The 69,962-nt window shown below is 51.0% G+C and overlaps 2 protein-coding genes across 2 annotated transcripts; both read left to right on the top strand.

The window, feature by feature from the left end:
• Positions 1-742: 742 nt before the first annotated feature.
• On the top strand, positions 743-16,521 carry RNF114 (ring finger protein 114). The gene is made up of 6 exons (XM_025932825.2): positions 743-919; positions 6,692-6,842; positions 9,213-9,319; positions 9,691-9,805; positions 13,305-13,412; positions 14,665-16,521. Exons 1-6 carry the CDS (start codon positions 780-782, stop codon positions 14,728-14,730), a joined length of 687 nt encoding a protein of 228 aa, XP_025788610.1. The 5' UTR covers positions 743-779; the 3' UTR covers positions 14,731-16,521.
• Positions 16,522-31,786: 15,265 nt separating this feature from the next.
• On the top strand, positions 31,787-39,741 carry SNAI1 (snail family transcriptional repressor 1). The gene is made up of 3 exons (XM_086702467.1): positions 31,787-33,650; positions 34,233-34,760; positions 38,756-39,741. The coding sequence occupies exons 1-3, from the start codon at positions 33,569-33,571 to the stop codon at positions 38,938-38,940; spliced, it is 795 nt and encodes a 264-aa protein (XP_086558593.1). The 5' UTR covers positions 31,787-33,568; the 3' UTR covers positions 38,941-39,741.
• The last annotated feature ends 30,221 nt before the right edge of the window (positions 39,742-69,962 follow it).

The following is a 69,962-nucleotide window of genomic DNA, read 5'->3' on the forward strand; positions in this document are numbered from 1 at the left end:
AAATAAATAAACGTTGAAAAAAAAAATTAAAAAAAAATAAAAATAAACTGTCAACACTCGTAAAAAATTAAAAAAAAAAGAAATCAGGCAGATTTTGGGGCACCTGGGTGGCTCAGTGGGATTTCGGCTCAGGTCATCATCTCACGGTTCGAGAGAACGAACCCTGTGTTGGGCTCTGTGCAGGCAGTGTGGAGCCTGCTTAGGGTTCTTCTCTCTCCCTCTCTCTCTGCCCCTCCCTCACATGCATTCTCTCTCTCCCCTTTTCTCTCAAAATAAATACATAAACTTAAAAAAATTGTTTTCTGTTTGTAGCTCAGGAGTGGTCTCCCTTTAAAATTTGTTTGCCTAAAAAATAAAAGTAAGTAAAATTTGCCTAAGTTTAAAGAAAAGGCAACTCGATTTGGGGTAAAATATTAAGTAATAGTGATGACAGTCACGATTTAAATCGAGGAAACACCTGCAGTGACACAAGGCCTGTTCCAATTCTTCCGGGCTCTGGATGGGACTTCCACATTTTCCAGATTTCCCTCCTCTCACCCTCCCTCCCAGCCTCCGGTCCGAGGGCCAGGAGGAGTGGCCCATCCTCTGGCCCCTCCCCAGCCTCGCGCCCTTCCCATAAGCCACGCCCCAAGTGCCCCGGACCGCACAGCGTTTCACCCCGTCCCTCCCACCGTGGGCCGCGAGCCCCGCCTCCAGCGCGCGCCAGCCTACTACCTCCGCCCCGCCCCCTCGGGCTCCTCCTTGTCGGCCGCCGTTGCGCCGCTCTGCGCGGCAGCAAGATGGCGGCGCAACAGCAGGACCGTGAGGGTGGTGCGCAGCTGGCTGGGCCCGCTGCGGAGGCCGACCCCCTGGGCCGCTTCACGTGTCCTGTGTGCTTAGAAGTATACGAGAAGCCGGTGCAGGTGCCCTGTGGTCACGTGTAAGCGGCAAGGCTGGGCCTGGTCGGGGGGAGTCTGGTAGGGAGGGGCGAGACCGGGCTGGGAGGGTTCCGGGGCGGAAGCCCAAGGACCGGTTTACAGGCGGCTCTTCGCGGGGCCCTCCGGGGTTCCTGAAGGTCTGTGGAAGTTGGCGGGGCGTGCTTCTCCGCCCTGCTCGCTTCCAAGTATCCCGCCGTCTGTTGAGCGCCTACTCTGTTCCAGGCGGCCTGTCAGGCTCCTTCTCACCCCGGATAGTGGAGTGGCACCCTGCTGGGGATTAGGGAGGGTCTCAAATCGGCCTCGGCCGTAGGTGGGGCGCCTGGCTGGCTCCATCGGTAGAGAGTGCGACTCTGGATCTCGACGTGGTCAGAGTTTACTTAAAAAAAAAAAAAAAGTCGGCCCTTAGCCGCAGTTTCTATTGACTAGCCTGTGCATCGCTCCTAAAGTAAGGCACGTATGGCGTCATGTCTCCAGTTCTGCCAAGTAATTCGAATGTGCACCGAAACTGGAAAAACGCTGAACTAGACTAAAAGAACAAAAGGGAAGTCTTGATAATAGATCTCACCAGTCTGCCTTTAACTGTGAAAGGGGTTGGGAGTTGCGGGTAGCGATTGTTGGCATTCCTACTTGTGTGCGAGGTTTGCTGCGTTTTGTTTGAGATTAAGCTTCCGTGGCCTGCATGTTGCTCATACGCTGGTTAGGACGACTGAAGGAAATGTGTCTGAAAATGATAGTACAGACCCTGGGCTGGGGTAGGTGCCTTGAAGTTGGTGGGATTTGAACCCAAGCCTTGCTCCACCAGACACACAAACACACCTAAATTGAAACAACTGTAGAAAATGTGGCCACTTCTCGCCGCTGGGAGTTGGCATCTCCTCAGTGGTCTCCCGCAGTGCTTATCATGGGTATCACCTTGGTATTGTTTTTAGGACACCTTTGCTGGAGAGTAGGCACGATAGGCGCCTGCTGGGCCTCACAGGTATTCTTATTTGTGCTGCAGTCCTGCAGAGGAAGAGGGTTGGCAGCCATTTTGCAGGTGAGGGCATCGAGGCTCGCAGGGGGCAGGCTCACCATTGTCTGACCCTTCCCAGATGAACTGCAGGTGTCTCCTTGCCAGCCCAGAGAATGATTGGCACCTGGCAAGGGCTCTCCAGCCACAGTGACTGCTTTTTGCTTCTTCAAGTCCTCTAAGCTCTTTCTGGCTTTGGGCTGTTCCCACTTGCAGTTGAGTTAGCCTGGAACTCTTCATACCCCATCTGCATCTCCCCTGCCAACTACTGCACATCCTTTGCAGACTTCAAGTCCCCGTTTAAGCCACCTCCCTTATCACCATCCCTACTTAAACTACTCTGCTTCACTCCTGGGGCTTCCTTCGTCCTTACATAGAGCAAAACTTCGAGATCATGAGGGCAGTGACCATATCTGTATTGCCCCTCTCTGTGTCCCCAGTGCCTAACGTGTGTCTGAGCATCCATCTTCCAATCTTCCATTCAGCCAGCTAAAGTGTTTGTGTGCTCACTATGTGCCAGATTCTTGGGGCGTAGTAAGAAACAAGGTGATAGTGCCCTCAGTTTACAGTCTAGTGAATTGATGGTAGGTGAGACTAACAAGTGTTCAAAGTATTGTGAAAATTCATTGTGCGGTGGGAGGATATTACAGGGATCAAAGTGGTGTGGATGAGTAGGGGAGCGATTGGGTAATGGGTGGATGAACCGAGAAATTGGCGGTGGAAGCAAACTCATGTGAGTTACGGTGGAGGCTAGATAGCGTGCTCATTGAATCCTCTTTTCCTTGGATCAGCCCTCCTTTCTACATTTACTAATTTTGGACCAATTCATTGGATTTCTTTACTTTTTTTTTTTTTTTTTTTTTTTTGATAGAGACAGACTGAGCAGGGGAGGGGCAGAGAGAGGGAGAGACAGAATCGCAGGCAGGCTCCGTGCTGTCAGTAAACAGCCAGTCTCAGGGCTCGATCTTAAGAGATCATGACCTGAGGCAAGATTGACCTTGCCCGCTCTTAACTCTCAGTTAATCGACTAGGCCACTCAGGCGCGCCTCATTGGATATCATTTACCATTAATGTTTATAAAGAGGCTTGATCTAGTGCAATTTAGCAACTGAAGAGCAGCAAAATTCGAGGTTTTATTGAGCCACATGAACCTTCCCCAGGTCAGAGGTCAAGGGGGAAGTACTGGGTTTTAAACCTTGGCTCTTTTCTATACTCACCAGGCTAGTTCGAGGTGTTCATCAACTCTGCTGATTGAAGACAGATAGATGCACCCCTGTGAGGGGAGCTAAGTCTCCCTTAGCTCTAGCCAAGTGCTTTTTGCTCAGCAAAAAGTGGCAGATATTTGCTAACGTCTATGCTTGGAAACCAGCATCTTTGTAGCTCTGGCTGGATGGGGCATTGAGTTTTTATAAAACTTTATTTCAAGCCCTAAATGACTGTGTCTCTGCAATTCAGTGGCATATAGCTGGAGAAGGGACTTTGTACATACCGCTGTAACAGAAAGGGTGGAGCACCTAGAAGACTGGACTAGATCAAGGCCCATAAATAAAAAAGGGAAACGGAAAGCCAGCCCAAGATACAGGAACCATTTAAAACCAGGCTTGCAAAGGAAATGGTCAACAAAACTAAAAGGCAAACAACAGTGGGAGATGATATTTGCAAATGACATTGGATAAAGAGTATAAAAACCTATAAAGAATTTACCAAACTTAACACCCAAAAAAACAAATAATCCAGTGAAGAAATGGGCAGAAGACATGAATAGACACTTTTCCAAAGAAGACATCCAGATGGCCAACAGACACATGAAAAGATGCTCAACGTCACTCCTCATCAGGGAAATACAAATCAAAACCACACTGAGATACCACCTCACACCTGTCAGAGTGGCTAAAATTAACAACTCAGGAAACAACAGATGCTGGGGAAGATGTGGAGAAAAAGGAACCCTCTTGCACTGTTGGTGGGAATGCAAACTGGTGCAGCTGCTCTGGAAAACAGTGTGGAGATTCTTCAAAAAATTGAACTACCCTACGACCCAGCAATAGTACTACTAGGAATTTGTCCAAAGGATACAGGAATGCTGATTCATAGGGGCACATGTACCCCAATGTTTACAGCAGTGCTTTCAACAATAGCCAGATTATGGAAAGAGCTTAAATGTCCGTTAACTGGTGAGTGGATAAAGAAGATGTGGTTTATATATACAATGGAATACTAATTGGCAATGAGAAAGCATGGAATCATGCCATTTGCAACAACATGGATGGAACTGGAAGGTGTTACACTAAGTGAAATAAGTCAGAGAAAAGCATATGTTTTCACTCCTGTGGAACTTGAGAAACTTAACAGAAGACCATAGGGGAAGGGAAGGGGAAAAAAAAACAGGGAAGCAAACCATAAGAGACTCTTAAATACAGAGAACAAACTGAGGGGTGATGGGCATTGAGGAGGGGACTTGATGGGGTGAGTACTGGGTGTTGTATGTAAGCGACGAACCACGAGAATCTACCCCCAAAACCAAGAGCACACTTTACACACTGTATGTTAGCCAGTTTGACAATACATTACGTTAAAAAAAAAAAAAAAAAAGGCTTGCATGTTGGGCATGTCTCCAGCACAAAGTGGCTTGTGCATATTTGGTTAATGAGCTGTGTATCCTGGTGTGTGCTTGAAGGAAGGCTTGAAGCTGCTTTTACCTACCATCTAGGCTTCGTTTCTCTGGGACCCTCAGTTCTCTTGGGTTACTCTGGTGATCTGCCTTTGAGAAAAGGTACAATAAGTGATGGCCACAAGACCCTGTCTACCCCTCCAACCTAATCACTTACCCTCTCTCAGTGGTCTACCCATCATGGTCCCAAAGCCTCCCTTCCTGCTTTTTGGAAACCCCTTTGCACTTGGTATATCATCTCTGTGTGTACCTCTTTGTGTCCAGGTCTGTGTGGCTGTGTCCTCATAGTTTTGGGTCTCAGCTCAGAGGCAGAGGGCCAGAGAAAGAGAATCCAAAGCAGGCCTCACATTCAGCACGGAGCCTGACTCAGGGCTTGTTCCCACAACCCAGGGATCGTGATCTGAGCCAAATCAAGAGTCAGTCAGTCAACTGACTGAGCCGCCCAGGTGCCACTCAAATATTACTACCTCTTTAAAGAAGCTCTGTATGATCTATGTCGGCTGATCTCTTTGCCTTTATTTCCTTCGTATACTTCATCCGTATTGGAAATTAACATTTGTGTTTTTCTCCACTTTGGAATATAAACATCAGGGTGCCTGGGTGGCTCAGTCACTTAAGCATTGGACTCCAGCTCAGGTCATGATATCACCGTCTGTGAGTGTGAGCCCCGCGTCGGACTCTGTGCTGACAGCTCGGAGCCTGGAGCCTGCTTCATATTCTGTATCTCCCTCTTTCTCTGCCCCTTCCCTGCTCGCTCCCTCTTGCTCTCTCAAAAATAAATAAACATTAAAAAAAAAATCAAGACTGGGATTTTGTTTCCTTCTCTGCTTTACTCTCAGTGATGAATCACTAGGCCCCCTCACCTTCTTCCAGCCTGGTCTGTTTCATGTGGCAGTATTAACACCTAGCTTAATGACAAAGAGGAAGAAAATCCTTAGAGACAGTAAAAATTTGTGAGATGCACAGGTTACCTTTGATGATACGTGTTGAATTCTTCCTAACAGATTTTATTATCCTGCCTTAAGTGTCTCAGGTTGGGTATGTAGCTGGGCTATTTTCATGTCTTAGTGTCCATTCTTTCTGTGTGTCCGTTCGTTCTTATCTCAGCATTATTACCTGCCTAGTTTCAGGATAGAAACTTGGCCATCTTTGACTTTCCTTCTCCAAACTCAGTAAGCTACCAAGTACTGCTGACTCCCCCTCTGAATCATTTCTTCAGTTAATTCACTGTTGCCTCAGGCCCTCAGAATTCCTTGCCTTAGCTATCTGTTTGGTTTCTACTTCAAGGCTCCTGTCTTTCCTCACCTTAAAAAAAAAAAAAAAAAAATTAAAAACCAAGAACTCTATTGTCCATGTTAACCTCAGCTATTTTTCTAAAACTTGGATTTGGCCTTGTTGATTGATATCTTTAAACATCTGGGTTCCTACTGTTTCTGAGGAAAAGCGTTAGACTTTTATTTCCTTAGGTGCATCATGAATTTTTTAAGTCGAAGGGTCTAGAGTATTCTTCCCTTCTGCAGTTGAGCTCTTTCTTCTAAGGCTGTTTCATGAATGCTGCCTTTGAAGTCTTACCAGCCCTGACCTCCTTGGGTCACAACTAGTTGGTCTTCTCTCTGTGTCCTCGTGGTGCTTTATATTCACCTCTAATGGTAGCACCTCGTGTTTGTGGTGCATTTCACAGGTGCTTGACACTGTACTAAGAAGGGTCTGCTATCCATATCCCATTCCGGTAATCCCAGAGGTAGCTACTGCCGTCTCCATTTCACAGAGGAAAAACCGAGGTTCAGGAAAACTCCCCCAGATCCCTCAGTGGCAGGTGCTGAGGTTTGAAGACTGTGCCATGACCCCTCTCACCATGTACCATGATAGTTGGCGTTTTGTTTTGCATTTGTTTCTGTTGGTGGACCTGTGTGTGCTTTGCAGGACCTCCACCCCCTGCTTTTCTGGCCTGGGAGGACTCCGCATTTGAATCAGGAGTTAGGGAGCAACGTGTTTTTAACCCATTACTCATTGACGTCTTTTTAAAAGTTTATCCATTTTTGTTGTCTTGTCTCCACGATGCATGACGCAGGTTCTCTGTGTGTCTTGTTCTAGCTTTTGCTCTGCATGCCTGCAGGAATGTCTGAAGCCGAAGAAGCCTGTCTGTGGGGTGTGTCGCAGCGCTCTGGCACCTGGCGTCCGAGCCGCGGAGCTCGAGCGGCAGATCGAGAGCACAGAGACTTCTTGCCATGGCTGCCGTAAAAATGTATGTGGAAGTAAAACGGAAGTCGGTGTCCTTCTGCGATGAGGGGGTAAAAACACAGAGCTGTTGCCACGTGTTTCTCAAGTTAGAGCATGACTAGGTGACTAACAGCACGTGTGCATGCTAGTTATCTGCAGCCGTGGCTGTGCTGTTTGATTTTAGTACCTTTATTGGTTTTGATTTGCTTTTTTAAGAGTTGGTTTAGTATATTATATATCGTAGCTTTGGAAACTAAAACGTTAATCCCATTTTGTTCCTTTAAAAGACGCGCTTTTCCAAAATTATGCGTAACTTTAGATCATAATGACAATGCTGTTTATTTATTTCTTTTTAAATATGTATTTATTTTGAAGGAAGGAGCACACACACACGTTTGCAAGCTGGGAAGGGTCAGAGGAAACCCCAACAGGCTCCACACTGTCAGCGCATAACCTGACGCAGGGCTCTGTCTCCTGAACCATGAGATCAGGATTTGGATGCTTAACTAACTGAGCCATCCAGGAGCCTTTGTTTCTTAATTGTTTTAACATAAGATGAGGTCATCTCAAAAAAGTTATCTGCTGTAATGAGTTTGAGGGAAAATTTTGTCATCTGTGTCAATATAGATATAAAACTTAATATTTGAACTTTTTAGCACTTGATAGGAATCATGGCATAAAGGTCAGTATGAAATTATTTGATTATAATAGCAATACCAAGCATTTGAAGTGCATCCATTCTGTTGTATAATCCTGTTAGAATCCAGTGTATTTAACATCTATAATAAAGGAGAAATATTATTCTTATTTTCCAAGAGATACACACAGCCTTACAGGTTTTAAAATCAATATGATTTTCTTAATTTCAGATCATACAAAAGTATAAAATAATGTAGGCTTGTTTCCTACTCTAGAGATTACCTTTTTATTTTTTTAATGTATTTATTTTGAGAGGGGGTGTGAGTGAATGGGGGTGGGGGCGGGGGCAGGGGCAGGAGCTGGGGCAGAGAGACAGAATCCCAAGCAGGCTCCATGCTGTCAGCACAGAGCCCAGCACAGGGCTCAGCACAGGGCTCAATCCCACAAACTGTGAGATCGTGACCTGAACCAAAATCAAGAGTCATATGCTTAACCAACTGAGCCACCCAGGTGCCCCCAGAGATGACCTCTTTACAAGTGATTCAGTTTAGAAGGCTGCAAAACATTTTCTGCCCTTTGACAAACGCAGATCTAAGGTTTTTACCAAATACAGTTGTCAGAATTTTACAAAATAGGATCATAGTATATAATTCTAGAGCTTTTTCTCATTTTTGAAAAAAAAGTTTCACTTAATGACTTACTAGTCTAACGTGTCAGTTTCGTTACTTTAACACATTAGTGTGGATGGCCGTAGGATGGATATACGTTCCCATCTCCTTCCTTTCAGATGATTTAGCACTAAGGGTACACAGTGGCTACTGTTCTGAACGGGGATATTTACCATCCCTTTTAATTGGGAGCTCTTTGGTTGGCAGCTCGAAGTCAAGTTCTTTAGCTGGAGGTAAGACAGAAAGAAGCATTATGGTAAACCAGAGCTCAAATATTGAAACTTCCTTTTTTTCTTGTGCCTTCCTTTAATTTTGGAACTCAGGATATTGAAATGAAGTTACCCGTTACTTTATGTATGCGTGATGGATTTTTCTTTTTCTGTATACTTTTGATAGTCTCCATTTTAAAGATTAATGTTTGTATCGTATCATATCTCTACGTGTATTCTGCCTCAGAAAATGTTTATCTTCCCTTTACCTCCCCTTTTTCTTCATTCCTTATACTTTTTCTTTCTTTTTAGAACACCTGCGATGAAGCACTCTCCTCTAGGTTTTCTCTTTTCAACTTGTAAAGGCTAGATTCTGTAGGAGAAATAGAATTCAGATTTCTGGATTTCTGTTTTTTGTTTTTTAAAGATTATTTACCACAGTCTGGAATTCTGTACCTTAACTAGAATTACTGGTCTTTATCTCTTATACTTAAATGATTACTTTTTGCTGCTGCACATAATAGAATGTGGTTCTTGGCTTGCTGTGAAGAGGCTAGTTTAAATGCTATGTATAAAACTTTTAAACCTTCCCTGGGTTTGGAGTGTGTCTGAGCAGAGAGCATACCTTGAATACAAAAACCTCTAGGAGAGTTATTTTCGAGTGGAAGCAGACATCCTGGATTGGTCAAGTAAGACATCAGCTTTGGTATTAACAGAGCCCCTGCAGCAAACGTGGTTTTAGCCCTGTCAGCATAGCTGGGAGTCTGGTGATTGTTTGCCAGGGTGGTACACGTCTGGTTTTCACCTTGCCCTTGCTTTGGGACTATGTGGGACCTGGTCCAAGGTCTGACTAACTTGTGGGCTGTCATTCTTCCTAAGTTCTTCCTATCCAAGATCCGGGCCCACGTGGCTACCTGTTCCAAATACCAGAATTACATCATGGAAGGTGTGAAGGCCACCACCAAGGATGCCTCCCTTCAACCAAGGTGAATGACTCCCTCAGGTGGAGGTCCTCTTCTGCTATGAAGACGGTGGACACTTTGCATGTTTCAGGGTTTAGTTGTAGGAGTTTGGGGAAGTGGATGTATAGTTATTATTCAGATGTATGCTGGCTACGGATGTATAACTATTATCTGTCCGTTTTCATTTTGGGGTGGGGTGTGGAGAACTCTGATGTTCACTTCAAATGTTAGCTCTGCTATGAAGTTATGTTCAAAACACTTGATGTGCTTCTCAGGTAATTGTCAGAATCCCTGTCATAACACATTGAACTCTGCTCCTTTTTGGAGGTATGGAGATTGAAGTGTGGAAGGGTACTCACAAAGAGATTTCTTCTGTTCTGCCTTTCATCTTCCAGGAACATCCCAAACCGTTACACCTTCCCTTGCCCGTACTGTCCCGAGAAGAACTTTGATCAGGAAGGGCTAGTGGAACACTGCAAGCTGTCCCATAGCACGGACACCAAATCTGTGGTAAGAGGAGCTTTTTATGGAAAAAAATTAAACAAAAATGAACAGGAGTAGTGCAGCGAACTGCTGTGTACCCGTCACCTAGATTCACAGATTGGTAACATTTTACAGTATATGCTTAATGATACTCTGCGTGATACTCTACATTTTGCTAGCCATTCAATAATGAGTTACAGATACCATGACCTTTTGTCCTACACACTGCAGCATATACCTCCTAAGAACAAGAGCATTTTCTTCGAAAATCACGTTTTTTGTGTTTGTCACACTCAGGAGATATAACTTTGACATAATCTGATATCTAATATAAAATTCATGTTTAAATTTTAACAATTGTAGGGGTGCCTGGCCAGCTCACTTGGTGGAGTATGCGACTCTTGATGTCGGGGTCGTGAGTTGGAGCCCCACGTTGGGCCTAGAGATTACTTTATTTTATTTTATTTTTTTTTTTTTAATTTTTTTTTAAACGTTTATTTATTTTTGAGATAGAGAGAGACAGAGCATGAACGGGGGAGGGTCAGAGAGAGAGGGAGACACAGAATCTGAAACAGGCTCCAGGCTCTGAGCCGTCAGCACAGAGCCTGACGCGGGGCTCGAACTCATGGACCGCGAGATCATGACCTGAGCCGAAGACAGACGCTTAACCGACTGAGCCACCCAGGCGCCCCAAGATTACTTTAAAAAAAAAAGTGGACTGCCCTTGAATTTTAACCATTGTTATGTCCTTCATAGCAATATCCTCCTGCCCCCAAGTCCTTGATCTGTGTGTTACACATAATTGTCATGTCTCTGGTGCTAGGTCTTTCTTTGCCTTCCATGACCTTAACATTTTTAAAGAGGACAGGCCAGTTGTTTTGTAAGAGGTCCTTGGATTTCGGTTTGTGTGTTTTTTCATCATTAGAAGCAGGGACGTTCCATAAGCGATGTGTCCTCCAGATGCCGCTTCAGGGGTCATGTGATATCTGTTGGCCCCTTTGTTGGTAATGTTCACTTGGATCGCTTGGTGTCCACCAGGTATCTTCTGTGTAAAGCTGTCATTTTCCTTTTGAGAGTAGTATCTTTATAGTTGTGGGGAAAGGGAATGTATATGAAATTACGTGCACCTGAGCGGCTTAGTTAAGCATCCGACTTCAGCTCAGGTCATGATCTCACAGTCTGTGGGTTCGAGCCCCGTGTCGGGCTCTGTGCTGACAGCTCAGAGCCTGGAGCCTGCTTCGGATTCTGTATCTTCTCTCTCTCTGCCCCTCTCCCACTCATGATCTGTCTCTCAAAAATAAATAAACATTAAAAAAAAATTACTAGGAAAGTGTTTATCACTCCTTTAAGTATCACAGACTGGTACATAGGTTTTTTTTGTTTTTTTTTTGTTTTTTTTTAATGTTTGAATGTGGTCCTTTTCAGTAGTATTACCCTTTCCTCTTTTTCCTTTCAAGTAAGTTCTATACCCAACATTGCGGTTTCTGGTACTACAACCTAATTTTCTCTTTTTTCCCTTCCTTTGGCTTTCTGACATTCCTGTGGTTATTTTGTCTCTGTTGAAGCCTCTCTTCCTTCATCCATTGGCCCTCTGTTCTATCCCTTCTCCCTTTACAGAACTCCTTCTTAACTGTTGATGTTTCAGCCCTTCCCTTTGGAAGTGACCTCCTTCTCAGTCTCCTGACCTGACCCATGATCTAGCCCCATATCCACAGCTGCCTGCCCAGCTGCTTCCACCAGGAATCTTCCACCATTTCAGATTCGTCTTTTGCTAATCCCTTTTGTTACGATACCTTCCTTATTACTGGTGGAGTTCCATCTCTAAGCTGACCACTGAGGCCTGCTTCTCCCTGTCCCAGCTCCTCTCTGTCCATCTCTGAATTTTCCATTCTAGCCAGCTGATCGCCTGTAATGCCTGTACTGCTGACTCCTGGCCTTTCCTCTGTGCCATTGCCAGCCTTGTGGAGCACCCTTTCATGTTGTGTCTTTCCAAATACCTCCCAGTCTTCAACGCCCAAACTGACTTCTTTATTATTTTATTTCATTTTCATTTTATTTCATTTTTGTTTTTATTTTATTTTTTAATTTACTTAATTTATATCCAAGTTAGTTAGCATATAGTGCAACAGTGATTTCAGAAGTAGATTCCTTAATGCCCCTTACCCATGTAGCCCATCTCCCCCAACCCCTCCAGCAACCCTCTGTTCTCTATATTTAAGAGTCTCTTATGTTTTGTCCCCCTCCCTGTTATATTATTTTTGCTTCCCTTCCTTTGTGTTCATCTGTTTAGTATCTTAAATTCCTCATATGAGTGAGGTCATATATTTGTCTTTCTCTAATTTCACATAGCATAATACCCTCCATTTCCATCCATGTAGCTGCAGATAGCAAGATTTCATTCTTTTTGATTGTCGAGTAATACTCCATTGTGTGTGTGTGTGTGTGTGTGTGTGTATACCACATCTTTATCCATTCATCCATCAATGGACATTTGGGCTCTTTCCATACTTTGGCTATTGTTGATAGTGTTGCCATAAACATGGGGGTGCATGTGTCCCTTTGAAACAGCACACCTGTATCCCGTGGATAAATGCCTAGTAGTACAATTGCTGGGTCATAGGGTAGTTCTATTTTTAATTTTTTGAGGAACCTCCGTACTGTTTTCCAGAGTGGCTGCACCAGTTTGCATTCCCACCAGCAGTGCAAAAGAGATCCTCTTTCTGCGCATCCTCACCAACATCTGTTGTTGCCTGAGTTGTTAATGTTAGCCATTCTGACAAGTGTGAGGTGGTATCTCCCTGATGAGTGATGTTGGGCATTTTTTCATGTGTCTGTTGGCCATCTGGATGTCTTTGGAGAAATATCTATTCATGTCTTTTGCCCATTTCTTTACTGGATTATTTGGTTTTTGGGTGTTGAATTTGATAAGTTCTTTATAGATTTTGGGTACGAACCCTTTATCTGATATGTTTGCAAATATCTTCTCCCATTCTGTTGGTTGCCTTTTAGTTTTGCTGATTGTTTCCTTCCCTGTGCAGAAGCTTTTTATTTTGATGTGGTCCCCGTAATTCCCAAATCGACTTCTTACATGAGGGCTTTTCAACGTCAGCCCTCTCGTCTCAGCATTTACTTTGTAAAAATAGCACAGAAGGTTGTGTTTTACTTCCTCAGGTTATTGTTCATCTGTCATTTCCTTGTTTTTCTTTGTGCTATTGGATCATTTTGTGTGCTGGGTCAGAAGGCCATAGTCTAGGCCCCTGCTGGGCTGACACATTGTCCTGACCACAGTAGGGGATCAGGAAAGGGTAGTATCATGGCCAACGCCGTTAGGCACTCTCACGTGTCTTTGACCTGAGTGGGAGACTGACAGTGTTTTCTGGGATACGAATGTACCTATGAAGGAGTGGCCAGGCCCTAAACTGATGTGTCAGGAAAGCTGCCCTGGAAGAAAGGCCAGATACAGGCCACAGAGGGCTAATGTTAGCTCAAAGGTCAGGTGCCTAAGACCGTGCTTTTTTGTTGAAAGGTTTGTCCGATATGTGCCTCGATGCCTTGGGGAGACCCCAACTACCGCAGCGCCAACTTCATAGAGCACATCCAGCGCCGGCACCAGTTTTCTTACGACACTTTTGTGGTGAGTCTGGAGCCCGGGGCCTGATCTCTCCCCTGGGGTAACAGCACAACAACATCCCTTCTCTTACCTGGAAAGCTGTGGGTCCCATTGTTGAGTTTTGTCATTGATGTGATGGGCTCCCTGGAACAGCAGCTGTGTGGTCTATGTTCGTGAGCCCACTGAGTGGTCAGAGCCTTTGTTGTGTCTACAGTGAGACATGATGTAAGATTGCTCCTGGGTTTTCTTCCAGAAGTTTTTCCCACTTTCTTTTGGTATGTGTAGTTTCTACCCATTCCAGCACCTGGCTTGGGATCCTGAAGCTCAGATGCCCATGGGGACCAGGCAGGTAATGGAAATGGTGTCCCTGAGGATTTGCAAGCCAGACGGCACCTGACACATGTCATGCTGCCATCAGCTCCCGCTGACAGCAGTGTGTAGAGACACAGGCACGGCATTGCCAGTTTTCTCCGCCTGTCCCAACCCCAAGAAGCTGGAAAGGCGGAATTCCATATGCAGTGTCACATGTTTTTTAGAGCATCTTAGGTCAAAACACATCCACTTGCCAAAAGTAGTCATCCGGTTTGTGTCCTTTCCCTAGTGCTGAGTGGTTTGAAGGGACCCACTGTTGTGTTAGCATTCTAGTAATAGATAAATTTGGCCAAACCCTTGAAGTAGAACGTTTGTTTGTTTGTTTGTTTGTTTGTTTGTATATATATATATATATGTATGCTGTGAGGATTTTAGAACAGCATTCAGTCTTAATGGCTGTGTTTCAGGACCCAAGAAGGAAAGCATGACTCTTTCCTAAGTTGTCCTAAGAATGTGTATTCTCAGTCTAAGAGAGTGTCTGAGATTCAGACTTCCCAATAACTGTCCTTTTTGTTACTGCCCTGAAGACAGATGAAATTCCCAAGTTGTAATCAAGTAGGTAATTTGGCCTCATTGAATTAAAAGTCCAGTTTCACTGCAGTGAAAGTCCTCCCATGTGAGCACTCGGTCTGTGCCAGGCCCCGCGCACAGGTGCCCTGTGGTCCTCACAGTCCCCGTCTAAGGGAGCCATCAGTGTTCTCATCCTCAGGAGGAGGCGGCAGAGGCCCAGAGAGGTCGAGCAGTTTGCTCAGAGCTCCGTGGCTGGCACCAGAAACAAGCTGGGATCCATGCTGGGCCAGGCGTCTCCGGAGCCTGTCACTGGGCCGCCCCGCTTCCCCCATTGAACGAGAGTCTTTGCGGCTGTGACAGGTGCCGGGGCCAAGGGTCTGTGTTTCGCCCTCAGGATTACGATGTTGATGAAGAGGACATGATGAATCAGGTGTTGCAGCGCTCCATCATCGATCAGTGAGCGGTCTCTACTGTCCAGCTCGTGCTCCAGAGCGTCCGTTGTGTGTTGGGCGTGAAACCTGTGACTCCTACACCTTCAATGTACAACAGACCTGGAAGTGAGCTGTGGTCACTTCTGACAGGGAAAAAGGTCCCCAGGTCAGAGCCGTCCCTTCCTTTGGGGTCTCCCCTACTGTTAACTCTGTCATGTGTCTGGTCTCTGATTCCCCTAGCTGCTCCCTGGAGTTTCTGCTTCCTCTTCTGGAAGAGAATCCAGGTTCTCCACCTACCCTTGTTTCACTCTCGTTCCTCCCCTTTAGTATGCATCTCTCAGGTCCTCTGAGCCAGCCAGGACCTGTTCTGGGTCACGAATAGCACAAACGAGACCAGCACCTCCCTCCTCTCCTTGTCCCTGAGGTGAGGTGTGTGAGCTCTGGCAAACGTGTGTCCCATCGGTGGTGGAGCTCCTTCTGTGCTGCGGAGGTTCTGTTAGTTGGTCCTTAGCAGCAGCTGCCGGAAGCTGGAGTGTCCCTCCTGGGAAACATTGCAAAAGGCCTGTTGGGGTGAATGTTCTGGGTTTAGCATGATCTGATGCTGGAAGTTTTGATTAGTTCTATTTTCCTACCGCTCCTGCACACCCTTAGAGTTAACTGGTTCAGTCTTAAATGCCTGCATGGTGCCTTTTTAGGATAAGGTGTAACCACATCTTTTTAGTGACAATAAGTGTTTCTAGGTTAGGAAAGTTAAACTCCATTTATCCGTAAGTGGGGAGGAGGGTCAGCTAAGAGCAGTGCGAGGGCCGTAGCTTTTTGGTTCTGATTTTCGAACTAACATGGTATTTTCAAAGGACTGCGTCATGTTTGCCTCTCTGTTTGGGAACCTGCTTACATTCTTGTCCTTGAGGCACGAGAAGGAGTCCTCACATGAATAAGAAGGAAGAGGTTTGGGGCTCCAGTAGATACTCTAGTTATTTTATCTTTTCTTTGGTAACTTAGATTGAACTGAGTATCTGAGTATTGCTTTTCTATCATAAATGGTTTCCTTATGAAACTGATTTCCATCTGTAAATCAGTGTGTGAAACCTGCCTTGTAAAGCAGAGGTCATGGGAAATCTAGTCTCACAGCCTGTTGTCTCCTTTTGACAAGACACACTGTTAAAAAGGCAAACACAGCTCTTGTGAGCACTTGTTAATGGAAACTGCTGGAAACTAGCTCAAGAAACTTGAAGTTCACCATGTTTTGCGAATATTAATAAATACAAGGCTGAGAGCGGTGTCAGTCTAATCTGTAGGAACATAACCAAAAGACGTGGATTTAGGTTCATTTTTTCGTGTCAGACCTCTCTACTCTGAACATGGGAAGTTTTTCTGGTCAGTGGCTGAGGTTGTAAGTGACAGGGAGCTTTGGGGCCTGTGAGCACCGCTGTTGTGGGCCTCTCCCTGCCTGCCAGTGGGGGCTGCAGATGCCTAGTGACCAGCAAAGACAGGGCCCTTTGCTAGGCAAAATAGTCTTTTCTAATGTGATGTTGCTTTGGAGGGCCCAAATGTTAAGGTCAGCGCCTTCACTGTGATTTCTGGAAAAAATTCACTTAGCCCTCCCTGACTTGAGAGGTCTGAATCTGGAGGGAAATTTGACAAAGCCTTCATTTGAGGAAACGAATGACTGTCCATCTCACTAATGGTACCAAGAAACTGATTTCCTTGTATTAAGTGCACTTCATGTATTTCTAATAAGATGACTTTCCAGAAAGTGAAATTTGTTATGTTCTGGCTTTTAAAAGGTGAAATATAAATAAATTTCATAATTTATCCGATTGGCAAGCTGTAATGCCTGTTTTCATTAACCACTTTTTTTTTTTTTTTTTTTTTTAATTTCAAACGTTTATTTTGAGAGAGGGAGAGAGAAATCCCAAGCAGGCCCTGCTGTCAGCACAGAGTCTGACACAGGGCTTGACCCCATGAACCGCGAGATCGTGACCTGAGCCGAAATCAAGAGTCGGACACCAAGGACTGAGCTACCCAGGTGTCCCTCATTAACCACCTTTTGCTGAGGTTTGGGCCTGAGGAGACTCCAGAAGATTGTTGCTCTTTCTAAGGAGACATTCTTGTTTGTCGCAAGTCCCATCTGGCTCTGATCTTTGTTCTGACGCTTTAATAGTGGGGCCTCACTGAGCTTGTCCTCTCTTGGAAATGAACACAACCCCTACTTGTCACAGCTGGGAGTTCTGGTGAGGCAAGAAGTGATCGGGCTCCATGAAGTAAGGCTTTATTTAGACACGTGGCTTCAGCTCCATTCCAATGACTTAGCATCCCCGAGATGTTGTAGTAAAGGGTTTTGTGCATTAAGATCTGAGGTCATGGCATGTTTGTTCTGCATGCTGCCACTGGCTGTGGGACATCTGGCAAATATTTTCCCTTTTTTAAATGTTTCCCTACAATAAAATAGGAGTGATGTTTCTGGCTTCTAGTTTCTTTATAAAGTAGGAGATATTTGCGATTTATTAACTAGCTGCCAATTACTAATCCCTTATCAATTTATAATTCTACAGTTAATATGTGCCTAGCACAGTGCTGACACATAAAAGATGCCTAGTAAATAACATATATGCCTGAATATAAGGAAGTCATTCATTTTTCCGGTAAGGAAATTTTTAAAGTTTTTTGGCCAAATTGACTATAAGAGCGTTTATCACTGCAAATGAACTATTCAAATGTCTGCTTATTTTTAATTACACATATTTAAAACAAATGTAGAAGTGTTGCTTTTTTTTATTTAAAAAAAAATTTTTTTTTTTAATGTTTTATTTTTTGAGACAGAGCATGAGCAGGGGAGGGGCAGAGAGAGAGGGAGGCACAGAATCGGAAGCAGGCTCCAGGCTCTGAGCTGTCAGCACAGAGCCCGACATGGGGCTCGAACTCACGAACTGTGAGATCATGACCTGAGCCGAAGTCGGACGCTCCACCGACTGAGCCACCCAGGCGCCCCTAGAAGTGTTGCTTTTATCTAGTCGTACGTTTCCAGGAATAGCTGCATCTTAAAGTTCTTGGGATTCAAGGAGCAATGTACACAAAACCCTGGCAGGACGCCTGCTGCATTGTGGGCACTGAGCTCCTGGACTTCTCTCCCTGGGCTTGTCCGTTCCGATCCCAATCCCATGGGAACCTTAAATTTAATACGGCCCAAACTGAGTTCAGCATCTCCAGCTTCCTCCCTCCATGCCCCTCCCTCTTTATCATTTCCTCTTGCTATGGACAGTACCAGCAATCCATGAGTCTTCTTACCCCTGCCTTTATACCCCCACCTTTGGCTAAAGCAGTTAAGTCCTGGACTCCGGTTACACATCAGGAAATCACAAGGTCTAATGCTACACACGGCGGCAGTCCTTGAAGTCCTTTGTCATCCCAGACAGATCAAGAAAATGGCATTTGAACCGAGGCCTGAATGAAACAAGGGACAAGCCTGCTGACCAGGTAGGGAAGAGCGTTCCTGGAGGGAATGTTCAGAGGCCCTAACGGGAGCCTGTGTGTTACACTGGGGCAGGGCAGTGAGGGGGCAGTCATGGGAGCCTGTCAACAGGCGGCTGCCGGAGGGGGGGCAGATCTGGGGCTTTTCTCTGGGTGAGATGGGAGCATTGGAGGTTCGAGTGACAAGACCTGGTCTAGGTTTAAAGAAGATCCTCCTTCTGACTTCTTCGACTAGACAAAATATTTTTACTTTTGATTTAGGTATGTAAGTAAGTGAGAATCGGCAGGCATTTGAGTATTTCATCTGCAATGGTGAAAGCTCTCATGTTCAGTTTGGCCAAAAAACTTTTTAAAATTTCCTTATTGGGGAAATGGATGATGTCTTCCTATTCAGGCATACACAGTATTGACTGAACACCTACCATGTGCCAGCACTGTGCCAGGCACTGGGGATTCACATATAATCAAATGTATAATTACAGACTGGTGAGTGTTCATGGTAAGGGATTAATAAATGGGAGCCATTTAATAAATAGTAAACATTCCTATTTTGTGAAGAAACCAGAAGCCAGAAGTCCACAGGCTCACAGTATCATCTAGACCTTTTCTCCTTTCTCCACCTGGGCCTTCTCCCTCCCACTTGAGTGCGTCGAGTGTCGCCTGCTGTTGGCTCTCTTCCTAAATAGCATCTGAACGTGATTGGGTTTCTCCCACCATCTACCTACTGGCCCCTACTCTCCTCCAAGTTCATACCCAGACACCTTGAGCTGGTTGTCCTCCCCCAGTGCTTCAGTTTCTCCTTTCCCAATTTTACTCAGCTCCTCCAACCTGTGCTTTGAACCCTGCCCTCCCCCAGAGACCAGACAGGACAAGGCACGTCACTGACTCCAGCAGATAGGTCAGTCTCTCTTAGTCCCCTCCACTTCGTCTTTAGCCTGTTTCGTGCTCTTGACCCGGCCCTCCTCTTAGAAACCGTTGCTGCTGCAACACCGTCCTGGTTTCTTTTCCTATTTCTTTACCATATTCCTTTTCTATTTCCTAGGCAGCTGCCATCTCCGGTTCCCTTCCCTTAGCTGTTGGAATTCTTCAGCCTCTGCCCTAGACTCCCCCCATGTCCTCTCCCCAGGCAGACTCCCCCCACTGACCACTCTTCTCTTGGCTTTCGTTACCGTCCATGTGCTGATGAGCCCAGACCTGTGGTTCTCGACCAGACAGCTCTCTGGAGCTCCAGGCCCACAGAGCCAGCTTCTTCTAAGAGCTGTCCACAGAATGACTCGAAAGCTTCTTTGGTTCTGCATGGCCCAAGCTGAGTGAGCTCTTCCTCTGCCCTCTCACTACCACACCTCGTGCTGGGTCCTTCACCCCCCAGCACCTTAGGGAAGGTGCTACACGTCCCTCCAGGTTGCTCAAGAGTTAGCCTAAACATCATCTTTAACTCCTTTGTCTACCTCAACACCCCATGTTACAAAATTATGATGTTAGCTCCCACATCACTATCCCACTGCCACCAGCATCTCAAAACCCGCCATGACCTCACCTGAATTACCGACGCAGCTTTCCTTCTGGCCTCTCCAGTGTTCTCTAGCCAACATCTACTGCATCTTCCACCAAGCTGCCAGAAGGAGCCTTGAAAACCCTTCAAAGGCTCCAGTTACCCTCGGATAAAGTCCCACCACCTTGCTGTGGCCCTCCAGGGCCCCTCCAGGGCCCCCCTCCAGGCCCCCTGTGCTCTGCCCTCTGCCTGCCTCTCCAGCCTCAACTCCCGACACTCCTACTCCTTGTGCTCTGACCATACGGGCCTTTCCACGTCGTAAGCGTGTCAGGTCTCCCACTATTCCTCTGAAATAGTTGGTCCTGCTGGCCCCCTCCTCCACTTCCCCCACTGTTTTTGCTTCCCAGTTGCAGTTTGGATTCCTAGATCAGACTTTCATGTCTGATGTTCCTCTAGAAACTTCCGATATTAATCAGAGTGTGTATTTAAAAAATTATTTATTTGTTTTGAGAGAGAGTGAGCGTGTGAGCGAGGGGAGGCAAGGGAGTGACAAAGAATCCCAGGCAGGCCCCTTGCTGTTGGTGCAGAGCCTGACGCGGAGCTTGAACTCACGAACCGCGAGATCATGACCTGAGCTGAAACCAAGAGTTAGACACTTAACTGACTGAGCCACCAAGGCGCCCCCAGAGTATTTACTAAACTTTTGTATAAATACTCGGACTATACTATTAAGTTTCCTGAGGTCAGGATTCCTATTTACTTCTGTGGCCCCATTGCTCAATATTCAGGTAAAATACAGGACTCCCAGTTACATGTTAATTTCAAGCAAACAACAAGTAACTTTAGTATAAATACGTATGAAATATTTCACAGAAGTATAATTTGCTCAAGTCAAGAAGTGAATGTGAGGAATATCATGCTACAAATACTATTTGTTGTTTGTTAGGAATCACATTTAATTGGGTGTTGTGTGTTTTTTACTGGTCAAGTCTGTAAACCCTACTCAATGTGTATTAGCACGGCAAATGTTCTGAACATCTGCTATGTGCTAGGCAACTCACACCTCATTAAATTATTTTTTGTGAGGGCGCCTCAGTGGCTCAGTCAGTTAAGCGTCTGACTTCGGCTCAGGTCACGATCTCACAGCTTGTGAGTTCAAGTCCCACGTCCGGCTCTGTGCCGACAGCTCGGAGCCTGGAGTCTACTTCAGATTCTGTCTCCGTCTCTCTTTGCCCCTTCCTGTCTTGGGTACTGTCTCTGTCTCTCTCTCAAATATAAATAAACATTTAAAAAGTAACTAAATAATTGTACAATTCCTTGTTTTAATGGCTGTCTCCCATACTCAGAAGTTAAGCTCTTGAGGGCAAGGACTCTGCCTGTCTTGTGCCCTACTCTCTTTCATACTTGGTCCCAAATACCTTCAATACATATTCCTAGCATTGAAATGGAACTAAGAGGGGGCTCTTTTACAATGGTACTTCCTTTCAGTGGCCCCCAGAATTAGGGGCCTGTGCGGTGGTAAGCAGAGCCTGAAGGGGGCCGTGTCTCCTAGCGTCTGGAGCTGGCCCCACCGTCTGTGGGGAGCAGGGCCTTGCTGGGCACAGGAGGCGAGACTCAGGCCGGCAGGCAAGGGAAGATGGCCGCTGCCTGGTGGAAACCGGATCTGCCCAGGCCCTCGACGACGTGGTCCCTGGATGCTTTCTTGCCTGTATTCATCTCCTTATTCCCCAACCTTAGTGTCTGCTGAGCGTCCCACATAGGGCTCAGCGGGGCACTAAGAGTACAGGAATAACGATAATCTTTCTCATCCTTGATTCCCGACATAGTACCTCCCCACCCGCAAATAATTTTGATTTAATCATCTAGTTCCTGAAAGATGATCAAAGCCAGGCATTCAGGTTACTCTGGAAAAGTCCTATCTTGAATCCTCTTAACCAGCCCTTCAGGAGAGACGCTAATAGCATTCCCGTTACACAGATGAGGGAGTGGAGGCCACATAGGATGAGTAATTTGCACAAGCAGGGACCCAGCACTTGGTGTTTCAGCACAGAAGTGTGATTAGATGCACGGTCTCAGGCACACTGCACAGCCTCCTATTCCCAGCACCCACTAGCTCTGTGACCAGTGGACAGATTATTCTAATCTCTGCCTTGGTTTCCTTATCCATAAGATGGGATTAATGAGTGTCTTCCTTAATAGAGTTATGGGAATCTAGTTAAATAGTCCACAGAAAGCATTAGGACAGGGCCTGGAGCAAAATAAGTGCTTAATAAATGAGCTACCAATGTCACCACTATTCCCCCCACCCATCCCTGAGACCACTCAGTGCCCGGCCCCACCTAAGCAGCTAGCAGCTGTAAATGTTTGGTGACTAAGCTGCTATTATTAAGTGAGGTGTTTCCCAAACTTGGCCTGAAGACATGAATTACCTGGGAGTCACTTACTATAAAATAGATTCTCAGGCCCTTCCCTTGGAGATTCTGATTGGTAGGTGTGGGTGGGGCCTGGGAGTCTATCTTTTAGAAAGGACCTCAGGTAAAATGCATCCTTAGGCTAGTTTAGCAAATCCTATTATAGAATGTGAGGTAGGCTAGTGTTACCGCAAACCTGTTGTAGCTTGGGTGGGGCAGCGGCTTAGGTGATGGTTAGAATCAGGTGGACAAGCTCAGTCCTTACAGGTTGTAAGACTTTAGTGATACCTTTTCTGATTCTAAAAATGATCTGGACTATTTGGTCTCAAATGATCTCCCCAGAAATTATTTACAAAGGGAAAATTAGCAGCTTTGTAATGGAAAAACCTAGCAGACCCCTTCTTCACCAAGTGATTAAAGGTAACATCCTCAGGGAGCCTGGGTGGCTCAGGTCATGATCTCGCAGTTCGTGAGTTCAAGATCGGCATCGGGCTCGCTGCTGTCAACGCAGAGCACGCTTCGGATCCTGTCTCCAGCTCTCGCTGCCCCTCCCCCATTCGCGGTCTCTCAAAAAAAGTATCCTCGATAATGGGGCAAACCATGGGTGACTCGATGGGATACACCTGAAGATACGGCAGAAACATTTAACCTGATGTAACCATAAGGAATTGTCAGGCAAATCATCCCAATTGAGGGACATTCTACAAAACAGCCAGAGCTTCCTAACTGTCAAGGTCAAAGGAGCCTACAGAGGTGTGGTAGCTGACTTCAGTGCTGTGTTTGGATCCTTGATAGGTGAGGGTTACCGTAAAGGATATCATTGGTCCAATTGCTGACACTGGAATATGGACTGTGGTATGTAAGGAACAGTATTGTATCAATGTTAGGTTTCCCAATTTTGATGGTTATATTACAGTTGCATAGGGGGATATCCTTGTTCCTAAATTTGCATAGAGAAGTTTAAATTTTTAAAAATGTTTTATTATTTATTTTTGAGAGAGACAGAGACAGAATGCGAGTGAGTTGGGGCAGAGAGAGAGGGAGGCACGGAATCTGAAGCAGGCTCCAGGCTCCGAGCTGTCAGCACAGAGCCTGACTTGGGGCTTGAACTCATGAGCTGTGAGGTCATGACCTGAGCTGAAGTCAGACGCTCAACCGAGTGAGCCACCCAGGCACTCTGCATAGAGAAGTTTAAAAGTAAAGGACATGATGTCTCTAATTTACTCTTAAATGGTTCAGAAAAGAAAATAGTGATACCTGTTTATAAATTTGTATAGATAGGAAATATACACAGTGCTGAAAATTATGAAGCAAATATGTACAGTGTTAAGAATCATAATGCTTATTATTTGTTTTTAACATTATTCATTTTTGAGATACAGAGACATAGTGCAAGTGGGGGAAGGGAAGAGAGAGAGAGGGAGACACAGAATCCGAAGCAGGCTCCAGGCTCCGAGCTGTCAGCACAGAGCCCGACGCGGGGCTCGAACCCACGAACCGTGAGATCATGACCTGAGCCGAAGTCAGACACTTAACCAACTGAGCCACACAGGTGTCCCGTAAAATCATAATGCTTATTGTTAAGAAAATAACAAGACAGGAGGATAGAAAAATACAAAGAAGAAAGCTGAAACCACTTCACCCCCACTGACAACTAATCCCATCAATAGTAGAATATTTACGTGTCCTTGAGTCACCATATATTTTTTTTAAATGTTACTTATTTTTGAGAGAGCATGAGTGGGGAAGGGGCAGAGAGAGAGAGAGAGAGGGAGTCACAGAACCCGAAGCAGGCTCCAGCTGTCAACACAGAGCCCGACTCTGGGCTGGAAATCAGGAACCGCGAGATCAGGACCTGAGCCTAAGTCGGAGGCTTAACCGACTCAGCCACCCAGGCGCTCTGAGCCATCATTATTTTTGACTGAAATGTCAAATGGGCAAATGCTTCACGTCTCGTTAACTTGCATTTTCACTCCCATGATGTAGCCACAACATCTTTCCGTGTCGGTCTGGTGTTATTTTTAATGGCTGCATGGTGCTGCTGGTGAGGCGGGGCTGTACTTTAGCGAGTATTTAGATTGTTTCCAGCTTGACTGTTCTAGACCGAGACAGAGTGGGTGTCCTTACAAATACATTTTTGCCTGCTCTCTGAGTGTTTTATTATTCAGAGCTGCTGGATCTAAGGGAAAGAGGATGAGAGAGAGGCAGAAATAGGGAAAAAAGCAGAGACAGGCAGAAATGGCAGAGACGAGAGAAAGAGAAACGTGCCCCAGAGACTGAGAGGGCGCTTGTCCAAAGCACTGGAGGCCTCAGCAGCCCGGCCACAGGAATCCAGGCAGAGAAGTGACTAAGCCACTTTTTGGAACACACCCTGCAGATACAATTGTAGGTAAGGTCAGAGTCCTTTGTGTGGGGATTTTCAGGGGACTATTGTTCTTGAGAAGCAACCCGGTTACCCATCAACAGAAGACCGGTTATAGATTATGCTGGAAGTGCTCATTGGAGCCAGTCTCCAAGTCGGGCTGCCAGATTTAGCAAATAAAAATACAAGAAGCCCAGTTAAGTCTGAATTTCAGATAAAGAATAAGTCTGTCCCAGTCTTACACTAAAAGCCTGTTTGTCGTTCATCTGAAATTCTAATTTAATGGGGCATCTGGGCTTTATCTGGCAAAACTACCTCGAAGACCCGTGAGAACATACAGGTGAAGGTTAGAGGGCTTGTGTGTGTGTGTGTGTTTGTACACATGTGGGTTTCTGAAGTGACCCTGGAGACTTTAGCTCCTGACCTGGGTGGTGGGTGTAGTTGAGGGAATGGGACTTGTCTATTGTCTGGGCCTCAGCTTTGTGCTGTGTAGTGATTTGTGCATATGTCTTAAAAGTGTTGATATATTGGGGCGCCTGGGTGGCTCAGTCGGTTAAGCGTCTGACTTCGGCTCAGGTCATGGTCTCACGGCTTGTGAGTTCGAGCCCTGCATCGGGCTCTGTGCTGACAGCTCGGAGCCTGGAGCCTGCTTCTTCGTATTCTGTCTCTGTCTCTCTCTGCCCCTCCCCTGCTCACAGTCTCTCTCTCTCTCAAAAATAAATATTAAAAATTTTAAAAAAAAAATTTTTTTTTTCAACGTTTATTTATTTTTGGGACAGAGAGAGACAGAGCATGAACGGGGGAGGGGCAGAGAGAGAGGGAGACACAGAATCGGAAACAGGCTCCAGGCTCTGAGCCATCAGCCCAGAGCCTGACGCGGGGCTCGAACTCACGGACCGCGAGATCGTGACCTGGCTGAAGTCGGACGCTTAACCGACTGCGCCACCCAGGTGCCCCTAAAAAAATTTTTTTAAGTGTTAATATATTAAATGCAAATATTAAAAACATCGTGATTTCCTAAACTCCATTTGAACATTTTTGATCTTAACTGGCAGGGGGTGCCTGGGTGGCGCAGATGGCTAAGCCTCCAACTTTGGTTCAGGTCAAGATCTCACAGTTCATGGGTTCAAGCCCCACATCAGGCTCTGCACTGACAGTGAGGAGCCTACTTCGGATTCTTTCTCTCTCCCTCTCTCTCTGTCCTTCCCCTGCTTGTGCTCTCCCCCCCCACCCCCCGCCCTCAAAATAAATAAACTTAAAAATAAAAGCAGCAGCAGCACTGACCTGGGCCTGGGGCTCTGAACAGAGCATGTGAACTGTTTTCCCATCCTGGAACACTCATCTGCCCCTGGGCTTCTTAATCATGGTCACTGCTGCCTGAATGTTCTTTCACTTCCCTTCCCCTCTCACCTGCCCATCCTTGTGACCTCAGCCTGGAGTCAGTTTGGATATCACTCCTCTGACTCAACTGGGGTCCCTTGGGGCTGCTGAGTTGCCTGCTACTATCTCCCTCCCTCACCTGTGAGCTCCACTGGGCACAGAGACCTTGTTTGTGGCCGGCTGGGTTATCACCATATCCTAGCCTCTTAGGCCGGGTACCCTCTGCTTCTCGCTCGCTGTGACTTGGGCATGTCAGTATTTCACCTCACTGAGCCTCAGTTTCCTTATCTATAAAATGGGACTGATAATCTTGCCATGGGAATCAAATGGGCCGGTATGCAAGAGATGGGAGAGTGAGATGGTATTAGTGTCTCTGAGGTGATGTTTGAACTGAGGCCAGCTCTAGGAAGAGCTGGGAAAGGCTGTCCTGGGCAGAGGAGCATAAGGGCGTTCCCCCTGCTACGGGAAAGAACCTGTATGACCAGCAAGGCGGGGAGAGTGAAGGTGATGGAGCCGCTCGGGGGCCACGAGCAGGGTTTGGAGCTTATTTTGAGTCTGAAGTGAAGAGCTGACTCTGACCTGAGAAAATCGTTTGCACTCACTTTCTCCTGCTTGCCAAGATCTCCCCCACACAGCGGGTCAGAGAGGCACAAGCGTCTACAGGTGTGGAAGTGGGTGTGGGTGGGGGAGAGAGGAGGCTCCTGGGGTTTTTCCTGGAGACAGGGTCAGCCTTCTGCCAGGAAGGTGAAGCTAACGGGGGGACATCAGTCCAGTCTGACGGGCGAGGCTGCCAAGGCCAAATTAGGGCATGAGACAGTTGGAGAGATAGTGTGTGTGCGAACCCCTGGTGGCAGTGCACGGAGATTAGCAGGGGGAAGGCGCGCTCTGCACCTAGAGGAGATCCCAGCGACCCGTCTTGGGCCTGGAGCACCAGCGGGAGCATCAGCATGCCAGGTGTGGGGAGGCCCGGCTGCAGGGCATCCCTCAGCCCACACACACAGACACCTGCCGCCCTCGAGGCCTGGGACAACTGCCTTTGAAGCAGGGTGATCACCTCCTTCCAGTTACCCAGGATTGTTCCAGAACCACCCCCTTCTTATTACCCCAGTGAATAGATAAACCACGTCTCAGGGGCAATCAGTATAGTCTTGGTTTTGTGGTTGGCTTTTTTTCATGACAAAGCCGTTTATTTGTAATTGTCACATGTGTATCTAAAATAAAACATTCATATCCTTCAGAAAAGGTTAGGAGAAGGGACACTTGGGTGGCTCAGTTGGTTCAGTGTCCGACTTTGGCTCAGGTCATGATCTCACGGATCGTGAGCTTGAGCCCCGCATTGGGCTGTCTTTTCTGGCGGCACAGAGCCTGCTTCGGGTCCTCTGTCCCCCACCTGTCTCCCTGCCCCTCCCCCTCCCCTGCTTGTTCTCTCTCTCTCTCTCAAAAATAAACATAAAAAAGAAAACTGAAGCCTCCTTCCTACCCCTGTCCTCTTCCCTCCTCAGATGCTACCAGATTCTTGGGTCACCTTTCACAGATAGTCTGTGCCCACGGGGTGGATATTATCTTATTTACTTCTGCACAAAAGGCAGCCTATTAGATATGCTGTTCCCTTGACTTTTTGTTTTTCACTTAAAAGTCTAGCAGTTCATTCATCCATTTGGCTAATATTTATTAAGCACCTCCTCTCGGGTGCGTAGGTCAGAGCAGTAAATAAAACTGGTCCTGCCCCAATGGAGCCGTCTAGAGCAGAGAGTGAATATTTAGGTTTTAGGCTTCAGTAGTGAGGACATTATGTAGGTACCTATATAAGAGAAAATACATTTCCACAATTTTTTTTGTTGTTGACAATATGTAATATTTAGGAGCACCTGGCTGGCTCAGTCAGTTAAGTGTCCCAACTTCGGCTCAGGTCATGCTCTCATGGTTTGTGAGTTTGAGTCCTGCGTTGGATTCTGTCTCCCTCTATCTGCCTCTTCTGTGTATGCTCTCTCGCTCTCAAAAGTAAGTAAATAAACATTCTTTAAAAATGTAATATTTAAAGATAATTTTTTGATAATACAGGTCTACGAAAGAGAGGAATGGAATTCTCTTTTGAAGATTTACATTTTGCTTTTAATTGGGATTCCAAGTTAGTGTTCCCCATCCTCAAATCGATTGCAAACAGTCATCTGTAAAAGCCATTCTTTTTTTTATTTTACTTTTTATTATTTTTTTTATTTGAGGCGGGGGGTGGGGAGAGAGGGAGAGAATGAGGCAGGTTGGGGAGGGTCAGAGGGAGAGAGAGAATCCCAGGCAGGCTTCACCCTCAGTGTGGAGCCCAATCCCACGCGGGGCTCCATCCCAAGACCGTGAGATCATGACCTGAGCCGAAATCAAGAGTTGGTCGCTCAACCGACCGAGCCACCCAGATGCTCCTGTAAAAGCCATTCTTAGCACAAGGGGCCATAAAAGGCAAACCTTAGGTTGGATTCGGTCCATGGGCTGTATTTGCCAACCTCTGGTCTAAAGGGCAATCAGCAAAAAAGTAAAACATACACAATGTCAGGTAGTGGTTGAGTTGCAGGGAGAAAAGTCAAACAGGGAGGGAGATAAGGGAATGAGGACTGGAGAGAGAAGGGGTGGGTGGCTGACGAAATGGTGCCAGAGAAGGCTTCCCTGAGGAGATGAGGGGGATGAGCCTGGAGGCCCTCTGGAGGGAAAACATTCCAGGGGAAGGGGGCATCACATGCAAGTTACCGGAGCTGGAGCATGCCCAGTGTGGTCCATTGTGGCTGGTGCCTCATCAGCTCGGAAGGGCCACGAGGGCCGGACCCTGCATTAGACCTCCTGGTGTAATGCAAACGTTGGGTTTTCCTATGAGATGGGAGCCATGGAGGGTTCATATACACAGATGGTCTTTGACATTTTAACAGCTGTAAAATATTCCATTGATTGGACTATTAGGTATTTAACAAGTCCTATGATGGATGACTTGTGCTACCCTATTAAAATTAATGAGGCTAATACTTGCACATGATAAAAAGAAAAAGACCTGGGATGTGGGATGTGGTAAAGCCTCTCCCTGCCACCCCTGCCTGGCAGCCACCCAGATCCCCTCCTGAGAGACAATCACCGTTACCAGTTTCTTGTGTCTCCCTCCAGAGGTGGCTTCTGTGTCTCTAAGAAATACCTATATATTTCCCCCACTTTCTATGCAAATGGTATTACATTGTGCATGCTGTTCGCACTTTGGTTTTTACCACTTAATGTCTTGATGATCCTTCATCCATTACATGCAGAGCTTTCTCCCTTTTGACAGGTGTGTAATATGACTGCACCATAATATATTAAATGGTCTCCAGATGGGCATTGGCTTGAGTGTAAGAGCATCAAATACTACCTTGGGAGGCTACAGAGATACCATAGGAGTGAGGCTCCTGCACAGAACCAGGCACACAGGAGGTGCTCAGCAAATTGGAACGAAAAGGGTTTGCACATCTTTTCTGGGAGCCCCCAACTCGGGGCCACATTCAACAGACTTTGACCCAAATTCTCTCTTGAAAGCCATTTATATCCTGGGATGGTGATTTTGACTCCTTCAGAGGTCCTCTGGGGTCATAGGCCCAAGGCTGAATCACTGTTTGCTTTCAGGCAAGTGTGAGACACTCGAAGAAGCTTTGTTTTTTAAATCAAGGAAGGATAAGGGTGGTGGTTGAGCCTTGGCTCATTCCTTGAACTTTCTGTAGACATCGTCTTCTTCCTGGTCAAGATTAACTCTTTGACTCTGATTCAGCCACCCGGTTAATAATCTAATCAACAGGGGCCAAGTGGCCTAATATACAAAGAGTTCTTGGCAATTAAGAATTTCATCGATTCCATGACCAAAGGACATGAAGGGATAGTTCGAACACGGAGAAACAGAATGGCTTTGGAACACGTAAAAATGCTCCACCCCATTCATGTGAAATGCAAATTGCAACTAGGAGGTCTCACTTTCCTTTATCAGATGGGCAAAGATAAAAAAGTTAGAGTATACCCTGCCTGGCCAGTTTTTAAGAAGGGGCCCTCACTTCCCTGCTGGTGGAACTATAATTTAGTTTAACCTTTTTGGACGATGTTTGGACAAATGTGTCAACATTTTATATAACGGCACCTTTGACCCAGAGTGCACAGATGTGTGTTCAACACATCCATGGAAATTGCCACGTTGTTTATAGTAGCGGAAAAATTGTAATCTAACCTGAAGGCTCTGGGAGGGAAAGTCCTCTTGTTAAATACATCCTGCCATTGTAGTAAAATCCATACAATGGAAGGGTCTTCAGTCTTGCAAAAGATTAGGGAAACTGCATGTAATCTGGAACGATTTTCAAGATACTGAATATTGTTACTTGGGAGGATAAAGCAAGATACAGGCTAGCGTGTGGGCTCCCATTTGTGGTACCTAAAGAAGGCATGTACGTTAGTCTACATATATGTCTCCTTGTTTCTATAAGGACCCCCGGGAGATCATACAAAGCACTGGTTAAAAATAATTGCCTTTGGGGAGAGAAATGGATATCTGGGATGAAGGAGACTTTCTTTTCTGTTTGGGTGTCACATTTTTAGTTACTGTTTTTACTTTTAGTGGGGGACGGACACCTGTGGAAAACGCAGGCCTCTGTTCAAATGTGTCTTCCCCTCAGAGGCCTTTCCTGGTCACATTAGATATTCCCAGACTGTCCTCCAAGACAGGTGTACCAGTTTTCACCCCCATTAGTGGCATGTGTTCCCAGCCTCGAGCGTGGCGGCTCAGAAGCGGCCTCAGGGAGCGCCTCGGCCAGCAGAGGGCGCCGGAGGACCGCGCCCCAGGGCCAGGAGCGGGGAGCGAACGCCCGGCCCGGCCCGGTTCGCTGCAGCTTCGCCCCAGAGGCCGCCCACTTCCGGGAGGACCTGACACCACTGCATCAAAAGTGTCGCCTCGCTTTTCCCTGCCATATGGCCCTGGGGCAGCACCTCGGGGAGCTGGTCTGTGGCCCCGGGGCCTCGTTCGTAGCCCCCTCCCACCTCGCGGTCTCCGCCGCTTCCAAGAGGGAGGGGAGCGAGGGCGGGGACGATTCCATCCGAAAGGAGGGGACGGCCTTGATCCGAGAAAGGTCCTCCCCCGCCCTCCACCCCTTCCCGAGCGCAGGTGCCTGACCGACCCAGGAAAATGGAAACCCGGAGGCCAGGCGATGGTGTCTGCGCACCAGCGGCCCCTGGACTCCTTACCCTGGAGATAGGGGTCATTCATTCTTCCATTATGGGATTGTACCATCGTTCGTTAATCCATGATACCGTTGATAAACATTTGGGTCGTTCCCAAATTCTTGCTATTAGGAGCAAGGGTTTAGTGAATATTCTCTTGTTTCTTCTGAGTTTGGGGCTGCGCAGCAGTGCTCAGTAGAATCACCTGGAGAGTTTGAAAAACATGTTAATATGTTTATTATTAATCAGTTCCCCCCCCCCCCCCCGACTGATTAAATCAGGGTGTATGTGGAGGTGGGCCCAGGCTTGGGTGTTCCCTAGCGGAATCTAATCTGCGGCCAGGGCTGAGAATCCCTGGGATGCCCGCTGGCCTAGGAGTAGACTGTTACTAGCTCATGCCAAGCTTTTTCAAAGTGGTTGTGCCCATTGACACCGTCCTCCGCATGGGACAAAAGTCCTGCTGCCCTCACACCCTCCTCAACACTTGATATTGACCAAATTTTAACTTTTTGTTCTTCTGATGGGTGTGAAATGGTATCTCACCAGTGGTTTTAATTTGCATTTCTCTCATTACTGATGAGGCTGAGCCATTGGTGAAAAATGTTGAAACAGAGACTGAAAAGGAGCCAGCCAGGTGAAGATCTGGGGGAAGAGAGGTGGGGGGGGGGGGGGCTGGCAGGTGCCAAGGTCCTGTGGTGGTAAAGGGCTGGGATGTGGAGGAACACAAAGAAGTGGGGGGGGGGGATCATTGTGCCTGGGGAATGGGGAGAGTGGCTCAAGACAAGGTCAGCAGAGGTCAGATCAGCAGGCGGAGGGCTGTGGTGAGGACTTTGGCTTTTACTCTGGGTGAGACAGGAACATGGGAGGGTTTCAGCGGAGAGACATGGTCTTACTCCTCCCTCTGGCTGCATGCGGAGAATCATATTTTGGAACTAAATAGACACAGGAGAGGGGTGTATTCTAAGTAGTGACTGCATATGGCCCATCTCTCCCCCCTACCCTAGACTCGACTCAGCAACTAGAACACAGTTGTCCCAAACAGACAATTGTCCCTGCCCTCATTCTAGGTGGTGAGTAGTGGGACTTACAGGTTTTCATAGCCCTTGCTTCATAGATGAAAACAAGTGGGATGGGACTTATTTATGGATTTATTTCTGTACCTCCACCCCCACCCCAGGCCTGGCATGGCCCTCTCTGGAGTGGTGGGTCCCCGGGAGAGCTGAGGGTGAGGTTCCAGCTGTCCCTCCCCTGGGCCCACGCCACATGGGACCAGTCGGTGCCCCCACTGTGGAGCCCAGCGTTAGATCCTTTAGACACAGTATTGATGACGCCCCAGAGAGGCGAGAAGTCCTGCCTCAGCCCTTCCCTTCCCCACGTCTTTCTCCCACCTGCCCAGAGTGATCTTTCTCAACCAGACTCTAAACAGGCCCCTCCTCAGCTGAAAATCCTGTCTTGGTTCCCAGTGTCCTTGGGGCAAAGTTCAAACTCCTCTAGGCCCTGGAGGCCCAGCAGATCTGACCTCTCAGGCTTGGCCACCCCACCCCCATCCCTGGGAGCTGCTCTCAAAGACTCTGAAGTAGGCCGAGTCTTACCTCGGGCCTTTCCCCTCGGTATTTCTTCACTTCCTCTGGGAAGTTGCCCCGACCCCCTGTCAGGTGACCCGTTTCTTGACTGTCACAGCGTCCTGTGGCCTCCCCCCATCAAAGCACACTTCCCTTTGCTTAATAATTATCTGTTTACTTTCGTCTCTCTCCCCCACCGTACGGCGAGCTACACTTTACAGGTAGAGACCCCGAGTGTTTTGCTCAGGAATGTGTCCCCAGCTCCGGGAATAGTGACTGGCACGTAGCGGGTGCTCAGTAAACATTTGCTAAGTGAAGGAACGGATGCCTTTTGCTAGATGATGCCAGATTGCTTTGCAAAAGAGGCTGTGGCATTTCACACTACCAGCAGCCACGTGAAGGTGTTCATTTCCTCGCAGCCTCCCCCGAAATGTGTATAGTACTTCGTGAATCCCACGCTCTTTGCGAGGCGCCAGCCTGGCCGAGGATATTTCCGCCCCCTCCCCAAGCCTGAGGCGGAGGCGGTTTCGGAACGTCAGGTGCCCAGACCCGCGGCGGGCGGCGCCAGGGGGCGCCAGAAGCAGACGACCGTGCATCGCTGGGCAGGCGGGCGCGCGGGGTACCGAAGGGGGTCCCGCCTCGCCTGGGGCTCCCTGCGCCCGCCCCCGGCAATCCGCCGCGGGGCGATCGGAGCAGCGCCCGCGGCCGGGCCTCCGAGCGGCCCCCGTCCGGCCCCCAGCGCCACGCGGCGCGAGCCCCGCCAGCCCCGGCGCACCTGCTCGGGGCGTGGCCTCCGGCGAAGGCGCGCCTCGATTGGCGCCGAGGTGACAAAGGGGCGTGGCATCCTTCGACCACGCCCCTCCAGAGGCTGGAGTACTTAAAGGAGTTGGCGGCGCGTCTCCACTCAGAGCGCAGCGGCACGGCCTCGCGGGTGGAGTGCCTCGCGACCCCTGTGCGAACCGGCGACCCCCGGCTGCTTTGGCCACCATGCCGCGCTCTTTCCTCGTCAGGAAGTCCGCCTGCTCCCGCCGGAGGCCCAACTACAGCGAGCTGCACGACTCTTCTCCAGGTGAGTGGACGGGGTGAGGGACCCCGGGGGGCTTCGAGGAGACCGGCGAAGGCTGGCTGGGAGGGAGGAAGGAGGGGGGACTCGGGGGCAAAATCCTGGGCCCAAAATGGAGCCAAGGGGCCGGGCGCGGGGCGGTGTGCGGAGGGGTGTGAGGAGCCCGGGGCAGGTGAATGGACTGTTGGAGGAGGGCTTTCCGAGGGCGGTGGTCTTGCGTGAGTTGTCTGCTCGGCGGCCGACAGGGGAGAAGCGGGGCGGGGCGACTGGGGAAAGGAGGGGGCCGGGGCCTGGCGGGGACGCAGGGGCAGGGCCCCCGCCCCCGAGTCGGGGCTGGGCGGCGCCCTGCGCGTGAGATCTGGAGGCCGGGGCGGGCGAGCGGGGCGGCCGGGGTGAAGAGGGGCTCCGGGCGGGCAGGACGGGCCGTCGGGGCCGCGATTCTTTCCTCCCTCCAGTAAGTACTGAGCGCCGGCCCCGCGCGCCGCCCCCCCCCCCTCCGCCCCCGCCCCCAGCAGGCTACGGTTTGTTGACTGACTGCGCGACCGACCGAATGCCTGACCGAATGCCCTTTTCTCCGTCTCCCCCCAGAGTTTACCTTCCAGCAGCCCTACGACCAGGCCCACCTGCTGGCGGCCATCCCGCCTCCCGAGGTCCTCAACCCCACGGCCTCTCTGCCCACGCTCATCTGGGACTCTCTCCTGGCGCCCCAAGCCCAGCCCATCGGCTGGGCCGCCCTTCTGCCCCAGGAGGTCCCCAAGGCTGCGGAGCTGACCTCCCTGTCGGACGACGACAGCGGGAAAGGCTCGCAGCCGCCCAGCCCCCCCTCGCCGGCCCCTTCGTCCTTCTCCTCCACCTCGGCCTCTTCCCTGGAGGCCGAGGGTTACGTTGCCTTCCCAGGCCTGGGCCGGTTGCCCGCGCAGCTGGCCGGGCTCTCCGTGGCCAAGGACTCCCAGACTCGCAAGGCCTTCAGCTGCAAGTACTGCAACAAGGAATACCTCAGCCTGGGCGCCCTCAAGATGCACATCCGCAGCCACACGCTGCCCTGCGTCTGCGGCACCTGCGGGAAGGCCTTCTCCAGGCCCTGGCTGCTGCAGGGCCACGTGCGGACCCACACCGGTGAGTGACCCTGCGGGCCGCCGCCCTCCCGCCCGCGCCCCCGCCTCCGCCTGTCGGCCGGCCGGCCCGAGGTCAGGGTGGGGGGCCGGGCCGGCTGCCGCTTTCGGGGTGCGCAAACTGAGGCTCGGGCCTGCTCGCGGCGCTCGGAGACGCCGGGCGGCCACATGCACTATTCGCCGGTCAGCCAGGCAGATGGGCTGGGTGGGTGACTTTGTGAGACCCCGCAGCCTCCGATCCTTCACCGGATGGGCTGGAGTTGGGGGTCCGGGGAAAGGTGCAACCAACACCTAGCTGTCGGGGCCAGGTGTGAAGGAGCCCACCGCGCCCCGCCCTCCCCACCCCCACCCCCACCCCCTCCCCAGCCAGGCAGGATGTTGTCAGACCCCCCACCTGGCTCAGAATCCTGCTTGCAGAACTTCTTCCAACCTTGCTCTGCTGTGTCCCCACCTTGCTCTGCTGTGTCCCCACTCTGGCCTCAGTTTCCTCGTCTGTGAAATGAGCATGAGACCAGCCTGTGGGGGTTCTGCACGGGTTACATGAAAGAAAGCATATGCAGAAAGCACCTGGGCCACCACTCGATACGTGATAACGAAAATGTTTTTTTTTTAATGTTTGTTTATTTTGAGAGAGCCAGCAGGCGAGTGGGGGAGGGGCAGAGAGAGGGGAGAGAATCCCAAGCAGGCTCCACACGGTCAGCACAGAGCCTGATGCGCGGCTCGAACTCACACAACCGTGAGATCGTGGCCTGAGCTGAAATCAAGAGTTGGGGCGCCCAGCTGACTGAGCCACCCCGGTGCCCCCTGCACAGAAATGTTTTTGATGTTCGCGCCGCTTCCGTGCTGTGTGAACTTGGGCAAGTGATTGAACCTCTCTGAGCCTCAGGACTCTGATAGCACTTGTTAGGGGCGGGTATCAAGATTCAGTGTCTCCTTAATCACTTCATAATAATTTGTTATCATGGTTCTCAGGGCTGCTCTCCCTGCCCCCACCGTGGACTAGATAAACTTAGTCCTATCTTGCGGCCCTGGGAATACCTTTGCCGGCAGAAAACACAGTTCTACCTGTGTTTCAAAAACATGAGACTAAATGTGTAGAAAATTGTGAAATGGAGACTTTTCTATCCTTTAACGCTCTGGAAATGTGGAAAAGGTAGCCGCTGCGTCCTTTCAGAACTTGAAAGGTGGCTGCTCTTTGGGGTGTGACTTTGGGAGAAGGTTCAAGGGTCGTAGCTAGCAGCTTTGGGGTCAGGCTGACGGGTTTGGAGACCTCAGTTCTGGCATTTCCTGGCCCAGTGGCTGACCTCTGAGCCATGAGGGTCGGTGGGGTGGTTTGTTTAGGCCTGGCGTTTTGCAGGCATTATTGATATCATGACTCCCACAAAGTGTCCCGGGCATCCCCCCCCCCGGCTTGCAGACGACCCCCCTCCCCCCACCCCTGTCTCTCTCACTTCATGCACACACAGCCCTGATTTTAAAGGGACCTGATGTAAAGGTGTCCCGCCAACTGCCAGGCCTCTGTCCTGGGCTGAAGAGGGCTCTATTTGGGGGAGTTGAAACCATTGGGGTGCTCCCCTGAGCCCCCCAGCTTCTCCCCCCTCCCATCCTGACATTATTTTCATGTAAAGGCATGGCTCAGACACAAAAAGCCTGTTGAAATGCACCATCACCATCCTCCTTGACTCCCATTGTGTGTCTTAATGGTGGGCCCAGTGGGTGGGGGCTGGGGGAGTGGAGCAGGTGCATGGGCCAGTGGTGCCCAGCACCTGTTCCCGGCCTCAGCTGCTGGCCCGCAGCGTGTCAGGCCCCTTTAATCCGGGGAGTATCGCATGTACAGTGCCCCCCTCGGCGGCCTTTGTCCCCGCCGGCCTGGTGCCGATTTCACACTCGCCAGGATCACCATAAAGACGTCTGCGGGGGTGGGGGATCTGCAAGGGGTGCAGGTCTGTGCTTGCTGCTTGCACACACAGACCCCCCTACCCCATCACATCCTACCAAGGCCTCCCTCCTTTGTTCACGGTTGTGTCTGATCCTACGCAGCATAAAGGTAGCGTTCACTGAGCACTTGCTGTGTGGGAAGGGTATTGCCCAGGGCCTCCTTTACCTGGGTTAATGCAGTAAATCGACAGCCCCAGGAAGGAGGTGCCGTTGTAACCCCCACCTTACAGATCAGGAAACTGAGGCACAGAAGGAAATCACTTTCCCAAGTCACAGCTCACAAGGCTGGAGCCAGGGTCGCTTCACTTCTGTCAAGGAGGTGAGAGGGTAGTGGCTCTCCGTGCCCTGGGGAAATAGGACTCCGTGCCCCCTTACCCAGATCTGTGTCCAGTAAGCCCTTAGCTCACCAGGGAGTGTGTGAAGGAGGAAGAACTTCATGTGGACCTTGTAGTGCAGTCATCAGACCTTCCTGGCCTAGTATGCAGAGGGTGCTCAATAGTGACCGAGCCAGTTAACTCAGACATCCCTTCCCTAGTCCTCCTGCTAAGTCCCCCTGCTCCATGGTGTGGCCTGTTGCCTTGTCTCTCTCTGCCCCAGGAGACTGAGCCCTTGAGTGGACGGTTCCACAGTCAGCCTCAGGCATCTGACTTTGGACCCCTCCCTCCCGGTGCCCAGCACAGTGCCCCAGGCACCCAGAGGCTGATGGAATTCATTCATTCCCTGCTCTTGAATTCCAACACAGATTTAACCAGTGGGCCATGGCCTAGGGGCATATCAGGCTGAGAGTGGGAGCATAGAATTTTACTTTGTAGTAAAGAATGTTCAGTTTTATTGGCTGGCACATAGTGGAAGCTTGGTAAGTACTTGTTTAATGAGCTACTATTTGGCCTTCTTATTTAGTAGGAAATGCTGCACCCCCAAGAAAACACAATAACATTGTCGGTGTTTTCGGACTGTGTACTTATATCGTCTTCGTTGGGGCAGGAATTAGGAAAAATTGGTGAACAGCATTATCTGCTGGTGATTGAGGGGTCAGGCTCCTCTGAGGCTTTAAAAAACAACAGACTTCTCTTTGTATAAACACTTCTTGAGTGAGCACGTACTGTGTACCTAGCTCTGGGAGCAGGACTCTTTTCAGCACGGCCTGGGCCAGGCAGGTGGTACGAGGGGCACAGGTAGAAAGGGGTTCTAAACAAGTCATAAGGTAAAAGGTTTCTGTCGCCTTGTGGCGGGGTCCCAGGCCCTGGGCTAGAGGCTTGGGGTGAATCCAGGGGAGATCCCTGAATTTCAAGACTTGAGATCACTGACAGCGAAGGGAAGGAAAGAACATGGTCGGCAGGCAGCAGCACTGTGATGCGGAAGCAGCTCAGAGAAGTGGCCTAACCTGCTGGGGGGAGGGGTGTGGCCGGGAGCCTTTAAGGTTGACTCCAGCTTTGTCCCCCGATGAAGTGAATCCCGGCGTGATAATAAGGAGTACCCACTAGAGCCCCCTTACCTGAGAGGCCGTCTGTGTAGTGGTTAAAATCAAGGGCTCTGGAATCAGGGTGCTTGGTTCTTGCTGGATGACCCTGCATATCCTACGTGGCTTCTCTGTGCCTCAGTTTCACCGTTTCTAAACTGAGGACAGAGGTAGGACTGAATGAGGCGAGAGTCCCTGGCACAAAGTAAGTGTTCAGTAAATTCCGTCACCATCATTGTCATGGTGTGTTGAACACCCCCGGCCAGCTTGCCATGATGAGGGCTTTACTTACCGGCTCTGGATTACTGACTCCTGTAGGTGCGGGGGTGAACAGCTCCATTTTACCGACGAGCAAATGGGGGCTCAGAGAAGCCAGATAGATGACTTGCTCAAGGTCACCCGGTGGGAGGTGGCAGAACTCCCGATCACATCTAGGACTTTGGGCACCAGATAATAGGGCCTGGTTTTTCTGGGTCATGGGATTCCTTCAGGGTTGGGGTGATCTGGCTTCTAAAGGCCGGGGTGGGGGGACCAGGGTTTCAAATAAATGCCAGCTGTTACCCCAAGTGGTTTAGCACTCGACTCCCGTTTTCTGTCCTCAGGAGAGAAGCCCTTTTCCTGCTCCCACTGCAGCCGAGCCTTCGCCGACCGCTCCAACCTTCGGGCCCACCTCCAGACCCACTCGGATGTCAAGAAGTATCAGTGCAAGACCTGCTCCCGAACCTTTTCCCGCATGTCCCTGCTGCACAAGCACCAAGAGTCAGGCTGCTCGGGGGGCCCCCGCTGACCCTCAAAGCTCCTTCTGCCTCTCCAGACCCTCCCCCGGCCATTGTGGCCTCCATGCTTCCAACTGCCACGGAATTCCCTTCTGAGCTCCCCCTTTTGGCTGCGTTTGCCCCGCAGGACTCTGAGGACCTTTTTCCAGTTCTCTCTGCCCTGGTGCCTCGGTGGGCTCTGAGAGAGGCCTTCCCGTGGACGTTTCTGTGAACGGCTGGTGGGGAGGGTGGCTTGCAGCCAAGCGTTCTGGAGTTGGCCTCTCTGTGTGGGTTTGTGTATCCAAAGGTGTTTGGATACAGCTGCTTTGAGCTCCGGGACAAAAGCAGACAGACTGATAGGAAGCTCCCCCCACTCAGGGGAACCCACTCCTCCCCCACCCGGAACCCTCAGGCCACCCCTCCAGGAGGTGTGACTAACCACGCAGGTTCACCCCCAGGGCCTGTGGGGGCGGTCACTGACACAAGGACTGGTCTGGACCCCAGGTTGCCCCCGGGCCTGGGCAGCTATTTCAGCCTCCTGTTTGTCATGGTGGCACCTGTTTCATGGGCAATTTAACAACGTCTCAAAAGAGACTGTGAGTAATTGCTGTCACTTGTTGGGGGCCCGAGTGGGGTGCTTCAGCCTGACCGATGTGTCTCCCAGAACTATTTTTGGGGTCTGACAGGTGGGCCTGGGAGGAAGATGTTTACATTTTTAAAGGTACACTGGTATTTATATTGCAAGCAACATTTTGTACTAAGGAAACGTTTTGTATAGTTATATGTACAGTTTATTGATATTCAATAAAGTGGTTAATTTATGTATTAAGAAAGTCCACTTAGTTTTCTAGAGGGGTGGGTGTTTTAAAGGGCCTTCAGGAAGGGAGGAGGGGCCAGGGGTCCTTGGAGCTCGGATATTCCCGACACGGGCTTAAATCCTGTCCTCTTAAACGTCATGTGGCTTTGGACTTCTGACTTTGACTGTCATGGACTTTATTCGTGCACGTGGGTTTTCCTCTGAGCCTGGGTGTCCTGTCTGGTGGGGAGGGTGGGAACACCTGTGGGCCAGTGAGCAGTGCGGGGTGGGAGGGGTGGGATGCGCAGGTTCCTTGCACTTTACATGTGACCCTGATCGATTCATCCTTCCATTTTGAGGCGGACCAGGCCCACAGGGTGAGAAGCCAGCTCCCAGGCTGCCGGCTTTGCCCCAGCACTGCAGGTCTGGGGAGGGATTGGCTGCTTCTCCCAGATGAGGGAGTGGAATGCGCTGAGCACGAAGGGGACAGAGGATGTGCTTCCTGTTTCCAAGGGCTCCGGGCCCCACTCTGGCCTCCCTGTCGGACCCACACCTCTGTCTGGCTGCTGGGTACCAAATGGCCTTTGATGCAAGGAAATTGGCTGGCTGGAGCCGAGAGGGTGAGAAGCCAGGCCAAAGGGTAGGGGTCATTCAGCTTCCTGCTCGAGGACAGGACGGGAAGACAGTTAGCTTGCGTCCTAGGCTGGGATAATTCACTCCTGGCTGGTTGTCACGGTGACCTCACCTCTGGGGCCCTCCTGGGGCCAGGAGAAAATGAGTGTCCGTTCTGAGCACAAAAGGTGCTGAAGGTGCCAGTTTCCTGCGGGGAGCCGAGCAGGACTCCCAGGCGTCCCAGAGCCCCAGAGTCAGGCCGGGGGTGGGGGGAGCTTCATGTTCCAAAGGAGAGATGATTCTTTCTTCTAAACAGGAAATGGTGACCCGCGGGCCGGGAGCAGCCCTTAATGACTTGCAGCTTTCCTCCCAAAAGAAAAAAAAAAAAAAGTTCTCTAACAATCGCCAAATTGTAGCTGGCCTCCCTGAAGGGAAGTTAGGGAGTTGCGGGGGTTGGGGGCTGGGCACCAATTTGCTGAGGGCCTACTGTGTCCCGTGTCCCTGGGCCGTCATGTATATTCACCCCACAGTAGGTGCCGACACCAGTGGTGAGGGAATAAATGACTTCCCACACTCCGGGGTGGGGAGGGGGGGGGACAGGCCTGCTGGAAACCCCTCCCCGACACCCGGAATGGGGTGTGCCAGGCTCCGAGCATTCTGGGAGTCAGGGATGCCTGGCTTGTGCCCCTGTCAGGGCCCAGAGCCAGGTGCTGCCCCTCTGGGCTCCCCAGTTTCTGCCTGCATAAAATGGGGTGATGGCTGTGCCTTCCTTCCCAGAGACCAGAAAGGGACCTTCGTTCAGTAGGTCTTGAGGAGCACTGCGTGTGCCAGGCCCTGTTCTAGGCCCCTGGGGCACAGCGGTGAACAGACGGTCCCCCCTGCACTCGTGGAACTTCGGTTCTAGTGGGGGAGACAGAAAACAAGTGACTGACCACACAAGCCGCTTTCCTCCGGTGACACTCTGCCAAGACAGAATTCGAGCGATGGGGCAGGCTCACCCCATGAGGCAGGCCGCTGGCGGCAGAACCGGAGCCCTGGGCGGGCGGCATTGACGGTCCAGTTGAGACCTGAAGGGAGAGAAAGTTCCAGGCGGGAGGGAGCAGCAAGCACGACCGCTTGGAGGCTGGAATGAACTTGCCCTACGCAGAGCAAGACCAGAGCAAGACCAGGGGGCCGGGGACAGGGGGACGGGGTGGGATGGGTGAAGCATTCGTATCCCGGAGAGGATGTGTGCCTCCTGAGGACTCGGGAGTGTAGCCACCGAGCCTCTGGGCAGCCGTGGGCACCCAAGCAGGGAGTGAAGCCTGCTTTACTTGCCGGCCCGGCTCCTGGTGGAGAATGCAGGGGTGGTGGGGGATGAGCTGGGAATCCCAAGGTCCCGGGGCTGAGATGATGCTGGCCCGGCCTAGGGTGACAGAGGCCGTGGGAGACTGATTCAAGAGGCCGGGTGGCTGGGGTGCACACCTGAGGGCTAGTAGGTGAGGGTTATTTGGGGTTATTAAAACAAAAAGGGCTGTTGGCCCCGGGGAGCCCAGGTGGGTGGGGATAAAAGGAATGAGGGGCGTCCCTGCGTCCTGATAAGGGATCGTCCCCGCTCAGCCATATTGCTAAGTGAAAAATAACTTGCAGTACATGCTCCCTTTTGTGGGAAGAAGAGGGGGTGGAAATAAACATGTATTTCACTCCTGTTTGTATTTGCATATGGAAACTCTGGATTTACAATAAAATAATAAAAGCATTTCTCTAGGGAGTCACAGGAGGTGGAATGGGGTGGTCTGAAAAAGAGAGGAGAAGGGAAACAGTTTTTAGAGTTTATTATTATTATTATTTTAAAGACTTTTTTTTTTTTTTCTTAAGTAATCTCTACTCTCAATGTAGGGCTCGAACTCATGACCTGGAGAATCAAGTGTCGCATGTTCTACCAACTGAGCCAGCCAGGTGCCCCAGTGTTTTAGATTTTTAAAGTACTTTGTATTTTGAAATAATTTAACCTGACAGAAAAGTACAAAAAGCTGGACTCTTTCATTCAGATTCTTCAAAATATTGAATATTTTCTTATGCTTGCGTTTGCTCTCTGTATACACATATATATACACGTACCCACACATTATTTATTTTGGAGCCATTTGAGAGAAAGTTGTAGACATTGATGCCCCTTGACTGTTAAACATTTAAGCATGGAGGGGCACCTGGGTGCCTCAGTCGGTTCTTGATTTCAGCTCAGGTCATGATCCCAGGGTCGTGGGTTCGAGCCCTGTGTTGGGCTCTGCATTGAGCACAGAGCCTGCTTAAAATTTTCTCTCTCTCCCTCTGCCCCTCCCCTAACTCATGCTTTCTCTCTCCCTCTCCCTCTCCCAAAAAATTTTTTTTGAGCATGGATATTTAAGGACAAGAACATTCTCTCATATAACCATATAGTTTGATGATCCAAATCAGGAAATTGAGCATCGGTGCTATACTGTTATCCAATGCACAGCCATAACCAAGTTTCTATAGCTGTCCCAGTGATGTCTCCCACAGCACACGGGGGCTGCCGGTGAGGGGAGATCCCAGGTCCCACGTTGGTCCTGTCACCTTACTTTCTTTTATCCTGGAATAGCTCTTTTCTTGGCCTTTCACGATTTTGAAGTTATTGAAGTGTCCAGACCAGCTATTTTGTAGAACGTCCCCCAGTTTAGACGTTCCTGATGCTTCCTCATGATTAAGCTTGGGCGGTGCGCTTTTGGTGAAACCACAGAAGTGGCGTTGTGTCTTTCTCAGTGCAAGGTATCGTGAGGCACACGAGGTCCGCTTATTCCGTCACGGGTGACGTCAACTTCGACCACTTGGTTCAGGAGGGTCTGCCAGGTTTTGCGGGGATAAAGTTCCTCTTTTTCCCCTTTTGTACTTAATCCGTATCTTGTGGGGAGACACTCCAAGACCATGTGAATATCCCGTTACTCCCCAAACTTCCACCGACTGTTCTAGGCCTCACTGGCGATTTTTGCCTAAATCAGTTATTACTGTGGTGGTTGCCGAGTGACGATTTTCTAGCTCCGCCGTTCCTTCTCTTTTTACTGGTTGGCTTTCTACCAGAGGGCAGAACTTGCCCCCTCTGTCTGGGCCCAAGCAGCTCAGACCCGTGGGGCTGCCAGAGATGGAGTGGGAAGCAGGGTCTGGCAGGGCCATTCGATCCTCCCCTGGGCTCTTCTTTAAGGCGAGTCCAGGAAGGAAACTGGCTGTAAAGCTGATCGCCACGCAGTGTCCAGGCGGTCAGGGCTGGGGCCAGGGCCACCTCTGGGCACATCTGGGCCCCATTAGGGACCTGGCGGCTACTCAAGGGCAATGCTTGAGCCGGGATGGGGGTACTCTGGCAGGCGGGGATCTGGATCCTACTTGCTCCTTTTTTTTTTTTTTTTTTTTAAGCTTATTTATTTTTGAGAGAGACAGAGTGTGAACAGCGGAGGGGCAGAGAGAGAGGGAGACACAGAATCCGAAGCAGGCTCCAGGCTCTGAGCTGTCGGCACAGAGCCCGACGTGGGGCTCGAACTCATGAACCGTGAGATCATGACCCGAGCCGAAGTCGGACGCTCCACCGACTGAGCCACCCAGGAGCCCCGGGAGTTTATTCTTTAATTAAAAAAAAAAAAAATTTTTTTGAAAAGATTAGATGGGAGGCTCCTTTGACGTGTGATTAACACACCTTATCCTAGTGCCTTTACTGTACTCAGTGTGGTGAAGGGCTCAGTTTGTATTTGTCTAAATTAAAAAATAAATATATATGGGGCGCCTGGGTGGCGCAGTCAGTTAAGCGTCCGACTTCAGCCAGGTCACGATCTCGCGGTTCATGAGTTCGAGCCCCGCGTCGGGCTCTGGGCTGATGGCTCGGAGCCTGGAGCCTGTTTCCGATTCTGTGTCTCCCTCTCTCTCTGCCCCTCGCCCGTTCATGCTCTGTCTCTCTCTGTCCCAAAAATAAATAAACGTTGTAAAAAATAAATATATATATTTACGTGGGCATGTACTCCAGTCTCGCTCACAGGAAGAGCCGAGCCCTCCCCTTGGCCCGCAGTGCTGGCTCTGCCCCTTCACCGCTGCCTTATCCCCTCCCCGGTGCCCTCACTCCCTCCAGCCTCCCAGGCTCCCCGCCACCTCAGGGCCTCTGCACTTGCCTCTTTTCCTCCTCTCAGAGAACCACAGGCTGGGTCCTGGCAGCCATCCCTCTCCCCTTTGCATCCAGTGCCTTCCCCTCTTGACGTTTTCCCCCACAGCACTTGTCACCGTCCGACAAATCCTATTTTCACCGTTCACAGCTTCTGTGTTGACCGTCTCGCCCACCATAATGTCGGCTCGCCGGGAGTGGAAATTTTATCTGCTTTGTTCACTGTCCCATCCCTGATCCCTCATTTCTCTTGTGCAGGAGGTGTACTCTTGGTAAAATTTTGCCGAATGATGAATACATGTGTGCCCCCAGGAAATACAGCACAGTCACCACTCTTACGGGGCACTTTCTAGGTGCCGGGCACTGAGTGCCTCACATGGATCAACTCATTAGACTTTCACACCTGACTCAAGAAAGAGAAAAACAAGACACAGAGAGGTTAAGTAACTGGCCCAAGGTCACCCAGCAAATAAGTGGCAGAGTAAGGATACAAACTCTGCCTTCTTTTATTACTGTGGTCGTTTTGCTCTGTCTTTGGGGTAGAGCTAAAACCTTCTAAATTGCACTGGAACAGAGTCTGGGTCTTCACCTACTCCCCTGGCCTGCCCAGCAGCCATGGCACACATGGGCCCATTTTGCCCTAGTCTTCTTAAAAAACAAACAAACAAACAAACCACATACCCGTCTCCAGCCAGGTAGGCAGCCAAAAGCGTGTGGAGATACGGGGGTGGAATGGCCGGGGAAAAGTAGAGCTCAGTCCCCAGTGGGTGGGGTGGGATGGGGTGGGCACATTCTGTGTGGTCCCTGCAGGCCAGGAGAAGCTTCCAGACCAGGAGCTCCGTGAGGGTGGGACCACCCACCTGGCCCAATCTCCCTCTGTGCCCTGGACCTTGGACCCACTCTGGGCATCTCCAGTTGAGTGATCTACGTTTCCTCCCCTGCCTCTCCTAGCTTTTGGCGACTCCTGGTGATCCTGGTGTTCGGGGGCTTATAGCTGCCTCCCCCTGCCACCCCGCTGCCTCTGGCTTCACATGGCCTCCTTCTGTGACTTTATTCCTCTGGGTGTGCCCTCTCCCCTCCTTATAAGGACACCAATCACTGGACTTAGAGCCCGCCCTAATCCAGTATGACCCCATCTTAGTGTGATTACAACCGCAAAGACCCTGTTTCAAAATGAGGTCACGTTGAATGGCTCTGGAGGTTGGGACTTGAAGATACCTTTTTGGGGGGACACAATTTAACCCACTACCAGTGGCAAATCTTCCTCAAGGCCTGGATCTTTTTATTAGTCATCCGCTAAACCCGGAGGGGGGGCGGTGGGGCGGTGCTTAGGAGGAGATTTGGGGAGTCAGACTTTGCCTCTGTGCTTTCTGAAAGGGAGAGTGTTTTAGTCAGTCCTCAGTCTCAGGACTTACAGGGTGAGTAGGTAGAGGAGGCATGGGGGGAGCAGAGGGGCGAAAGGTCAATAGAGATTAGGGCCAGCGCTATGCCAGCCAGCCTGGGGAGAAATTTCACATTTATCCTGAGGGCACCGGGGAGCCATAGCATGGTTTACACAGAGGAGGGACACAAGTGGATTGGGACGATACTCTGGGTGGCTGTGTGGGGAGCAAAGCCAGAAGCAGGGAGCCCCCTGCCCTCTTGGTGGAAATGAGGCAGAGGAAAGGGTGCAGTCAACAGACATTTGGGAAGCTTGGTGACCTACGGACGTGAAGAGTGAGGGAGGGCACAAAGACGACGCTTTGTCTGGATTTTTCAGCCACTGAGGGAAATAAAGAGTGAGGCAAAGAGCAGCCAGTCAGGCAAATCACAGTAATAATGATTATAATAGTAAACATTTCATGACGGTTCGCTATCTGTTTTGCACAGACCACCTGACTTAATCCGCACAACAACCCTGGGCGATCTGGGTATAAGAGGTGGTCCCACAGTGGGTAAGAGCTTGGGTTCTGGAGCCACACTGCCTGGGCTCACATCTCTACTGTACTGCCTGCCTGCTGTGTGACGTGGAGCAAATTGCTCGACCTCTCTGTGTCCATTTCCTCATCTGAAGAACAGCCCCTGCTTCTGGAGGTCACTGTGCAGATTAAATGAGTGAATATTTACAAATTGCTTGGCCTCGGGCCTAGCACAGAGTAAACCTCAGTAAACACTGACTGGTATTATGTCCATTTTACACGTAGGGAGATCGAGGCTCTGAAAGAGTAATTCCCAAGATCACCACAGGATCATCCTAGTGTTTCTGGCTCTTTGCATCTCCTGGTCCTTGACGAAGTCTGGGGGCCTGAGCGGGCCTGCTGACCCCCAGAGTCTGATGTCCTGTGTCCACTGGAGCCTTGAGCAGCCAGATGACCAGGGCCCCGGGGAGCTGAAGGACTCTCCACGGAAGTTTGGCGTTGAATGCACCTCTGTGGGTATGAGCTAGAAGGCCTCAGGGAAGGGAGACCGTGCTCCCGGACCCAGTTCTATGGAGCCGGTGCTCTGGCCTGAAATACACGCTTTAGTGGGGGCCAACAAGGCAGCAGCAGGGAGAGAGGAACCCCGTGCTCGTGGGAGTGCGGAGGCAGGACTTCGATCCTTTCTTTGTGGGTCTGAGAGGGCCACCAACGCCTCACTCCGTGACCCTGGATGAGTCCCTGCCCCTTCCAGGTTTCACTTTGCACATCACTAAAAACATGTTCAACCTTTGACCCAATAATACAATTAAAAGTACATAAACACATTCTGCCTAGCATTTTTCAGAAGGGCAGAACGCCATAAACAACCCAAATGCCCAGCACAAGGGCACGGGCTGTTAGCTGGGGTCCTGGGGCATCCTGGGAACTGGCAGCTATTATAAATGATGATACAACCTTTAAAATATGTATTGTGGGGGCTCCTGGGTGGCTCAGTCGGTTAAGCGTCCAACTTCGGCTCAAGTCATGATCTCTGGTTCATGAGTTCAAGACCCAAGTCAGGCTCTGTGCTGAGTTCTGTGTCTCCCTCGCTCTCTGCCCCTCCCCTGCTCATGCCCTGTCTCTCAAAAATAGATAAATGTTAAAAAAATAAATAAATAAAATATATATTGTGTAGGGACAACCTGGGTAGCTCAGTCGGTTAAGCTTCCAACTGTTGATTTCAGCTCAGGTCATGATCTCACGGTTCGTGAGTTTGAGCCCCGTGTCGGGCTCTGTGCCGCCAGCGCGGAGCCTGCTGGGGATTCTTTCTCTCCCTCTCTTTGTCTGCCCCTCCCCCACTTACACTCACATGTCCTCTCTCTCTCTCTCTCTCTCTCAAAATAAATAAACTTAAAAAATAAAATACGTATTGTGTATGTAGCACAAGAGGCAGACAAAAACAAACAAAAGTCAGGCACGTGAAAAACACTCCAAATGTTTCTTGAGTGATTAAATAAATCAATGAGTGGTTAGTAGTCAGTATTTGTTGACAGGAAGGAAAGAAGGTCAGGAAAGAGAAGAAAAGAAAAAAAAGAAGGATCTGCAAGAGATATGCCCCTGTGCATAGTGATTTTCTCTGGGTGTAGGTTGAGGTGCTCGCGAAGCAGAGGGCACTTCATTTGATACAATTTTCACTTCTATTATCATCGCTTCTTCCAGTGAGCGTCTCTTGCCTTACCATCAGCCAATGAATCGATATTTTTGTGGATAAACTAGATATTCCAAAGGGATTGGAAAGGTACCCACATGTACTGACAGGAGCAAGCACCGACTTGCACAGCAGCTTGAAAAAATGGTGTGGTTCCACTTATGTCGAATTTGACCTCCATTTTCACCCACCTTTGCCTTCATGCAGAGGGAAGTGCGTGCCCTGGGGGTCAATGGTGCTTCTCTCTGGATGGTGGGGTTGCTGGGGTTTTAATTCTCTCAGAGAGCCCAGTGTGGGGCTTGGACTCACAAACCGCGAGATCATGACCTGAGCCAAGGTCAGACACTTAACCGACTGAGCCACCCAGGTGCCCCTTAATTCTCCTCTTGTTAGATTTCTGAATTTTCTATGATAAGCATGTGATTTCCTTTCTCAACAGAAGTGCACGCGCACACACACACACACTCACGCTCTGAAGAACGACGTTCAAGAGCTAGCAACCTCCCAGAGTGAAGGAGGTCACGCTTGGCAATCACAGCCACCTTGTCAGTTTCCCGAGGGCTGCAGGGTGATGTCCGGCTGGCACTCGAGGTCTGTCCTGGGCATCGCCCTTGAGCTGAATTGGTCCCCAGCCTCCGTGTCTCTGGGCAGCCCATTCTCCAGCCCCAGTGCGGCCGTCGTTCACCAAGAGCATGAGTATTTACCATGCAGGGCTGTGTACCCGTAGGCGGTCGGTCCTGAGTGGGAGCGCGGCAGACCGAGCTCAGTTCTTGGGGGACTTTCCCAAGAACGCACAGCTGTGAGGCCACTGGTGGCAACAGGATTTTTTTAATGGCTTCGTTGAGCTGTAATCCACCTACCGTACAATTCCTCCGCTAACAAGGCACAATTCAGCAGTTTTTCGTACGCGTACGGGGTTGTGCAACCATCCCCACCATTTCTTTCCAGAACATTTCGTCACCGGAAGAAGAACCCCCCCCCCCAATTAGTAGCCACTCCTTGTTTCCTCCTCCCCTCGGCCCCTGGCCACCACTAATCTGCTTTCTGTCTGCAAGGTCTGGGCTCTTCTGGACGCTCCATACACGCGTGGAATCACTGTGGCCGCTCGCACTTGGCATCATGTTTCGGAGGTTCATCCGTGTGGTAGAGCGTCAGCACTTTATTCTTTTCCTGGCCCGGTGATGTGCCACTGACGGGCAGGCCACATCTTGTTCATCCGCTTGTCCGCTGATGGACGTCGGGGTTCTTTCCCCTTCTCGGCTCTCCTGGGGAGAGTCGCCGTGCCCACTCCTGTACGAGCGATCTGTGAGCACGTCCACACCGCACTACCTTCCTTGCCAGCACTGTTATATCAGGGTTTTATTTTGTATTTCAGCCATTTTAGCAGGTGTGTGTGTGTGTGTGTGTGTGTGTGTGTGTGTGTATGTGAGACAATCTTCTCAGGATGTAACCGACATGTAATAGGCTGCCATATATAAAGTACAAATTTTGATGTTTGCATTTCTCTTGGGAAATAAGGGAGTGGAATTTCGGGGTCATGCGGTGACGCTCTTCAGACGCCAGGATTTGAAGCGGATCTTCCCTGCCTCAGGGTCAGGGTAATTTCTGCTGGCAGGGCCCACTTCCCCCTGGGAAGGAGAAGCTGGGGTGCTCTCACTCTCCCGTCTGGGTCTCTTCTCTGGGCACAGGGCCGGTCTGCAGCTCCGGCCGGGAGCCCCCGCGACTGTAGCCCGGTCCTGTCTGCCTGCATTCAGCGCACGTGCACGGAGCCTACTGTGCGCCAGGTCCCGTTCCAGGAACTAGCGGCACAGCAGCAGACAGTCTCGGAGAGTCCAGGGAGGGGGTGATGTTGCCTGGAAAGAGCGCAGGGTGCCGTGGGAGGACAGCAGGGCGCTAGCTCGGTCAGGGATGCGGGGGGGTATTTGAGGAAACTTCCCCGAGATGAGGAGTAGGAGTTGGCCTGGCGGAGAGAACTGAGTGGGAGGAGGCCACTGCAAGGGGCGGGAACAGCAAGCGTAAAGGCCCCGAGGTGGGGATGCGCTTGGAGGTCAGTGTGGCTGGAGGGGAGAGAGGTGGGAGATGGGGTGGGGGGGGGCCGGCAGTGGCCCACCTGCAGGGCATCATGGGCCGGGTGTTCAGATCTTACTCTCAGTCCTGTGAAGCTGCCAGGGGACTTCACACAGAGGAATGACTCCTCTGTGAGGGGGAAATAGACTGAGGGACAGAAAGGAAGTGGGAGACAAGAGAGGAGGCACCTGCAGGCCGAGGCTTCCGCTGGACAGCCGGGAGGAAGAAGGGGTGGGAGTTGGCTTTGTGTCTGTGCTGGGGGGGGGGGGGGGCGGGCGGGCGGAGAGGGACTGAATGGGGGGGGAGCGAGTATGAATAGGAGGCAGACAGAGGAGGGATCCTAGCGAGGCCAGATGTGGGGCTGAGCCCTGAAAACCAGGGTGGTGCCCGTTGACAAAACTGGGCCTCTGGAGAGGAGGCAGGGAAGGAAACGACGCAATGAAACATATTTCTTCTTTTGTGAATGTTTATTTATATATTTTGAGAGAGAGAGCGAGAGCAGGGGAGGGGCAGAGAGAAAGGGAGAGAGACTCCCAAGCAGGCTCTGTGCGGTCAATGCAGAGCCCAGTGTGGGACTCGAACTCACCAACCATGAGCTGAAATCAAGAATCAGAGGCTGAACTGACTGAGCCACCCAGGCACCCCTGCAACATACTTCTTTAGAATTCTTTTCTCACTTGACCTTCTCCCAGCCATCTCTCCCAGCCTCCCAATGACCTCCATGTTGCCTGAGTCCTGGCCCCCATGCCTCATGCTAGCACCTGATTGGACAGACCCTGAACTCTGCATATTCCTGCCCCATTCCCTCCCTGGCCCACCACCCTTCCCTATCTGCCGACTGTGAGGTCTGGGCCGGCATGAGCTGGTGCAGTGCCTGACACATAGCAGGATCTCAATAAACAGTTGTTGAATTAGTTAGAGAAGGCTGTGGACTACCTTCTTTAGTGGAGAATACGGGAGCCATAGAGGAGTTTAGAGGAAGGAAGGTCTGAGTTCTCTCTGAGTTCTCAGTCTCTCCCTTTTTACCTAGGCCTGCGGGAAGAGGGCAGAGGCTCTCTGGGATCTTGACTAAGGTCAAGCAGCCGGTTCTAGAACCTAGGAATGAAGCTTATCACACCAGCCAGCCCTCGGGGGACTGCATACCCCGTCACTATCACATCCCCATTTTACAGGGCAGGAGACTTGAGTCTCAGAAGCAGGTGGCATTTACCCAATGGCAGAGCAGAGATTCGAACCTAGACCTGCCTGGCTGCATAGTCCTCATCCAACCTTTTGTCCTCAAAAGGACATTTTAGAAAAATAAAAATAAAAATCAGGGACCCAAGGGTCCGGGAAGAATTCCTCTCGGTAGAGGCCCTTCTAGAACATTTCAGGAGTAAATACAGACATGTGTCAGCATCTGTGTCTGGTGGCCTCTGCGGAAGAGACTGGAGGCTGGGGTCAGGGGCAGGAGGAAGACTGACTTGTCACATTTTTCTTTCTGAACTCTCTGGATGATTATTATTTTAAGAGTGTTAGTGAAAGCGTAACAATTGTGCGGAGAGGCGTGCCTCGGAGGTGTTCAGCCCAATGCCTTTTTTCAAAGTGAATCCACCTGTGAGACTAGCACCCAGATCAGGAAACAAGAGACAGAACATTCCAGTCCCATAGAAGCCAGCTTCTTTCACTTGGAACAGTATCTGTGGGATTCATCCACATCGTGGAGCAGGTCGGTAACGTGTTCCTTTTTCGTGCTGATTAAGGCTTCCGCTGTTTGCCTGTTTCACGGTGTTTATTCATTCAGCAGCGAACGGACCCTTGAGTTGTTTCCAGTTTTTTTTGTTTTTTGTTTTCTGTTTTTTTGCAGTTATGAACGAAGCTGCTATAAGTGTTCACATGGAGATTTTCATGGGAACGTTAGTTTTCATTCCTTTGGGGTAAATACCTAAGAATGGATCGTTGGGTTGTAGAGTAAAAGTATGTGTTTGACTTGATTAAAAAAGCAAACAAACAAAAAACTTCCAAACTGATTTCCCGAGCTCGGTGCCATTTTGCTCTCCCGCCAGAAATGGAGGAGGGAGTTCCAGCTGCTTCACGTATTTCTATTCTCAGTGTTTGTTTTTGTTTTTACTTTAGCCATTCTCATAGGCGACACATAGTGTCTCATCATGTGTGTGCCTGTGTTTAACAGCTTTCTCCAGGCAGAATACATACAATACTACTCATATAGAGGTGGAAATTTGCTAAGTTTTGACACATATCTACCCGCGTGACACTAGCACAACTCAGACAGTGAACATATCCGTCATCCCCGAAAGTTTCCTGATTTATGCCTCTTCTTTGACTTTCCTCCCTCCGTCCTCACCATTGCCCCCACCCAGGCAACCAATGATCTACTTTTGGTCACTAATGATTAGTTTGCCTTTTCTGGAAGTATTAATGGAATTCTATGGTCTGTTCTCTCTCTCTCTCTCTCTCTCTCTTTTTTTTTTTTTTTGGTCTGGCCTCTTTCACTCAGCATAATTATTCGGAGGTTCATCCGTGTCGTGGTATATACCAAGGGTTGTTCCTTTTTACTGCCGTGTAGATGGTATCAGTGTAGGGATAAACCACTCGCCTTTGGATGGACGTTTGGATCGTTTCTTGTTTTGGGTGATTACAAGTAAAACTGCTATAAACAGGGGCACCTGGGGGGCTCAGTTGGTTGGGCGGCCGACTTGGGCTCAGGTCATGATCTCTCTCATGTTTCGTGAGTTCAAGCCCCACGTCGGGCTCTGTGCTGACAGCTTGGAGCCTGGAGCCTGTTTTGGATTCTGTGTCTCCCTCTCTCTCTGCCCCCCACTCGCACTCTGTCTCTCTCTCAAAAATAAATAAACATTAAAAAAAACTGCTATAAACATTCCTGGACAAGTCTTTGTGCGGACTTATGTTTTCACTCTTCTTGGGTAAATGTATGGGAGTGTAGTTGCTGGATTGTATGATAAGTAAATGCTGAACATTTGAAGAAACCATTAAACCGTCTTCCAAAGTGGCTGCAACCATTTTGCTCTTGGGCCAGCCGTGCATCAGAGTTGCAGAACCTTCACATTCCCGTCAGCACTTGGCGTGAGCAGTCTTTTTGATTTTGGCCATTCTCCTGGGTGTTTAGCGATACCTCATTGTGGTTTTAATTTGCATTTCCTTAATGACTAACAACACTGAACATCTTTCCACACACCTATTTACAACCCATATGTTTTATTTTTTTCAAATGTGTATGTGTATTTATTTTGGAGAGAGAGAATCCCAAGCAGACTCCTCACCATCAGCGCAGAGCCCGACGTGGGGCTCGGACTCACAAACTGTGAGATCGTGACCTGAGCCGAAATCAAGAGTCAGACGCTTAACCGCCTGAGCCACCCAGGCTGCCCTTTTGTCCATCTCATCACTGACTTCTTTTCTGGGAAGTCTTTATATATTCTAGGGGCGCCTGGGTGGCGCAGTCGGTTAAGCGTCCGACTTCAGCCAGGTCACGATCTCGCGGTCCGTGAGTTCGAGCCCCGCGATATATTTTAATTTTTTTTTTATTTTTTTTTTCAACATTTATTTATTTTTGGGAGAGAGACAGAGCATGAACGGGGGAGGGGCAGAGAGAGAGGGAGACACAGAATCGGAAACAGGCTCCAGGCTCTGAGCCATCAGCCCAGAGCCGGACGCGGGGCTCGAACTCACGGACCGCGAGATCGTGACCTGGCTGAAGTCGGACGCTCAACTGACTGCGCCACCCAGGCGCCCCATCCCGCGATATATTTTTAAATCAGATAACGTGTTTTGCAGATACTTTCCCCCCAGTCTGTGGGGATTTCTTTGCTGATCGTATCCTTTGCCCACTTTTCATCGGGCCAATCAGTGGTCTTACTGAGGTTTAAGAGAGCTTTGTGTTTCTTCTAATCTTCAGTGTTGGCCACAGACCTGGCCTGTCCCAGCTCAAGGCACTGCCGTCGGGGGCGTGGGGAGAGAGTCGTTAGAGAGTCTAGCAAAGGAGAAACTGTACCCCTGTCCTTTACTGTGCCCCACGCAGCCTCACTTTCTCTCCCCTCTAGTGGGGATCCCTAAGTAGCCCCTCCTGGGCAGAAGAGAGTCTTGTCACGCACAGGAAACACCGGCTGGCAGTTTTGTTTGTCACTATCGTTTTCATCACCGTGGTCGTCTGGACGTGGTTTCGAGTGCAAGCGTGAGGTTCAACTCTCAGCTCTGCCACTGCCTGGCTGCATGACCCCAGGCCAGGGCCTTCCGCCGTGTCTCTCCCCGGTAGAGTGGCTGATAAGGGTCGAATACACCATGCTTGGCACAGAGCAAAGGCTGCAAAAAAAGCTATTATTATCTTTTTTACGAAACGAAATGAAAGTTCATTTTTTAATGGAAGTCGCACAAGTTCAGTGGGATACCAGATTTTTGGCTGGTTGTGGCTGGAGCTGAGGGAGCGGTCTGTGTCTGCACAGATGTGGGGGGGAAGGGTCCCTGCACCAGCCTCACCACGTCCTCACATGGACCATCTTGCTTAATCCTCATAGCAGCTCTGAGTGATCAGAGCTAATGACCACGTCTGACAGAGGAGGAACCAGGTCCTTTACGGCTTCACCTCCCTCCTCCAGGACCCACATGTGAGCCTGGCCTATGACACCACACGAGGGACAGACCACGTCTCCTCCACGGCTGTCTGGGGGCTAAGGAGGCACTAAAAGGGGGTGACACCTGGGACCCAAAATCCTAATGAAAGCACGAATGGGGGTCGATGATCAAAGTTGGGTGCTACTGAGCCTTACGTAAAATAACCCAAAGAAAAACAAGAATAGCCAGACCTATACCCGTGTCCATCTGGTAGAGAATGAATGAGTTTAAGAATTTAAGAATTAGGGGCGCCTGGGTGGCGCAGTCGGTTAAGCGTCCGACTTCAGCCAGGTCACGATCTCGCGGTCCGGGAGTTCGAGCCCCGCGTCAGGCTCTGGGCTGATGGCTCAGAGCCTGGAGCCTGTTTCCGATTCTGTGTCTCCCTCTCTCTCTGCCCCTCCCCCGTTCATGCTCTGTCTCTCTCTGTCACAAAAATAAATAAATGTTGAAAAAAATTAAAAAAAAAAAAAAAAAAAAAAGAATTTAAGAATTAGTGGGGCTCCTGGGTGGCTCGGTCGGTTGAGCGTCCGACTTCAGCTCAGGTCATGATCTCGCGGTCCGTGAGTTCGAGCCCCGCGTCGGGCTCTGGTCTGACAGCTCAGAGCCTGGAGCCTGTTTCAGATTCTGTGTCTCCCTCTCTCTCCGCCCCTCCCCCGCTCGTGCTCTGTCTCTCTCTCTCCATCAGAAATAAATAAACATTAAAATTTTTTTTAAATAATAATAAAAAAAAGAATTTAAGAATTATTGGAATTACTTCTGTCCTTCCCACCGTTGGCCTGACCTGCGAATATGTGAACGTACTGTCATCTCATCCGTGATAGTGACAATGGCAGGTCACCATCAGTGATAGGTCAGTGACAGCGACATGAACCAGGCCTATATTTCACATTCCTTGTTGCTTCTAAAAGTCATCATCAAACACAGGCAAAATCCTAGCGGAGAGCTGACGAGTCGAATATCTTCTGGCTCTATCGGCTGAAATTCCACCAGTCACTCAAAATGTAAATGTATATTTATTATAAAGGAGCAAAATACGGTCTTATTTTAATAATTATTGTGAACATGGCCAAGCCTATAAAAACAAGAAGGTTCAAATAAATAAAATCTAAGAAAATAAATCAATCGATGGTTAATACAAAAGCAATACGTTAAAAAAAAAAAAAACAAAAGCAATAACTTTGGCTGAAACTTGGAGTTCTTTTCCCAAGCAAATGTTTCTAAATAATTAAATGATAATGAGTAACAGAACAGTAGAATTAATTCTAATACTTTTACCATTATGTGGTTTGCTAGCTTTCATAACAAATAATAAAATTCATATTAAGAATATAACCTTTGAGAACGTAATATTGTTCAGTTATGTAATTTCCTCTAGGTCCCTGGGTCTTTTAGGAAAAAATCTTAACTTGGGTATATGCGGAAAATGAAGGACGATCTGGAGAAAATGAGGAACCCACATGTCCTTTGTCCCGCCAATCAAGCTTCAGAACAATGGGCACCAGGGAGGAAGCTTTAGGTAACATATTTTCTATAATGTTTCCTGTCTTCAGGCTACAGTGCTGCCTAAGCAACGTGCTGAAGTTATTGCTGCTTATACAATTACTTCCTTAGCTGAAAAGGAAGAATATTTTAAATTCGCCCAACTCTTGATTCCTGGACAAAAGTTCCATGATGAGCACGGTTAGCAAAAAAACGTGTCTGAGATGTCACTGCCCTGGGGCCAGGGAATCAGTGATGCCCTTCAATGTTTCGGGGGGGAGGAGTCATCCCTTTCGATGTGTCCCAGGCAGTGTGGTGACCAGGCAGGGGGAAGGGGTCCCCAGGCAGCTGACAGCGTGAAATAGTTACTGATCTGCCCAATGAGGTCGCACTCTAAACTGATGACCAATCAGGGTGATAATAAGATGGGCCGATCGCTTTAAAGTGTTTCATAGAATCTTACATTCCCCTCTCTCCCGTATTCGTTCCATGGGGTGGTGACAGCCTCAGTCCGTGTCCAGAAAACTGATTTACTCCGCCGAATGTTAGCATTGAGCAAAATTTATACACTTGGGGGTTAGGAGGGGTGGAGGAGTGGCCGGGGGGGGACACAGGGCTGAAGAGGGGAGGGGGACAGGGCCGAAAGGCGGGCTGGGGGTCGACGCACTGGGGGAGGCAGGGAGGACCCAGCAGAGCTCAGACAGCAGGTGGGCACAGTGTGGGGACTCAGGGGACCAGCTGAGGGTCGACAGTGTGTGTGGAAAAACACAGGGACAGAGCGCATGGGGAGGTGGCAGAACATGTGGCATCAGTCGGGGTCCGAGCGAGGCTGCGAGACGGCACAAAGCGAAGACCCCACAGGGTTGAAAGAGGGGACGACTGGCTCATGAGGGGGCCGGAGCCCCTGGCGACAAGAGCCGGGCGCAGAGATGAGGCCGGCACAGGGCTGGACAAAGGCCAAAGGCAGGTGGGTGGGGGGCCCGGGGGAACATAAATGTGGGTGATGACAGGCATCAAAATGTATGTGGGTCTGGGGACAGATCAGGGTCTGGGGGGAGGAAGGGAACAAGATAAATGGAAGGAACAAGGTGGGGGACTGAGAGTAATAGAGACAAGGTCTCAGGGACAGGTGACACCAGCAGGAAGGATGGGAGAGGAGACACAGGCACAGGGGGAAGGAGGGAGACAGGGGAAGGGAGACAGAGACAGGGGTGCACAGGGAGAGGCCAGGCCCTTTGCCCCTTCCCTGAGAAGGTGCAGAGGGAAGCTCGGCCTCAGGGGAGGAAGGACGGAAGCAGCAGTGGCAGTGGGTGACGGCGGAGGGAGGCTGAGCAGAAGAGGGGTGGCGGGAAACAGCAGGAAACCAAACAGGAGGGAAAGATGGTTTAAACCCCCGAGGGGCACGGCAGGGAGGTAAGAGGCCGTGGGAGGCTGGGAGCAGGGGAGGAGCTGGGTGACAGGGAGGGTCTCCCAGGACTGCAGGTGAGGGCATGAGAGACCCTGGGGAGGAAGCGGGGAGGCCTGTGGGTTGGCAGGGGTTTCCTGTGGGTGCCGGGCTGACTGTCACAGGAACGCGGGCAAGGCTGGTCCCTCCCAGCTGGGGGACACGGGTGATTCCCAGGGCACTGGGGGTGCATTCCGAGGCGGGGGGAAGGAAAACAACGTGTGGTCTACTGCCGGCGACCTGAGGGATGCCCAGGGGAAGTCGGGTGGAGCAGAGTGACCCGGGGACTGTCCACTGCAGGGTCCGGTGTGGAGAGGGAAAATGAGAGGCTGAGTGGTGGAGAGGGCAGCGAGGTGAAGCTGGCGTCCGTCCGCCTGGGGACAATGGGCCCTGCAGCCGCCTCTTGGTTCTGAGACGCCCGGAGTGGAGAGTGAGAAGCTGGGTGAGGCTGGCGGGTGGTGGGGGAGTCGGGGCTGGGGGAAGCCGCGTGGAGGAGCCAGATGGGACCACACTCCCCTCAGGTGAGACGCGGCCGAGAAGCCACCGGGTCCCCACCCGGGACACCCCACCCCTGTCTGGCTGCAGAAAGGGAGGGCGCGGTCATGTGGGCGAGTGAGGGGCGAGAGTGACCTGGAAACCAACGCAGAAATAAATAAAGCAGACAGACAGACTCGCTTACCAGGTGTTTTGTCCTCCGTCCTATGGATTCCCTTCTAGGTCACGGGATGCCACGAGCACCATGAGCAGGTGGCACAAACTGTTCCAGGCAATGGCTTCCTCTGAGAGGACCTAGGCATGATTTTTGTTGCGAGCATCTTCACATAGGGATGGGCCACCACGAGGAATCCCACCACCACCCAGTGGGGGAAGTTCTTCCTCCCTTCAGTCCCTCCCCTGCTGCCCTGGCCAGAGCCTGTGCTATAAGATGGGGAATCAGACCTGGCCTTGCCCTTGTCACCTGTGTGGACCCCATCAATACGAGTGCAAGAGACCGGTCCAAATCCCAGCTTGACTAACACCTGCTGAGGGACCTCAGTAGGCCTCTTAACCTCTCTGAGCCTCGATTTCCTCAGGTGGACAGAGAAAATTATACAGATTCCTAGACTGGCAGAGAGGTGGGAAAGAATGGGGAAAATTACGCATGAGACGTAACTGTAGTAGAGGATTAAGAAATGCGGGCCAAGCAGGCTCCTGCCTCAGGGCCTTTGCACATGCTGTTTCTTCTGCTTGGACCGCCCTTCCTTTAGCTGCCCACATGACTCCAAGCTCCAAAGAGAACTTTTCTGGCCATCCTATGACCGTTTCGTGCCCCCCTCCCCACCTTCACTCCCCAACCCCCTTTCCTGCTTTACCTCCCCCTCTTCCCCCTGCCCCCGGCAGTCACCACCATCTGACACTCTATGTTAGGTGTTTATTTGCCAACGTCTGGCTCCCCCACTGGACCGGCAGCCACGGGAGGGCAGGGAGTTTGGCGTCTCACCGCGGAATCCCAGTCTCTAGAACGGCGCCTGGCACACAGTAGGAGCTCCACAGAGAAGGCCGGGCTCCGCTCAGCCGCCTGACAGTGACGCCACCCCCTCCCCGCGTGACCGCGGACAGTCATTCCCACTCCCCGAGCTGTGGCCAAGCGGGTTTCGGAGCAGCCCTTCCACCCGGCGTTTGCCAGGAGCGTCTCTCAGGACGTGCGGGTCCTGAGGCTCCCTTGGCACTTTGCGGGGGGGGGGGGGGGGGGCCCGAAGGCCAACGGCTGTTTGGCTTTGTTTTTCCAAACGCCTGTTGACCAACGCGGACCTCTCGGCCGACCCGGGAGGGGGCCCCCTCTGCGCGGAGCGGGGCCGGCCGCCCCGCCCGCCGCCTCTCGCAGGCGGGCGCCCCTCCAGGCCGCGGCCCCCTCCCCGCCGGCCCCCAGCGAGACGAATGCAGCACACGGCGGCCTTTATGGGGCCCGCAGACAGCGCGTCGCCAGGCTAACCCTGCGTGGAAAATTCGGAGGTGGAAGGCAGGGCGCCTTAATGAGGGGGCCGCCAGCGGCGGCGGCGGCCGGGGTGGGGGGGGGGGAGGGGGGCGGGGGGCGGCGGGGGCCGCGGGCCCGACCGGAAACGTGAGCCGGCGCCCCCCGCCCCCGCCCCCGCCCCGCGCATTCCCGGGGCCCCGCGGGACCGCGCGCGCGCCGTGGCCGGCAGGTGGAGGGGGCGGGGGCGCCCGCGTCGGCGCGTTCCTGCGCGTTCCTGCGCGCTCCCGACTGGGGGTGGGGGGAGGGCGGCGCCTCGCCTCTGCGCGCCTCCACCTCCCCCTCCGTGAAAGGGGCCCGACCCCCTGGCGGGTGGGACGATTAAATGAGTTGCCCCGCGCGGTGGTGGTCGGCGCGTGGGAAGCACTGGACAAAGCGAGTCATGTGTGGATACTGTTGGCGTTATGATTTCATAAGCCGCAAGTTGAGGCTGAGCTATTGGGGGGGGGGGGGAGGGCCCGGGCATTCGGATTTCCAGACTGTTCCCCACCGCCTATGGTGGGGCCTGAGCCAGGCTCAAAATCGGGCCGGTCCCTGAAGACGAGGCCACGAGGTCAAGGTTATGGGCCAAGACCGAGAGAGGGACCGAGCTGAGCGGCCAGCCCCGGCGTTGCCGTGGCGAGGCCTGGGTCAGCCACGGTGTCGCCGGACCTGTTTTCTCATCTGTCAGGTGGGCATGGGCCGGGCACCGTGCCCTGTGCTGGGGGAGAGCAGGGAGCAGGACCGCCCTGGACTCCCGGGCTTGCCCCAGTGGGGTGACTGAGGGATTCCCTTGAAAGAGGAGAACAAGTGTGCACAGGAGCTGATATAATTAACACCCTGAGCCCTGGGGCTGGAAGAAGAGAGAGGGAGGGAGGAACGGGAAGGTACTGCGGAACGGAAGGCAGGTGACTGCAGAGGGGGAAATTGGAGAGAGGATTCCCGGAGGCCCAACTTCAGACTCAGACTGGAAGAAGGCGGAAAGGGAGGCTGGAGGCAGCCAGAAGGCAGGCTTTACATTTGTTTCTCCCTCCTCCCAAGCACTGTTCCTCCCCCTGGTGTCACCTTAGCTCTTTCCCTGACTTCCTCCAGACCTCTGCTCAAAGGTCCACTCTTCTGCGCAGCCTTCCCAGACCACTGCCTAAACACACGCCCACCCCAGGCCTCTCTCTTTGCCCCTAGCCCTGAGTTATTTCTTTTCATTATATTTATATGCTTTTTTGTTCACATGTTTCACCTGTATCCTCCACTTGCCTGTGAGCTTGATGAGGATGGGGATTTTGTTCACAGCTGTAGCCTCTGCACCCAGCCTGGCACACAGTAGGTGCTCAATAAATGACTGAGGAATGAATGAATGAATGAATGAATGGACAGAGCCAGGCAATGGTGAACAGAGAGGCTCCCCTTTGTTTCTGGTGATTCCAGTTCTGGCTCATAGGGGACAGTTTCCTGAGCTACGGACAGGCAGACAGAAGATCAGGTGAATAGAGGGACAGGGGACAGAGAGCTCTAGGGCCCACTGGCTGTTCCTGCCTCCTGGGGCCCCACAGAGGGAAGCTCATTTTCAACATGTTGCAGCAGCCCCAGCAGGACAGGCGAGCCTGGGAGCTAGCGGCCTGCTCTGCCTGTCACTGCCACTGGTGAGAAATCTCACACGTTGTAAATGCAGCCCGGCTCCCTTCTGGCTGGGGCAGCCGGGTGGATCCGCCTTGGGCTGGTCTGGAGGTCCTCGGGGTTGCCCTGCTGGGTGGTGTATATGGTGGGGCCTCCTAGACCCTAGGATCCTCTTTCCCATGGGGCGGGGCATGGGTCCTGGGTTTCCACAGACAGGATAGCATAGAGCGTGAGGGTGAGCCAGCCTGCCTGGGTTCAAATCCCTGCCCAGCCATTTGGAGCTGTGTGGTCCCGGGCAAGCTACCCAACCTCACTGTGTCCTAAAAAAGGCACCATAATAGTAAAAGTACAAAATAATCTGGTACCTGAGTTTAGTTGAGGGGCTCTTATCTGCTTGTGTGCTGTTTATAAATCTAGATTTAAATGTATAAAGTGTATAGAATTAAAAAGAAACACCAGTGACATTGAACTAGGTTTATTTAGGTATTTAATAGCCAAATGCTTCATACAGTGCCTGCTGTGCTATTTTGTTAATGCATTTAATGACCAGATCTGGTGGCAGGCCTAACTGCAGTCATTTTGAAGCTGGGAAGAGGGACCCCGTAAAGTTGGGAAATGCCCGTGATTCCCGACTGGCAAAGCCACAGTCCAGCTGCCGCTGCGGTGGTTCGTTTCCCATGTCTGCCCATAAGGAAAGGAAGGACATGCCAAATTTCAGTTGGAGGTTAGCGAAAATCAACATGTACCTTTCTTCCCCAGTCCAAGTTCATGGGTCCCTGAATTGCCCCATGGTGGTGAGTGACAGCGTCTCTCCAGGATAGTCTAGGTGGCCAGGAGCCCAGGTGAGTCAGGAGGGGACACCTCAGGTATCCTAAAGAAGGTACCAGATGCAGAGTCCCTTGGGTCTGAGTCCGAACTCAGGGCCCTGCCCGGCCCCAGGGCTCCTCAACCTTTTGCTTCGGCCTCCAGGGGGGAAGGAGGGTGGGGCAAGAAAGCAAGCGTCAGATGCCTGGCACGGGGGTCTGGGCCCTGGAGAGCAGCTCCCGGGTTTGGGGGCTGTGGGAGAGGTTGGGGGCGGAACGGGGCTGAGAGAGGGGAGCATCCGTTCTGTCCGCGATGGCCTCTCTGGGACCTGGGCCGGTGTGTAAATCACTGTGTCATCTGGGTGGGGGCAGGGGTGCGTATATCTGTGCGTGTGTGTGGTGTGAATGTGTATTTGTGGGGGTTTGCGTGTGGGTGGAGGAATCCAGCGTGATTGGATGTGTGAATCTGTGTATATATTTGTACGTGGGCGTACTTATGTGTGTGGGGTCCGTTCTGGGAGTGGATTGGAGTGTGTGTGTGTGTGTGTGTGTGTGTGTGGATGTGTGTGTCAGAGTTTGGTTGGGGGGGCATGCTGATGTCGGGGTTCGGTGCTGGCGTGAGGTGAGGACATGAGTGTATCTGGGGGCAGATGGGAGGGTGGCTTGTGTATGCACGCTCACTCCAGGGCTGGTGGGGGGTGCCCGATGTGTGTCTGTGTGAGCGTGTGTGGCCCTGTCACCGCCGGCTCCGGGCCTGGCCACATAAACTTCACACCCCTGCGGGCGGGCTCCGTCGGCCCCGCAGTGGCCGCGTCAGGCAATGGGAAGCAGATGGGCCGGGATGGAGGCCATATGGGGCTGGGGGTGGGGGCGCATTCCTCCCTCCCGGAGCCGCCAGGAAGCCCCCCTGCCTGCTGGCCCCCCATCAGGGTGGGGGCTGGAACTGACAGAGTAACAAATGTCCTGCAGCCAGCATGGAGCCTGCGGAGAGCAGCCCCGCCCCCCCCCCCCCCCCGGGGTGTGTGTGTGTGTGTGTGTGTGTGTGTGTGTGTGTGTGTGTGTTGAGGGGTGGTCCAGGAGATGCCAGCTGGGTGAGGACGCTCCCCTGAGAAGCCATGGCTGATCCCAGGGCTGTGCAGCCTTTGGGCCTGCACAGCCTGGGTTCTGATCCCTGCCCTCCTCCTTCTTGGCTGTGTGGCCTCAGGCAAGTCAGGACTCTCTGCGCGTCCATTTCTCCTCTGTAAAATTGAGGTAATCAAAATGGCACTTGTCTCCTTTCATACGGTCTGGAAGATTGTGGGTAAATCTGGGCAGCGTGCTCACCACTGTAGCCAGCCCCACGCTGCCCTGGCCGGGCTCGGGGCCCCGGAGCCACGTGGCACAGCTTTTCATTAAGTGCTAGTTGTGAACTTCAGCCAGTCAGGAAACTTACCTGGAGCACATACATTAAAAAATGGCACAGGCTGAGCACTCAACAGGTATGCACTCCTCCTCTCCAGTTAGAATTCATACGCAGGGGCACCTGAGGGGCTCAGTCGGTTGGGTGTCCGACTTCGGCTCAGGTCATGATCTCAACAGTCCCTGGGTTCGAGCCCCGTGTCGGGCTCTGCGCTGGCAGCTCGGAGCCTGGATGAAGCCTGCTTCGGATTCTGTGTCTCCCTGTCTCTTTGCACCTCCCTGGCTTGTGCTCTGTCTCTGTCTCTTGAAAATAAATAAATAGGGGCGCCTGGGTGGTGCAGTCGGTTAAGCGTCCGACTTCAGCCAGGTCACGATCTCGCGGTCTGTGAGTTCGAGCCCCGCGTCAGGCTCTGGGCTGATGGCTCAGAGCCTGGAGCCTGTTTCCGATTCTGTGTCTCCCTCTCTCTCTGCCCCTCCCCCGTTCATGCTCTGTCTCTCTCTGTCCCAAAAATAAATAAACGTTGAAAAAAAATTAAAAAAAAAAAAAAAAGAAAATAAATAAATAAATAAATAAATAAATGTTAAAAAAAAAAAAAAAAAGAATTCGTATCCATTCTGAGCCCCTGTAGGGGAATCTGGTGTTGGTTCCTAATCAGCACCCACTCCCCTCCTCTTATCCTCAGTCCAGGGTTTCTGGGTGGAGCCAATGCCATTCTGGGGGGCGGGGATGTGACCCAGCACTGACCAATTAGAGCACCGCATCTTCTCAGCCAATGAGAGACTGGCCTGGGATTTTAGCTGGAGCCAGGAGGAATGAAGCACTTTCTTTCTGCTGGGGTTGCTGGTTGGGTGGAAGCCTGGAGTGTGGAGTTCATCTGGCCTTAATGAGTGTGGAGTTTGACAGAGAGGAGCCAGCAAAAATGGACAGGAACCAAGTCCCGATGGCATCTGAATACCTAGATGCAGCCATGCCTGGTACCATTATGGTTCCTGCTTTGTGGCTGAGAAACTGAGGCCAAATTCAAGGTCACACAGCCAGGAAGAAGCAGAGCAGGGATTTGAACCCAGGCCGACTGGCCCCAATGGCTCTGCCCTGACCCTCTAAGTTCCACAGAGCCCTTTGGTGTAAATCCCTCCCCCAGCCTAGAGTCCTCTCACCCAGCCTAGTGTTTGAACTTAGCTATTTCTGATTATCCCAAGGGAGACTGTTTCCTGCCTCGGGCAGAAAAATCAGGGGAGAAATGAGAGCCCTGTGGTCTGGCCCCAAACTCAGTTTGGGCAAGCTTCTGCCAGATGAGAATTTTTTTTGTCTTTCTTCCTTTCTCTTTCTTTCTTTCTTTCTTTCTTTCTTTCTTTCTTTCTTTCTTTCTTTCTCTTTCTTTCTTTCTTTCTTTCTTTCTTTCTTTCTTCTCTCTTTCTTTCTCTTTCTTTCCCTTTCCTTTTCTTTCTTTCTTTCCCTTTCTTTCTTTTTTTCCTTTCTTTCTTCTCTCTCTTTTGCTTTCTTTCTTTTTTCTTCTTTCTTTCCTTTCTTCTCTCTCTTCTTTCTTCTCTCTCTTCTTTCTTCTCTCCCTTCTTTCTTTCTTTCTTTCTTTCTTCTCTCTCTCTCTTTCTTTCCCTTTCTCCTTTCCTTTCCTTTCCTTTCTTTACTTTCTCTCTTCATCTCTTTCTTTCTTTTTTAATGTTTATGTATTTTTGAGAGAGAGAGAGAGAGAGAGGGGGAGGGGTAGAGAGAGAAGGAGACACAGAATCTGAAGCAGGCTCCAGGCTCTGAGCTGTCAGCACAGAGCCTGTCGTGGGGCTCAAACTCATGGACCACGAGATCATGACCTGAGCTGAAGTCAGACCTGAGCCACCCAGACGCCCCTTTCTTTCTTCTTCCCTCTCCCTCCCCCTCCCTCCTGTTTGAAATAAAATATTGCTTGCCCAGCCCACCTCACCCCTGGGTTGCACTCTTACCTTGCCTGGACAACCTCCATCTCAGCCCTGCTCCCGGCCTAAGTGGCTGCATTAGGCCCCAGCACAGCAGCCGTCAGCAACACTTATTAAAATACAGACCCCTGGGCCCTGCATGGACACAGGTGTGTTTGTACACTGGGGATGGGGCCGATGGAGGCAACACCCAGAGGAGATTCAGACACAGGTGATCTGTTGGACGCTGCATGAGGGTGTCCTTGTAGGGCCTTAAAGACTGAGATTAAAAGTTGGGTCAGGAGCAGGGCAGGGGCTGGGGAGCTGGACCCCTTGGAGTTGGAATAGACTGAGTGAGAGCAGGGTTCCTGAAGAAGGGTACCACTCAGTCTATTGGACATTTGGACTCAAGTTCCACCTTAAGCAGTTTTTCATGCTGGGCAGGTGTCATAATTTCTCCGAGGCTTGGTTTGCTCAGCCGAGAAAAGGAGATTCAAAAGCAAAGTTCTCAGTATGTGTTAGGCTGTCAGTAGGTACCAGGCTCTGTGTGTGCTCTTCACATGGAAAAACGTGGTAAATCCTCAGGACCCCATGAGGCGGGTACTGTTATTACTTTTTTAGAAAAGAAAACCAGTGGGGCGGCTTAACCGACCTGGGCCACCGGGGCAGAGAGAGAGGGAGACACAGAATCCCAAGCAGGCTCCGGGCTCCAAGCTGTCAGCCCAGAGCCCGACGCGGGGCTCGAACTCACGGACCGCGAGATCATGACCTGAGCCGAAGTCGGACGCTCAACCGACTGAGCCACCCAGGCGCCCCTGTGTTGGACTTTTTAAATACTCATCCCCTGATCCGCTTTTCCCCGCGACCAGCGCAAGAAAGGGGCCCAGTGCCTGGCCCAGAATAGACCTCCGTGGATGTTTGTCGAATGACCGAATGAAATGCAAGCTGGCTGCCGCGGCCGAGCGTGTCTGGCACAAGCCCCGCCCACCACCCACCGTCTGCCAGCTCAGAGCCAAGCCTGGGTTTCCACATCTGCCGCGGCTGCCGGGAGGTGAGCAGGCCTTGGGGGTGGTAGTTCCCGGCCGTAGAGCTGGGGATCGTGGGAAGACTGCCAGGGGGAGGCATTTCCTTCACGAAGTTAAGCTGGGGCTGAGTAACTCCTCGTTGGGTCCTTGTCCAGCAGTGGCTGGGAGGGCCGGCCCGGGGCCGTGGGACTCTCCAGTCACAGCCGAGCCTGGAGCTCTGCCAGCTCCAGGCCTCGGGCCTCCGGCTCTGCCCCAGGCTGAGGGGCAGCGTCCAGGAAGTGTCACTGTCCGCTTAGGTTGGTCACATCGCCTTTCTGAGCCTCGGTTTCCTCGCTGGCACCACGAGGGGCAGCTGCCCTGGTGTGGTGGGGCTGTTCTGAGATTCCGAGGGGACAGCGTGCCACTGGGCTGGGTTTTATTATTGCATGCAGGGCAGGAGCCTCCTGGGAATGAGGACGGGCCTGGCCTCAGAGGCAAGAGGCCCGGAGGGCCTTGGGTGAGTCACTTCCCTCTGCAAGCCCCGGCTTCCCTGAACGGCCCGAGCCTGAGACAGGAGCACGAATGTTCTCGGAGGCAGGTACTTCTGAGCCAGGTGTTTGACCACAACGGAGAGATTTAGCAAACACAAAAGCAAAATCAACAACAGTAAAAGACCCAGGATGCCCAGTTCAGTTTGAATTTGAGATAAGCAACAAATTAAGCCTTTGGTAGAAGCACATCCTGTGTAACATCTATTAGTGGTAAGTATATCCCATGGCAGGCCCGTGGGAGGCGTTTTGCTCATGCTGCCCCATTTCTTTCTCACATTGTCCCGTTGAGGTGAGAATGATCACCCGTGTTTACCCCCGAGGAAATGGAGACTTGGAGGGGTGTCTCCACCTGCCCAGGGTCCCTCCGGCTGGGCGTCCCGACAGAGGGCGGGGCCGCACTTGCTGAGTGAGAGCCTTTGGCAGAGGCCCGCTGACGTGGGGACTCTCACCCTCTGCTCAATTCCCAGATGGCAGTTTCGAGGGTACAGGGCCGGCCAGGCAGCGCCCTCGCACTTTCCCGCTGCCCCAGCCGCCACCTGCTGGGGAAGCCCCTGTGGGTCACCCAGTGCCGGAGGCTGTGACAAGCAGGATGTGGGCTGGGGAGCTGGGTGGGCAGGACCCCCAAGATGTGTGAGCAGAGGGGACATCCAGAGGGAGGGAAACAGATGGGCTTGTGGTCACCAGGGCTAGCTTGGGCTCTCCAACAAGCCCCTCACAGATGTCCTGGGTGTGGCCTGGGTTGAGCCCTCCCTGGGCTCCTGGAGTGAGCCCTCTCCCCAGCTGCATGCCTCTTGGAGAATTCTTGGCCCCCTACTGGGCTGAGCCCCATCCCCTCTACAAAGAGGCATTCGTTCATTCACTCCCTCACACATTCACTCATTCATGTTTTTGTGCTTTACTCCCATAGGTATTTCTTGAGCACTTACTATTTGCCAGGCATGATTCTAGGCATGGGGCACACGGGGCTACACCAGAAAACAAGACAGACAAAAAGCCTCGCTCTCATGGAGCTGACGGTTCAGCAGGGGAGACAGATAACAGACTTGTAAAGATGATTTCAAGTGGGAAAAGTATTAGGATGGAGATAAAGCAGGGGGTGGTGATGGAACGTGACTTCAGGGGCCCCTAAGGACAGGGCAGTCCAGGAAGGCCTCCCTGAAGAGGTCAAGGTCGTGTGAGAACAGACCCAAATGGAGGCAGGAGAGAAGCTGGTCTTCTGGGACAGATATGGGGAAAGTGCTCCAGGCATAGGATCAGCAAGTGCAAAGGCCCTGGGGACAGAGCAAGCTGAAGGAGAGTGAGAGAGGGTGTTGCTGGAATTCGGTGAATCAGGGAGAGTCTGGTGGGGCTGAGGAGGCTGTGTGCGAATCATGCGGTCTGTGCGTGCGGGTCACAGCTGGAGACCCTCTTGGTTCTGTGAGTCACCTCCTCCAAGGAAGCTTCCCTGACGACCCTGACTGAACTAGCCCCCTTTCCGTTCTTCCTCATGCTCATGGCTATGTGGCATCCTCGTCTCTGTGTATTGGGTGCATGGGACGTATTGTCTTTCTTTCTCCGTAATTACAACGTCAGCTGGCCAGAGGTACCCAGAGTCACCTCCTGGCTGCCATGTGGCACGGAAAATGTGGCCACAGGGACCCAAGCATGGGTGCCGTCGATGGACGGCAGGGAAAATAGGTCCTGTGTTTTGTGGATTGTGGTTTTGACTCGATTTTGGCCTCGCGAGCCAACTCTGGAATCCAAGTCCTGAGTGCAACGAAATTGTCCTGAAATAATGTTAATAATCGTGGCTAACTTTCTTTGGATGCTTGCTGTCTGCCAGGCACTGTGCTAAGCACTTTTTAGAATTATGGTAAAATACACATAAAATTTACCGTTTTGAAGTGTGCAATTCAGTGGCATTTAGTACATTCACAACGTTGTGCAACCACCACCACAATCCAGTTTCCAGAACATTTCCATCATTCTTAAAGGAAGCTCTGTACCCATTAGACAGTCACTCCCCCCCCAATCCACCCGCCTCCCTCGAGCCTCTGGAAACCACTAACCTACTTTCTGTCTCCACGGATTTGCCTTCTCTGGGTGTTTCACGTTAGTGGAATCACACAGCGTGAGGCTTTTTGTGTCTGGCTTTTTTGCAGGCACGTATCAGTGCTCCAGTCCTTCTGATTGCCCGAGAATGGTCTATTGTATGGATATACCGCACTTTTTGTTATTCCTTCATCAGGTGATGGAGATTTGTTCCCACTTTTTGCCTGTTGCGAATGGTGCTGTGAACTTGTATGTACAAATTCTTATTTGAATTTTTTTTTTCAACGTTTTTATTTTTATTTTTGGGACAGAGAGAGACAGAGCATGAACGGGGGAGGGGCAGAGAGAGAGGGAGACACAGAATCGGAAACAGGCTCCAGGCTCTGAGCCATCAGCCCAGAGCCCGACGCGGGGCTCGAACTCACGGACCGCGAGATCGTGACCTGGCTGAAGTCGGACGCCTAACCGACTGCGCCACCCAGGCGCCCCTACGAATTCTTATTTGAATCCCGTTTTCAGTTCTTCTGGGTGAAGCACAGAGAGCGGAGTCGCTGGGTCACGTGGTGACTCTGTGTTTAATTTATCAAGGAGACGCCAGCTGAGCACTTTGTAAGGTGTCTACAACCTTGGCGAATTCTCACCAGCGGCTCATGGAGGGAGCTCTGCAATGCCCCCATTCTGCAGATAGGGACACTGAGGCTCAGAGAGTGGAATTCACGAACCAAGGTCCCACTGGTGAGAAGTGATGAACTTGGATTTGTTGGATTCTGAACCCCCTTGAGCCCAGGCTGAAATGGGAGAGAGGGGAAGAGTGAGAACAAGGCTGTCTTCCCTCCACGTATGGAGGAAGCTGAGGAAAAAGGTAAAAGCCAGCGTTTCTCCGTCAGACTTGCTTGGGTTTCAATCCCCCTCGCTCCTTCCTGCCTGTGTGACTTGTAGGCAAACCGCTTCACCTCCCTGAGCCTCTGTTTCCCCATTAAAGGGTGCCAAGGAGAGACACATCCT

The sequence above is a fragment of the Puma concolor genome, chromosome A3 (assembly GCF_028749965.1).
Source record: "Puma concolor isolate L17-30 chromosome A3, mPumCon1.1.hap2, whole genome shotgun sequence".
NCBI lineage: Eukaryota > Metazoa > Chordata > Mammalia > Carnivora > Felidae > Puma > Puma concolor.

Excerpts from the sequence above, each read along its gene's own strand:
- RNF114 (XM_025932825.2), top strand. The coding sequence starts at position 780 with ATGGCGGCGCAACAGCAGGACCGTGAGGGTGGTGCGCAGCTGGCTGGG. Across the intron at positions 6,843-9,212 it reads GCCATGGCTGCCGTAAAAAT|TTCTTCCTATCCAAGATCCG; the intron begins GTATGTGGAAGT and ends ATTCTTCCTAAG. Across the intron at positions 9,320-9,690 it reads GATGCCTCCCTTCAACCAAG|GAACATCCCAAACCGTTACA; the intron begins GTGAATGACTCC and ends TTCATCTTCCAG.
- SNAI1 (XM_086702467.1), top strand. The coding sequence starts at position 33,569 with ATGCCGCGCTCTTTCCTCGTCAGGAAGTCCGCCTGCTCCCGCCGGAGG. Across the intron at positions 33,651-34,232 it reads GCTGCACGACTCTTCTCCAG|AGTTTACCTTCCAGCAGCCC; the intron begins GTGAGTGGACGG and ends GTCTCCCCCCAG. Across the intron at positions 34,761-38,755 it reads CCACGTGCGGACCCACACCG|GAGAGAAGCCCTTTTCCTGC; the intron begins GTGAGTGACCCT and ends TTCTGTCCTCAG.